Below are 72,089 nucleotides of genomic sequence, written 5' to 3'. Positions count from 1 at the left end.
AATAGCATTTAGAGATGGATTATTTTTTGTTTGTTTGATTTTGCTACAGGGCAGGGTGCTCAAAAGCAGCTGTGAGTCTGTTTAGATAACAGTGGACAGGTCGGGTGGGGTGGCTGATGCCTGTAATCCAGCACTTTGGGAGGCCGAGGCGGGCGGATCACGAGGTCAGGAGATTGGGACCATCCTGGCTAACACGGTGAAACCCCATCTCTACTAATACAAAAAATTAGCTGGGCGTGGTGGCGGGCACCTGTAGTCCCAGCTACTCAGGAGGTTAAGGCAGGAGAATGGCGTGAACCTGGGAGTGGAGCTTGCAGTGAGCCAAGATTGCGCCACTGCACTCTAGCCTGTGGGACCGAGTGAGACTCTGTCTCAAAAAAAAACAAAAAAAAAATGTCATACGCAGGAGTGGCAAGTGGCAATTCTTTTTTTTTTTTTTTTTTTTTTTGAGACGGAGTCTAGCTCTGTTGCCCAGGCTGGAGTGCAGTAGCACGATCTTGGCTCACTGCAACCTCCATCTCCCAGGTTCACGCCATTCTCCTGCCTCAGCCTCCCAAGTAGCTGGGATTACAGGTGTGCACCATTATGTCGAGCTAACTTTTGTATTTTTAGTAGAGATGGGGTTTCACCGTGTTGGCCAGGCTGGTCTCGAACTCCTGACCTCAAATGATCCACCCACCTCGGCCTCCCAAAATGCTGGGATTACAGGCATCAGCCGCTGCACCCAGCCTACTTTTACAGTGTCCAGGACAATGTCATTTTGACTGAAATATAATTAATTCCATTCTTCTTCAAGGTATTACATGTAAGAAGTTGAAAGGTCACCTTGTTTGTGTATGGATTATTGGTGGCCGAACTGCCTCTGAAATTCCTCTGTCATTGAGAAGAGCAGGGGTAGGTGTTCTGAGGGTGTAGAGAGGTGAAAGGAACAACCCGTAGTGGAGTTAATCCCAGGACCATAGGTGACCCAGGGTTGATAAAGTCATCTGTGAGAAGTAAATGATATAAACAGGGTCAGGTCAACCTGTACAGGACTATGAACTTAATACACTTTACCTTAATAGACTGCTTCCTTGCTGTGATGAGTTCATGAAGTAGAAAGGGTGTCACCAGCCCACTTGGACCCCAATAGACGAGGACCCCAATACACTTGACCTCTCATTCCCTGAGTGAGGAACCCATGAAATGAGGAGGAGTCTCACCAGCTCAGAACCTGCACAGGACTAGGACCTCAACACACTTGACCGTTCTTTCCCTGTGTGAGGAATATATGAAGTGAGGAGGAATCTCACCAGCCCAGAGCCTGCACAGGATGAGGACCTCAATACACTTGTCCACTCTTTCCCTGTGTGAGGAATATATGAAGTGACAAGGGTGTCACCAGCCCAGAGCCTACACATGACTAGGACCTCGATACACTTGACTTCTCCCTCCTCATGTGAGGAATAGATGAAGTGATGAGGGTCTCATCAGCCCACAACCTCCACAGGACCAGGACCTCAATACACTTGACTTCTCCTTCCCCATGTGAGGAATAGATGAAGTCACGAGGGTGTCACCAGCCCACAGTCTGCACAGGATGAGGACCTCAATACACTTTAACACTCTTTCCCTGTGTGAGGAATATATGAAGTCACGAGGGTGTCATCAGCCCAGAGCCTGCACATGACTAGGACTTCAATACACTTGACTTCTCCTTCCCCATCTGGGGAACAGATGAAGTCATGAGGGTGTCACCACTCCAGAGCCTGCCCAGGACCAGGACCTCAATACACTTGGCCCCTCCTTCCCTGTGTGAGGAAGATATGAAGTGAGAGGTTCTCATTAGCCCAGAGCCTGCACCAGACAAGGACCCCAATATGCTTGGCCTCTCCTTCCTCATGTGAGGAATATATGAAATGAGAAAAGTCTCACCAGCCCAGAGCCTCCACAGGATCAGGACTTCAATACACTTGACCTGTCCTTCCCTGTGTGAGGAATAGATGAAGTGAAAATGGTCTCATCAGCCCAGAGCCTGCATTTTCATTCCACTCTTCCAATTTGGCCACAACACTGTAGAGGTGGACAGTCCCAGAGCCCCCCAAAATAGTCACTGAAGCCAAAATATCAGGAAGAGAAGAACTAGCTGTCTTTTCTATGCCATATTTTATCAGTGCAGACAGCTTTGAGGCTGATGTTCAAAGAATCCAAAAAAGGTAAGCATTTAATTATTTGTCCTTAATTGTAATACTCATTAAGGATTCCACCTTTATCATTAGCATATCATAAGATATCTTTCTTATGCAGATGAAAGTTGTGGAGATTCACTCTCTAGACAGCATTTAGTGAGATTAGGGTACTCAACCTACATCCATATCAAGGTAGCAGAAACGCATCTGAGAAAATTTAACCACTTATTTTGCCATGGTTCATGGAGATGACCTTAAGTGTGTCTGTCACCAAAAGGGACTTTGTAGGGTGAGAGTGATATAGTACATTGTCAAGGGAAGTTTGCTGATATCTAAGGCTGTTTTCTGGAATCTCCCTGTTGTGAGGAATCCATAAGGTGAGGAGGGCGTCATCAGCCCAGATCCTACACAGGACTAGGGACTCAATACACTTGACCTCTCCTCCTCTGCATGAGATCTGATGTCTCCATATCTTTTCCTGGTATGGCTCACAACCGAAACTTCACCTGAGTACAACAAAAACCCAGCCATGTTTTGCTGGGGCCACATCACATCCTTCCCATGATGGATTCTTTGGCCCAGTTTCCAGGGAGTATTCTTGGGTTTATCATATGTAGATACAGTCCTTGTTACCTCGACCTTAAAGCATCCTTGGCTTGGTGCAGTGGCTCATACCTTGATCCCAGCACTTTGGGAGGCCGAGGTGGGTGGATCACTTGAGGCTAGGAGATCAAGACCAGCCTGGACAACATGGTGAAACCCTGTCTCTACTAAAAATACAAAAAAAAATGAGCTGGGCTTGGTGGTGTGCACCTGCAGTCCCAGCTACTGGGGAGGTTGAGGCAAGAGAATTGCTTGAACCCAGGAGGTGGAGGTTTCAGTGAGCTGAGATCATGCCAGTGTACTCCAGCCTGAGCAACAGAGTGAGATTCAGTTTTGGTTTTTTGTTTTTGTTTTGTTTTTTTGAGACAGAATCTCACTCTGTCCCCCAGCTGGAGTGCAGTGGCGCGATCTCGGCTCACTGCAACCTCCACCTCCTGGGTTCACGCCATTCTCCTGCCTCAGCCTCCCAAGTAGCTGGGACTACAGGTGCCCACCACCAAGCCCAGCTAACTTTTTGTATTTTTAGTAGAGACGGGGTTTTACCATGTCAGCCAGGATGGTCTTGATCTCCTGACCTTGTGATCCGCCCACCTGTGCCTCCCAAAGTGCTGGGATGACAGGCGTGAGCCACTGTGCCTGGTGAGATTCAGTCTTAAAAAAAAAAAAAAAGAAAAGAAAAGAAAAAGAAAAAAGAAAGCATCCAGGTGACCTTCCCTATGGGTCATAGATGTCTTCACCCAGGGTGAACGTAGAACCGTGCACACCCAGACAATGCTGAGAATGAAGTGTGTAGGACTCAGATACAGATGATCTCAGGTAGAGGCTGCAGCTAGAAGCATTATTAAAGGTCCACATTAACTTTCCCTCCCCTTCTCCCTGGGATGCTGCTACCCTCATTGAAACTTCAGCCACCACATGCTCTCTACAGAGACGGAAGCTTCCCGAAGTGCCCCTCAACTCCCATTCTTGACTTCTTCCAGTCATTCTCCACGTAGCAGCTAATATTCTTTGAAGTCAAATTACGTCATTCTCATGCCTCTGAGGTAGGAAGCAGGACATGACTGCAGAGGCAGGGCTAAGACACTGGACCAGGTTGAGGACTAGCTAAAGCAGGTCTAGGGCAGAATCAGCTCTCCATTAGTGAGGTGGTTTGGCTGCGTCCCTACCCAAATCTCATCTCGAATTGTAGCTCCCATAATTCCCATGTGTTGTGGAAGATAATTTCATCATGGAGGCAGTTCCCCCATACTGTTCCTGTGGAAGTGAATAAGTCTTATGAGATCTGATGGTTTTAGAAGGGTAAATCTGTTTCACGTGGTTCTCATTCTCTTCTTGCCTGCCGCCATGTAAGACGTCCCTTGCTCTTGCGTGATGATCGTGAGGTTTCCCCAGCCAAGTGGAAGTGTGAGTCCATTAAACCTCTTTCCTGTATAAATTATGCAGTCTTGGATATGTCTTCATTGGCAGCATGAGAACAGACAAATACGATAGGACACACCCACCAGTACCATGTCATGCTACAAATACAATAAGACACACCCACCTGGTCCCATTTCCATGACAACACCCAGATGTTACCGCTCCTTTCCATGGCAATGACCCAATGACCCAGAAGGGGGCATATTTTTTTCTAGAAATTACTGCAAAACCTGACCCTTAATTTGCATGTAATTGGAAGCATTGATAAATATGATTGTGGAACTGCCTCTGAGCTGCTACTCTGGACTCAGTGCCCATGGGTAAGCCTGCTCTGCAAAGACCAGCACCTCTGCTGCTGCTGTGAACTGCCACTTCATAACAGTTGGTGGGACTGTCAATTAGTTCAACCACCGTGGAAGACAGTGTGGCAATTCCTCAAGGATCTAGAACCAGAAATACCATTTGACCCAGCAATCCCATGACTGGGTACACACCCACAGGATTATAAATCATTCCACTATAAACACACATGCATGCGTATCTTTATTGCGGCACTGTTAACAATAGCAAAGACTTGGAACCAACCCAAATGTCCATCAGTGATATACTGGATAAAGAAAACGTGGCACATAGACACCATGGGATACTATGCAGCCATCAAAAAGAATGAGTTTATGTCCTTTGCAGGGACATGGATGAAGCTAGAAACCATCATTCTCAGCAAACTAACATAGGAACAGAAACCAAACACTGCGTGTTCTCACTCATAAGTGGGAGTTGAACAATGAGAACACATGGACACAGGGCAGGGAACATCACACACTGGGGCCTGTCAGGGGATGGGGGGTTAGGGGAGGGATATCATTAGAAGAAATACCTAATGTAGATCATGGGTTGGTGGGTGCAGCAAGCCGCCATGTCATGTGTATGCTTATGTAACAAAACTGCACTTTCTGCCTATGTACCCCAGAACTTAAAGTATAATAATAATTTAAAAAGTTGGTGTCTAACACCACCAGCTCACTCTTGAGTTATTTTCTAGATGAGACCAAAAACCCTTCCAGGCTAAGCCCCAATTTGCAGCTCACCTGCCCAGTGCCACCTCCAACCTTCACCTTCAATTTCTTCTGTTTCTTCCCTGGGACATGGGATAAATCCACCCTGGACTTTGAGTCCCAGATATAGGGGATGTAGCAAACTTCTCAGGCTCTCATCCACAGTGTGCCCACTCTGCAGCTCCTTTTTCCATGTCCCTAACACTCTTAGCTCTTTCCAGCCTCCAGGTGCTGGACGTGGTGGGTGCCTCTCCCTGTAGTTCCCTCTCCAGCTCATATGTGGCTCTTTCTCTCTCTTCTTCTTCTTCTCCTCCTTCTCCTTCTCCTCCTCCTACTCCTCTTCCTCCTTTTCTTCCTTCTCCTCGTCCTTCCCTCCTCCTTCTCATCCTTCTCCTCCTCCTCCTCCTCTTTCTCCTCCTCTTCCTTCTCCTCATCCTTCTCCTCCTCCTTCTCCTCGTCCTTCTCCTTCTCCTCCTCCTTCTCCTCCTTCTCCTCATCCTTCCCTCCTCCTCCTTCTCATCTTTCTCCTCCTCCTCCTCTTCTTTCTCCTCCTCTTCCTTCTCCTCCTCCTCCTCCTCCTCGTCCTTCTCCTTCTCCTCCTCCTCCTTCTCCTTCTCGTCCTTCTCCTTCTCCTCCTCCTCCTACTCCTCCTCCTCCTTCTCCCCGTCCTTCTCCTTCTCCTTCTTCTTGTTTTTTTTTTTTTGTTCTTCTTTCTCTCTCCACCCCACCCCTCATCCTTCCACAGTCTGGGGGGCTTAAACAACAATATTTATATTCTCTGTTCTGGAGATCAGAAGTCTGAGGTGAAGGTGTCTCAGGATTGCACTTCCTCTGCAGGCTTTAGGGGAGGATCCTTCCTGCCACTCCCAGGTCCTGGGGGGTCCAGGCGTCCCTGGGCTTGTGGCCGCATCACTCCAGTCTCTGCCTCCATCTCCACGTGACCTTCTCCTCTGTGTCTGTGTCTCCTCTTCTGTCTCTTAGAAGGACATTTACCATTGCATTTAGGGCCCATCCTAATCTGGGATTATCTCATCTCCAGATCCTTAATTACATCTACAAAGAACCTTTTTCCAAATGAGGTCCCATTCCCAGATTCCTGGGCTTAGGACATGGATATATCTTTTGGACGTCACCACCCAACCCATTGCAGTTGTGTTTGGTTCTTTCTTGAGGCTCTAGGGGAGGATCCTTCCTGCCTCTCTCAGCTCCTGGGGCCTCCAGGTGTCCCTGGGTTTGTGGCCACATCACTCCAGTCTCTGCCTCTGTCTCCACGTGGCCTTCTCCTCTGTGTCTGTGTCTCCTCTTCTGTCTCTTAGAAGGACACTTGTCACTGCATTTACAGCCCACCCTAATCCAGGATGATCTCAAGATCCTTAACTAATTACATCTGCAAAGATCCTACTTCCAAATAAGGTCTCATTCACAGGTCTTGGGGGTTTAAATGTGAACCTATCTTTTGGGGCCACCATTCAATCTCTTGGCATTGTACCTGACTCCCCCTGGAAGCTGCAGGGAAGGCTCTTTCCTGCCTCTCTCAGCTCCTGGGGGCTCCAGGTGTCCCTGAGCTTGTGGCCGCATCACTCCAGTCTCTGCTTCCGTCTCCACGTGGCCTCAACCTCTATGTCTGTGTCTTCTCTTCTGTCTCTTAGAAGGACACCTGTCATTGCATTTAGGATCCACCCTAATCCAGAATGATGTCATTCTAACTTAACTGCATTGGTAAAGACCGTCTTTCCAAATAAGACGACGTTGCCTAGTTGTAGGGCTTTGGAGTTCAACATATATTTTTTTTTTTTTTGGAGAGTCCCCTATTCAACCTATAACATTAAATATTATATATTATTCCCCCTTCAACCCATAACATCATATATTATATATTATAAATGGTTCTTCTTCTTTCTACATTATCAATATATCATTATCTATTTATATTTTATAAGTGCTTTAGAAAGAAAGAAAATGAATGGGGTTATATGATGAATGAGTCAGCTGTGTTCATCCCTCCTGATGGAAAATGAAGGTGGCCAAAATGCTAAATTGAGAATTCATTTGTCCCCTAAAGATATAGCCTTAGCAAGCCAGCATGAGGCCATTTTCTTGTCTTCCTTTTCCATTCATACGATGATCTATATTCTATTCTCCTTATACACTAACTCTGTGTGATCTTTGCCTAGACAAACTTTCATCAAACGACTAATGAACAGAAAGTTTAAAAAATAGATTAATCACCAAATAATTGCGTTCGGAGTGTGTCCAAGTATAGAAAAATCAGGGCATTCGCAGATAAGAACAGATTTCAATATTTATGAAGTACTTTTTCTATAATTAAGAAGAATTCTGCAAAAGATTTTTATTGTCATTATTCTTTTGAATCTTAATCCATAAATGGTTATCAAATCATTAAAAGAAAAATGTATAACCCCAACGTGAATTATCTTTCCTTTGATGAGCCTGGCAGAATATCAGTCGTTTTAGGTGTTTGGATCACTTTTGAGGATACATAAATGGCATTAGAAGTTTTCAGTCTAATTATAAGTCTGAAAACAGGGGCAGAAAAGAAGAGACACAAACAAAAGAGGAAGACAAAAAGTGGAGTGAGAGACATTGCGACATCCAGATGATGGAGGGGAATGAGGCATTTGTGCATTACTACCTTGGAAGTTCTCTAAAGACAGAATATATTCTGTGTCACAGTGTAAACAGAAAGTGAAATCTTAAGGGTTTGAACACATTGAACCTTTTTTTTGAGATAGAGACTTGCTCTGTCACCCAGGCTGGAGTGCAGTGGCACAATCTCGGCTCGCTGCAAGCTCCGCCTCCCCGGTTCAAGGGATTCTCCTGCCTCAGCCTCCCCAGTAGCTGGGACTACAGGCACATGCCACCACGCCCAGCTAATTTTTGTATTTTTGGTAGAGATGGGGTTTCACCATGTTGGTCAGGCTGGTCTTGGACTCTTGACCTCATGATCCGCCCGCCTCGGCCTCCCAAAGTGCTGAGATTACAGGTCTGAGTCACCACGCCTGGCCTGAACTGACCCTCTCTTAACCAAGGGGACTCCAGAGAAAAACTAGATTCCTGGCTGGGATGGTGAATATTGAGTGTCAACTTGATTGGATTGAAGAATGCAAAGTATTCATCGTGGCTGTGTCTGTGAGGGTCTTGCCAAAGGATATTCACATTGGAGCCAGTGGACTGAGAGAGGCAGACCCACCTTCACTCTGGGTGGGCACCATCCCATCAGCTGCCAGCTGGACTAGGATGGAAGCAGGCAGAGGATGGCGGGAGGACTAGACTGGCTGAGTCTTCTGGCCTCCATCTTTCTCCCATGCTGGATGCTTCCTGCCTTTGACCATAGACTCCATCACGCTGCATCAGTTTTTAGACTATTGGATGTGCACCACTGGTTTGCCACGGACTCTTGTCACCCAGGCTGGAGTGCAGTGGCACGATCTCGGCTCACTGCAAGCTCCACCTCCCAGGTTCACACCATTCTCCTGCCTCAGCCTCCTGAGTAGCTGGGACTACAGGCACCTGCCACCAAGCACGGCTAATTTTTTGTATTTTTAGTAGAGACGGGGTTTCACCATGTTAGCCAGGATGGTCTCGAAGTCTGCCCTGTTGGCCTCCCTGCTTTTGATGTTTTGGGATGTGGACGGGATTCACCACTGGCTTTCTGGCTTCTCAACTTGCAGACGGCCTGTTATGGGATTTTCACCTTGTGATGGGGTGAGTCAATTCTCCTAATAAAATCCCCTTTATTTTATTTTGAGACGGAGTCTCACTCTGTTGCCAGGCTTGAGTGCAGTGGTGCAATCTCGGCTCACTGCAACCTCCGCCTCCCAGGTTGATGCCATTCTCCTGCCTCAGCCTCCCGAGTAGCTGGGATTACAGGCACCCGCCACCACGCCCGGCTAATTTTTGTATTTTTAGTAGAGACAGGGTTTCACCATGTTAGCCAGGATGGTCTCGATCTCCTGACCTCATGATCTGCCTGCCTCAGCCTCCCAAAGTGCTGGGATTACAGGCATGAGCCACGACACCCGGCCACAAAATTTTTTTTAAAATGAGCAGGGCATGGTGGTGAGTGTCTGTGGTTCCAGCTATAAGGAAAGTTGAGGTGGGAGGATCTCTTGAGCCCAGGAGTTTGAGACCAGCCTAGGCAACATAGCAAGACCCCATCGCTATAAAAAAATTACCCAGGCATGGTGGCATGCACTCGTAGTCCCAGCTACTCAGGCAGTTAAGGCAGGAGGATTGCTTTAGCCCAGGAGTTCCAGACAAGCCTCGGAAACATCACAAGACCTCATGTCTATTTTAAAAATTTAAAAAATGATCCAGGCATGGTAGCACAAGCCTGTAGTTCCAGCTGCTCAGGCAGTTAAGGCAGAAAAAATGCTTGAGCCTTGGAGTGTGAGAGCAGCCTGGAAAACATAGCAAGATCCCATGTCTATAATTTTTTTTTTTTTTTTTTTTTTGAGACGGAGTACCGCTCTGTCACTCAGGCTGGAGTGCAGTGGCGCGATCTTGGCTCACTGCAAATTCCGCCTCCCGGGTTCATGCCATTCTCCTGACTCAGCCTCCTGAGTAGCTGGGACTACAGGTGCCCGCCACCACGCCTGGCTAATTTTTTTTTTTGTATAAAAATTTTTTTTAAAAACTTCCGGGCATGGTGGCATGCACCTGTAGTTCCAGCTACTTACTCAGTTGAGGCAGAAGGATGACTTAAGCCCAGGAGTTGGAGGCTGCAGTGAGCCAGCCAGGATCATTTCACTGCACTCCAGCCTGGGTGACAGAGCAAGACCCTGAGAAAGAAAGAAGGAAGGAAGGAAGGAAGGAAGGAAGGAAGGAGGGAGGGAAGGAAGGAAGGAAGGAAGGAAAGGAAGAAAGGAAGAAGGGAAGGGAAGGAAGGAAGGAAGAAGGGAAGGGAAGGAAGGAAGGAAGGAAAGAAAGGAAGGAAGAAGGGAAGGGAAGGAAGGAAGGAAGGAAGGGGAAGGGAAGGGAAGGAGAAGGGAAGGGAAGGAAGGAAGAAAGAAGGAAGGAAGGAGAAAGAAAGAGAAAGGAAGGGAGGGAGGAAGGGAGGGAGGGAGGAAGGAAGGATGGAAGGTGATAAAGACAAAGAAAAGAGAAAGAAAGAATGAAAGAAACAAAGAAAGAAAGAGAAAGAAAGAAAGAAGGAAAGAAAAGAAAAAGAGAGACAAAGAAAGGAGCGGGGGAAGGAACGAAGAAGAGAAAGGAAAAGAAAAAATAAAGAAAGACAGGAAGGAAGGAAGGAAGGAAGGGAGAGAGAGAGAGATAAAGAAAGACAAAGAAAAGAAAGAAAGAGATAGAGAAAGAAAGGAGAGAGGGAAGGAAGGAAGAAAAAAGAAAAGAAAGAAAGAAAAAAGAAAGAGAAAGAAAGAAAAAGAAAGAGAGAGACAAAGAAAGGAGAGAGGGAAGGAAGGAAGAAGAGAAAGGAAAAGAAAAAAGACAGGAAGGAAGGAGACAGATAAAGAAAGACATAGAAAAGAAAGAGAAAGAAGAGAGGGAAGGAAGAGAAAAAAGAAAGAAAGAAAGAGAGAGACAAAGAAAGGAGAGAGGGAAGGAAGGAAGAAGAGAAAGGAAAAGAAAAAAAGACAGGAAGGAAGGAGAGAGATAAAGAAAGACATAGAAAAGAAAGAGAAAGAAGAGAGGGAAGGAAGAGAAAAAAGAAAGAAAGAAAGAGAAAGAAAGAAAGAAAGAGAAAGAAAGAGAGAGACAAAGAAAGGAGAGAGGGAAGGAAGGAAGAAGAGAAAGGAAAAGAAAAAAAGACAGGAAGGAAGGAGACAGATAAAGAAAGACATAGAAAAGAAAGAGAAAGAAGAGAGGGAAGGAAGAGAAAAAAGAAAGAAAGAAAGAAAGAAAGAGACAAAGAAAGGAGAGAGGGAAGGAAGGAAGAAGAGAAAGGAAAAGAAAAAAAGACAGGAAGGAAGGAGAGAGATAAAGAAAGACATAGAAAAGAAAGAAAGAGAAAGAAGAGAGGGAAGGAACAGAAAAAAGAAAGAAAGAAAGAGAAAGAAAGAGAAAGAAAGAAAGAAAAGAGAAAGAAAGAAAAGGAAGGACGGAGAGAAAGAAGAGAAAGAAAAGAAACAAAGAAGAAAGGAGAAAAGAAAAAAGGAATTATGGAAAAGAAAGCAGGGGGAGACATTGGGAAGACAGCCAGAAAGGGCCCTGTCCTTTCCCCGGGCCCTGGGGTCCTGGCCGACCGTGTGATGGCAAATTGATATTGGGCTGCAGCCCCGTCCTTCATGGAAAGTGACTGAGAGATCTGTCAGGACCCGTGTGCGCATTTGATCTGCAGAAAGATTGAATTAGGCAGGGGATTAGAGTGGGGAACATTGCGATGCTTGCCGTTGTGAAAACAAATGTCAGGTAGGCGTTCATTAGGCGGGCTGGGAGCAAGCCAGCTCTGTAGAAAGCATATTTATAGCCCACGAGGACACAGCATTTGACCTTGTCCCTGTGGAAGAAGCGGGGAGGGGGGCGGCGGATCCCAGGAGTTGATGTGTACGGCAGTGGCAATGAGTGGGTTGGGGGCTATTTGTTGAACGTCTCTGTGGGCTGTGGGCTTCTGTCTGCAGGGTTCTTTTGTTCCTGGTGTGTGTGCCATCTCATGCGTGCATATGAACATACATGAATGCACACACACACGCACACACAGTGTGGTTACACATGCGTGCCTGGGAGGTGGCATATGCAGATTTTGTCTTTGCTAGATTGTTACTCCAGCCATGCACAAGCTTTCACATGTGTGCAGTCATGCAAACATGCACACACATGCATGCACACACATGCACACACAGTGTGGATACACATGCATGCCTGCGAGGACTCATATGCAGATTTCTTCTTTGCTAGATTCTTGCTGTGGCCATGCACAAGCTCTCACATGTGTGCACTCATGCAAACATGCACATACATGCATGCACACACAGTGTGCATACACATGCATGCCTGGGAGGAGGCATATGCAGGTTTATTCTTTGCTAGCTTCTTGCAGTGGCCATGCACCAACTCTCACGTGTGTGTGCACTCATGCACACATGCACACTCACACACATATGCACACATGTGCATGCAAAGTGTGATTACACATGCAGTCTTAGGAAGAGGCATATACAGATTTCTTGTCTGCTAGATTCTTGCTCCAGGCATGCACAAGCTCTCATATGTGTGCAGTCATACAAACATACACACACACACATGCACACACAGTGTGCATACACATGCATGCCTGAGAGGAGGCATATGCAGATTTTTCTTTGCTAGATTCTTGCTGTGGCCATGCACAAGCTCTCACGTGTGTGTGCACTCATGCACACATGCACAACACACACATCCACACACGTGCATGCACGCACAGTGTGGTTACATATGTGTGCCTGGGAGGTGGCATATGCAGATTTTGTCTTTGCTAGATTGTTACTCCAGCCATGCACAAGCTTTCACATGTGTGCAGTCATGCAAACATGCATATACATGCATGCACACACATGCACACACAGTATGGATACACATGCGTGCCTGGGAGAAGGCATATGCAGATTTATTCTTTGCTAGCTTCTTGCTGTGGCCATGCAGAAGCACTCATGTCTATGTGCACACATGTACACGCACACACATCCACACATGTGCATGCACACACAGTGTGGTTAAACTTTTATGCCTGGGAGTTGGCACAGGCTAATTTTCTCTTTGCTAGATTCTTGCTCTGGCCACGCACAAGCTCTCACGTGTCTGTGCAGTCATGCAAACACACACACACGCAGTGCACAAGCTCTCATGTGTGTGTGCAGCCATGCAAACACACACACACACACATGCAGTGTCTATATGCACGACTGGCTGGGAAGAAATCCAGGTGAAATGCCTCTTTGCTTTCTGGTTCCCCTAAGCTCCATCTTGAGCAGACACCTGACCTCAGTCAAATCCAGGAAAACTGTAAATCGGGTCAATTCTCAAGGGGGATCTTGTTTTTATCCAACTGACAACTACCAGATATGTATTTACTTGTTTGCAAGCATGTTTTAATTAATTTATTTATTTATTTTTGAGACACAGTTTCATTCTATCTCTGCAGTGCCGTGGCATGATCTCAGCTCACTGCAGCCTCTGCCTCCCGGGTTCAAGCAATTCTCCTGCCTCAGCCTCTGGAGTAGCTGAGATGACAAGCGTGCACCACCACGCCCAGCTATTTTTTGTGTTTTTGGTAGAGACTGGGCTGGTCTTGATCTCCTCACCTCAGGTGATCCACCTGCCTCGGCCTCCCAAAGTGCTGGGATTACAGGCATGAGCCACTGTGCCCGACCTATTTTGAAATTTTTATAGATTTTAGGGGTTTAAGTGCAATTTTGTTGCATGTGTAGATTGCAGAATGGTGAACTCAGAGATTTTAGTGTATCCATCACCCAAATAGTGTATATTGTGCCCATTAAATAACTTCTCATCCGTCTGCTTCAGCCTCCCGAGTAGCAGGGATTACAAGTGTGTGCCAGCATGCCCGTCTACTTTTTGTATTTTTTTTTTTTAAGAAGAAACAGGGTTTCACCATGTTGGCCAGGTTGGTCTCGGTCTCGAACGCCTGACCTCAGGTGATCTGCCCGCCTCGGCCTCCCAAAGTGCTGGGACGACAGGCATGAGCCCTCGTGCCGTGCTGCAGGTGTCTTTTTGATAGAATGACTTCTTTTCCTTTGGATAGATAACCAGGAGTGGAATTGTTCCATTGAAGGGTAGTTCTGTTTTCGGTTCTTTGAGAAATTTCCAGGTGTGTAAAACAAAAACCTCTGCCATTGCTTCCAGCCTGAGGTTTGGAATGTTTGGGGTGGGCAGGGAGAGAAAAATGGTGGAGAGGCCTCACATTGGCCCCAGCCAGCCTGAGAATATCCTACTGCACCTGCCAGGGGCCTTGTGGGACCTCCCTGCTGCTAACAAGCATGCCTCATTTACCATGCAAATGTTCCTTGGGGAATCAGGCCTATCCATCACTCACCCTTCTTCCAGGACCTACCCCTCCCTTCCCTCCCCTCCCCCCACAATGGTCTCCAGTCACAGGAGGTCTTAACACACATCAGCTGTGCTGGGCTGGCAGTGCGGATGTCAGTTTGGTGGGGCCCAAAGTGAAGTGTATCTTAAGGGTTTTCTTTAAGGAAAACAACAACAACAACAACAACAAATGTGAAGTCTCTCACAAGATCCATTTTGGTACATTGGACATTGCTGCTCTGTGGGGTCCTGAACTGGTTCATGGAGGAGGGAGGACAGAAGGAAGGAGGGAAGGAAGGAAGGGAGGGAGGGAGGGAGGGAAGAAGGGAGGGAGGAAGGAAGGAAGGGAGGGAGGGAGGGAGGAAGGAAGGGAGGAAGGAAGGGAGGAAGGAAGGATGGAAGGAAGGGAGGGAGGGAGGGAGGGAAGCAGGCAGGGAAGCAAGGAAGGAAGGAAGGAAGGATGGAAGGAAGGTAGGGAGGGAGGGAAGCAGGCAGGGAAGCAAGGAAGGAAGAAAAAAGGAAGGGAGGGAGGGAGGGAAGCAGGCAGGGAAGAAAGGAAGGAAGGGAGGAAGGAAGGAAAAAGAAAGAAAGAAAGAGAGGGAGAAAGGAAAGAAGAAGGGAAGGAAGGAAGAAATGAAGGAAGAAAGGAGAGGAGGAAAGAAGGAAGGGAGGGAGGAAGGAAGAAAGGAGAGACGGAGAAGAAAAAAGGGAGTGAGGAAGAGAGGAGGAAAGGAAGAAAGAAGGGAGGAAAAGAAGGAAGGAGGACAGGAGGAGGGAAAAGTAAGAAAGGAAAGAAAGGAGGAAAAGAAGGAAGAAGAAAGGGAGAGAAGGACAGAAAGAGGGAGAGAGACAAAGAAAGAAAAAAACACTGTCTATCTATCATATGAATGTACGATCTATTAATCATCTCCCTGTCATCTATTTGTCATACATCTACCTATCTCATTTATCTATCATCAGTCATCTACATATCTGTCTTATCTATCTATTCATCTTATCTATGTATCTATTACCATCATGCATCTATATATCTATCTACCTAAGTATGTATCTGTTACCATCATCTATCTATCTATCTATCTATCTATCTATCTATCTATCTATCTATGTATCTATCTACCTATCTATCTATCTATCTATGTATCTATTACCATCATCTATCTATCGATCTATCTATCTATCTGTCTACCTACCTATCTATCATCTTCTATCTACCTAAGTATGTATCTATTACCATCGTCTATCTATGTATCTATCTATCTATCTATCTATCTATCTATCTATCTACCTACCTATCATCTTCTATCTACCTAAGTATGTATCTATTACCATCATGCATCTATATATCTATCTACCTAAGTATGTATCTGTTACCATCATCTATCTATCTATCTATCTACCTATCTATCTACCTATCTATCTATCTATGTATCTATTACCATCATCTATCTATCGATCTATCTATCTATCTATCTGTCTACCTACCTATCTATCATCTTCTATCTACCTAAGTATGTATCTATTACCATCATCTATCTATGTATCTATCTATCTATCTATCTATCTATCTATCTATCTATCTACCTACCTATCATCTTCTATCTACCTAAGTATGTATCTATTACCATCATCTATCTATCTATCTATCTATCTATCTATCTATCTATCTATCTATCTATCTTCTATCTATCTATCTTCTATCTACCTAAGTATGTATCTATTACCATCATCTATCTATCTATCTATTTATCTATCTCCATCATCTATCTATCTGTCTATCTATCTATCTATCTACCTACCTATCATCTTATATCTACCTAAGTATGTATCTATTACCATCATCTGTCTATCTATCTATGTATCTATCTATCTATCTATGTATCATCTATCTACCTAAGTATCTATTACCATCACCTATCTTCTATCTATCTATGTATCTCTCTATCTTCTATCTATCTATCTATCATCTATCTATCTATCTAAGTATCACCATCATCTGTGTATCTCTCATCTATTTTATCTATACATCTATCTATCATCTATCATCCATCTATATGTCTATTTTGTATTATGGCACAATACACGTAACATAAGATTTACCTTTTAACAACTTTAAAATGCAAAGTTCAGGGCCACGAAGTCCATTCCCAATGTTGGGTCACCATCACCACTGTCTCATTTCAAAACATTCTCATCATATTGCACTGAATGGAGACACCAGGTGATGCCTGCTTAGTCAGAGAGCAGACGTTTGCTCAGCAAGGGGCTGGGGCTCAGGAGAATGGCGGACAGAGCATGGCCGAGAAGGCTGTCTTCAGCCTCCAGCCCCAGCCCGTCTCTGCCATCTGCATCCCTGAACTATTGGAAGAGGGGTTGACTGATGGTTGGTTGCCTGTCATCTCTCCTCTTTGATCACAGCCCTGCTTCTTGTTCAATCTCCCCCTCTCCCCCACCCCCTGCCAACCATCCAGCCACTGCTCTCTCTCTCTCTCTCTCTCTCTCTCTGATCCCCACGGCGGATGGAAGACCCCACCCCACATTTCCAAACACACAGAATATAGTCTCACTCTTCAATGCAACGACGAATCTCTATGACTATTTCTAAATCGTCAGGAGAGGGAATCTGGGTGAGGTTGACTCAGAGATCTAGGATCACAGGGCAGGGGTCAGAGGAAGCCGGCTTCTGTAGGTGAGGAGGGACGGAGAGCTGACAGAGTCCCTGGGAGCCACACAGCGTGAAGTTTCCATTGCAGGAGTGATGACCGCACCAAGAACCTTTCACAGCACGGGTCAACCCAAGGCCATCTCAGAGACGCTTTGAATATGCAGCCAGGTTGAGAGCTGTTTTAGGGCAATGTTCAGAGGCAAATCTTCTGCTTCATTCATAAAATAGAATGAACTAAGATTTTTTATTTTTTTCTTTTTGAGATGGAGTCTTGCTCTGTCGCCCAGGCTGGAGTGCAATGGCACGATCTCGACTCACTGCAACTTCCACCTCCCCGGTTCAAGAGATTCTCCTGCCTCAGCCTCCCAAATAGCTGGGATTACAGGCGCCCGCCACCACACCCAGCTAATTTTTGTAGTTTTAGTAGAGACGGGGTTTCATCGTGTTGGTCAGGCTGGTCTCGAACTCCTGACCTCGTGATCCGCCCGCCTTAGCCTCCCAGAGTGCTGGGATTATAGGCATGAGCCACTGTGCTCGTCTGGAACTGAGATTTTAACTGTGGTGTGTGCATGGGGCTGGGGATGGGGAAGTGAAATCAATGCGTGTATCCTCAAATGTCAGCCCCTATATCATCTGGCAGGATGGCATTGCTATTTCTATCTGTGCCTGAATGAGCCACCTCTATTTGTTTTTCTTTTTTTGACAGAGTTTCACTCTTGTTGCCCAGACTGGAGTGCAGCGGTGCAATCTCGACTCACTGTAACCTCTGCCTCCCGGGTTTAAGCCGTTCTCCTGCCTCAGCCTCCCAAATCACTGGGATTACAGGTGCCTGCCACCACGCCCGGCTAATTTTGTTATTTTTAGTAGAGACGGGGTTTCACCGTGTTGGTCAGGCCGGTCTCGAACTCCTGACCTCGTGATCTGCCCACCTCGGCCTCCCAAAGTGCTGGGATTACAGGCGTGAGCCACTGTGCCCAGATGGCTTTGCTATTCCTATCTGTGCCTGAATAAGCCGCCTCTTTGAGGTCTTCAATGAATGGTTGTTGAATGAAGGAGTGAGTACGTGGCTTGTTCGGCACATTTCAGCCAAGGATGTTCCACGAAGTGTCAACCATTCTTTCAACAATCCATTCATGATCGAGTGAATAAGATGAAATGACATCATGGAATCAATAAGATGAAAAAGCTCAAGAGGAAATAATGAAAGCACAATCATTGTCAGGAAAACAAGGGCATTGGCCGGGCACGGTGGCTCACGCCTGTCATCCCAGCACTTTGGGAGGCCATGGTGGGTGGATCACCTGACCTCAGGAGTTTGAGACCAGCCTGACCAACATAATGAAATCCCATCTCTACTAAAAATACAGAAATTGGCCAGGCAAGGCAAGGAAAGGAAGGAAGGAAGGAAGAAAGGCCATTGAGATTCCCTAACCTATGAAGAACATTGATCTATTATGGGTTTCTCATGCTGGTGACGGGGAGAAAGTGGCAGATGATTGGTGAACGGATGGATACCTGATTTCTCAGAGTCTTGTTATCTTCTGAGTCCCAGGCTATCCTTCTATAGAGGAAGCTAATAGAAACGGTCTGGCAATGGGCCTGGGGTCATCTGCTGGTGAGTAGCCGAGTCTGGTTCTGACGATGCACGTACCTGGCCCACAGGTGGAGGCAGTTAGGTGATGTCATAGGTAAGCAACAGGCCTTGGGCAGTGCTACCTGGCACTCCACAGCCTGCTAACCACCCCAAATTTTGCAGAAATCCTATAACATAGAAACGTTAAGAAACCTCAGAGGCAACAGGACTTTCATCCAGAAAGGGCAGGTGCATGGTGAGTCCCCCTGTCTCATCAGCTGGGTAAGAACTGGGTGACATTTCTATTTCTACACACAGGCTGACTTAGAGGCTTGAAGGTCCATAGCTAAGATCAGGGTGGGTATGGCAGGTGCATGTTCTCCACGTGATTCCATCTCCTGACTGTGCTTTTTGGTACCTGGAAAGATCGTCTGTCTCTGAAATGACGGTGTGTGTGCTGCGTTGAAGGTGAACACAGCCCACGGTCATCTCTGCTCTTTTGGAAAAGTCACCACACACATGTCTACAGATCCTTCCCGGCCAACTCTTTGGCAACTCCAGCAGCTGGGAGTCCATTTTCCTAATTTCTGCTTCTCACCGTAGTTCATAAATCAGAATGCAGATGAGAGACTCATGGTTAATTTTCCGCAGCGAGCCCAGAACGTCGGAGCCCATAAACTGCAGGAAGTCTCGGGCTGTGAATTTCTTGATGCTGACAAGTCAAACAGCTTAGAAATCATAATTATAAGTTACAAGTGGCTTAGGGGTTGTTCTCCGGACATAAAACTAATTTCATGTTTTTATTCATAATGTGTGAGAGAAAAGAGGGGAACGGGCTGGCGTTGGAGGGTGCTCCTGCAGATATCACAAGCTCTGTCTCGCAGCCTTAATGAGATCAGACGGCTTGCTTCCTTCTTTGTTACTGTCTGACTTGCCTTGAGGGGCTTTTGACGACTGTGTGGATGCTGCCCCTGCTTTTTTTCCGAGAGCGTACCTGTGAGGACGTGGCCAACCCAGGGGGACTTCACCAACAGGACACCGCATTTGCCCCCAGCACTGTGGCCTCAACCTATCTCCACGTCCAGATCCAAGCCGTCTCTGTAGGAGTCCCCTGGGCCTACCATAAAAAAAGGACCACAAACTGGGGGGCTTGAAGCAGCAGAAATAAGATTCTCTGCTTGTTCAGGAGGCCAGGAGGCTGGAAGGAAGGGGTCCGTGGGGTTGATTGCTTCTGGAAACTATGATGGCATATTCATTTCATGCCTTTCTCTTTTTTTTGGGGGGGGGGGGCAGAGTCTCTCTCTGTCGCCCTGGCTGGAGTGCAGTGGCACGACCTCGGCTCACTGCAAGCTCGGCCTCCCGGGTTCACGCCATTCTCCTGCCTCAGCCTCTCGAGTAGCTGGGACTACAGGCACCTGCTACTGTGCCCAGCTAACTTTTTGTATTTTTAGTAGAGACAGGGTTTCACCATACTAGCCAGGATGGTCTCGATCTCCTGACCTCGTGATCTGCCCGCCTCGGCCTCCCAAAGTGCTGGGATGACAGGCGTGGGCCACCGTGCCCGGCCTCATGCCTTTCTCTTATGTTCTGGTGACCCCAGCCATCTTTGGTTTGCAGACGCGTCTTTCCAATCTCTGCCGTCACCTTCATGGTCTTGATAGCTGTGTGTGTTTTTACGAACTCTCTCGTCTGCTTTATGAGAAGCCTAGTCATTAAATTGAAGGTTCACCCTAACCCACTATGACCTCCTAGTCATTTACATCTTAACCCATTTATTCCCAAGGTTGCAAGTTTTTTGAATTTTTGCAATCAGAGCTTGGTGATGACCTTCAGCAGTAGGATATCAATAACTTCCACAAGCCTAGTGTTCCAATAATGGAACACTAGGCATAAATGAGTGTTTACATCTGCAAAGATCCTATTCCCAAGTAAAGTCCCCTTCACAGATACCGCGGTTAGAAATTGAGCATATTGGCTGGGCCCGGTGGCTTGCCCCTGTAATCCCAGCACTTTGGGAGGCCGAGGCGGGCAGATCATGAGGTCAGGAGATCGAGACCATCCTGGCTAACACGGTGAAACCCCATCTCTATCAAAAATACAAAAAGTTACCTGGGTGTGGTGGTGGGTGCCTCTAGTCCCAGCTACTCGGGAGGCTGAGGCAGGAGAATGGCATGAACCCAGGAGGCGGAGCTTGCAGTGAGGCGAGATCCTGTCACTGTTCTCCAGCCTGGGCCACAGAGTGAGACTCCATCTGAAAAAAAAAAAAAAAGGAAATTCAGCATATCTTTTGGGGGGGGAATTGGTGTATTTCTTGGGGGGGGGGGATGGAGCATATCTTTGTTTTCGGTGGGGTGGAGGTCACCATTTAACCTGTTATAACCCCCTGTTGAGTGCCGAGTTTCCAAATGGAAAATGAACTTCCCATTTTCTCCTGCCATCTCCCCCTTCCTGGTTCTGTCTTGAAGAACTGCCACAGCCAGGGGTGCTTTCATCTCTGTCCACCTCCAGTGCAGCAGAGATTTTTCTTCTTCTTCTTCTTCTTCTTCTTGCAGTTACACAGCAAAACTGGATATTTGGGAAGAGAAACAAAAAGAATGTGAACCAAGGAAGATCGACCATAATTGTCATCTCTGTTCCTGAAACACACAGCCTGTCGGTATAACCCTCCTCTGTCTTGCTGACTTTTATATATTTGTGTGGCACATGTGAAAACATTTCCTCGGGGCTGGGCCCAGCGGCTCATACCTGTAATCCCAGCACTTTGGGAGACTAGAGCCGGAGGATCACCTGAGGTCAGGAGTTCGAGACCAGCCTTGGCAACATGGTGAAACCCCATCTCTACTAAAAATACAAAATTAGCCAGGCGTGGTAGTGCACGCCTGTAATCCTACCTACTTGGGAGGCTGAGGCAGGAGAATCGCTTGAACCCAGGAGGCAGAGGTTGCAGTGAGCTGAGATCGTACCACTGCACTCCAGCCTGGGCAACAAGAGTGAAACTCCATCTCAAAAAATATATATATACACACACACATATATATATATATGTATATATGTGTCTATATATGTATATATATGTATATATGTATATATGTATATGTATGTATATATGTGTCTATATATGTATATGTGTATATATGTGTATATATGTATATATGTATATGTATATATGTGTATATATGTATACATGTATATGTATATATGTGGAAATGTATATATATGTATATATGTGTATATATACATATATTAGCCAGGCATAGTGGCACATGCCTGTAGTCCCAGCTACTCAGGAGGTTGAGGTGGGAGGATAGCTTGTATATAGGAGTTCAAGGCTATAATAAGCAATGATAGTGCCACTGCATTCCAGCCTGGGCAACAGAGTGAAATCCCCATCTCTTTAAAAAAAAAAAAAGAAGAAGAAGAAAGGGCAGGTGCAGTGGGTCATGCCTGTAATCCCAGTACGTTGAGAGGCTGAGGTGGTTGGATCACCAGGTCAGGAGTTCAAGACCAGCCTGGACAACATGGTGAAACCTCATCTCTACTAAAAATACGAAAATTAGCCGGGCACGGTGGCAGGTGCCTGTAATCCTAGCTACTCTGGAGGCTGAGGCAGAAGAATCGCTTGAACCCAGAAGGCAGAGGTTGCAGTGAGCCAAGATCATGCCACTGCACTCCAGCCTGGGTGACAGAGCAAGACTTCATCTCAAAAATAAAATAAAATAAAAAGCACCTGGAGTTTTATGGCACCAGTGCTGGAGTAAAGGAGAGGATGGAGGGTCAGGATGGAAAAGTTCTAGGTACTGAGCTAGAGGAGGAGAGTATCTTCAAGGTTCTTCCTTGAAGACACTTACAGCTACTCGGGAGGCTGAGGCAGGAGAATTGCTTGAACCCGGGAGGCAGAGTTTGCAGTGAGCACTCCAGCCTGAGTGACAGAGCGAGATTCCATCTCAAAAAAAAAGAAAAAGAAAAATATTTGCTGGATATGAGAATATAACTTTAGGGTGTATAATATGAAGGGAATAAGATATGGACTAACCAATACTGCTGATGCCATCTCACCGGTGATGGTATTATGGCAGTTGTGGGAAAATGTCTGTATTAGGAATCAGGGTGTTAGGTCTTGATTTTGTCACAGATTTTTGATATGACATTGAGAAATCATTGGATACAGCCAGGCAGGGAGGCTCACACCTGTCATCCCAGCAGTTTGGGAGAATGAGGGGGGCAGATCACCTGAGGTCAGGGGTTTGAGACCAGCCTGGCTGACATGGCAAAACCCTGTCTCTAGTAAAAATATAAAAAAGCTAGCTGGATGTGGTGGTGGGTGCCTGTAATCCCAGCTACCTGGGAGGCTGAGGTGGGAGAATTGCTTGAATCCAGGAGGCAGAGGTTGTGGTGAGCTGAGATTGCACCATTGCACTCCAGCCTGGGCGACAAGAGGGAAATTCCATCTCAAAAAAAAAACAACAACAAAACAAAACGAAAAAAAGAAGAAAAAAAACAATAAAAAAGAAATCATTGGATGTTTGCTCCTTCAAGTGAGGGCATTGGTAATAAACAGGAAAAGATGGGTGAAAACTACAAAGCAATCTTCAATGTACAAAGTGTAATCGTCTTGAACATTTGGGAAAGCCACTTGATCGTATCTACTAAAGTAGATAGGTGAAAACTGCAAAGTGAAATCATCACATTTGCACCAGAATGACTAGAATGAAAATGATACGGTAGTGCACGTTGACAAGGTCAGGGAGCAACTGGAACTCTTCAGTGCTCAAAGTGTAATTGTTGTGAACATTTGGAAAAACCACGTGATCGTATCTACTAAAGTAGATAGGTGAAAACTGCAAAGTGAAATCACCACATTTGCACCAGAATGACTAGAATGAAAACGATACGGTAGTGCACGTTGACAAGGTCAGGGAGCAACTGGAACTCTTCAATGCGCAGGACAAAGTGTAATCAGCATGAACATTTGGGAAAGCCATGTGATTGTATGTACTAAAGTGAGACATAGTCATGGTCTATGCCCTAGCAATTCTGCTTCTAGGCATGAGCCTAGCAAAAAAGCATCCACAGGCACACACCCAAAACACGTCTTGCAAGAATGATCATGGTGGTGTATGCATGTTCTCACTCATAAGTGGGAGTTGAACAATGAGAACACATGGACACAGGGAGGGGAACAGCACACACTGGGGCCTGTCGGGTGTGGGGGGCAAGGAGAGGGGAAGCATTAAGACAGATACCTAATGCCTATGGGGCTTAACTCCTAGATGACAGGTTGACAGGTGCAGCAAACCACCATGGCACATGTATACCTGTGTAACAAACCTGCACATTCTGCACGTATATCCAATAACTTAAAGTAAAATTTTAAAAACAAGAACGTTCATGGCAGTATAATTTGTAACAGCCCAAACTGGGACTTTTGTACTTTGGACTCTTCAGAGGAGAATGAGGGCTGTTTTTATCATCTTCACTGCCACTCCCCAAGGACTTCAATCTGGAGTGATGTTCTGGGAAGATTTCAAAGACCTTTGCTCATCAACATCTTTGGGAAACACACAGTGATGGAGATGTGTTGAGACTTCCAACCAGCAGAGAGGCTGGGAGGTACGTAACTCCCAGGGTTGAAGATGAATAATGGTCTCACCTGTGGGAACTGGGTTCTCATGGCCAGTGGCTCCAGGGTTGAACACTGTTCCAACGGCAGGTTCCCAGTCCGTTCCCACACCTCCATCCCTGGGGTGGCTGCAATGAATGTCCCAGGACATTGAGAATATACAAAATGACCCAGGTCTAGAAAGAGACAAATAACAAGCCTGGAGCTCTAAATCTGCCCAGAGACCTCTGCAGTTTCATGAGGAACACATTGAGGACTCAGAGGCGCCCTGCGTGTGGGGTGACAGGAGCATGTGCCCCGCGTTTGGGGTGACAGGAGTGTGTGCCCTGCGTTTGGGGTGACAGGAGTGTGTGCCCCGCGTTTGGAGGGACAGCAGCATGCGCCCCACATTTGGGGGGGACAGGAGCATGTGACCCGCATTTGGGGCGACAGGAGCATGTGCCCCTCGTTTGGGGTACATTATGCCCCACTTTTGGGGTGACACGAGCATGCACCCCGCGTTTTGGGGGACAGGAGCATGCGCCCCGCTTTTCGGGGGACAGGAGCATGTGACCTGCATTTGGGGCAACAGGAGCATGTGCCCCACGTTTGGGGCACATTATGCCCCACGTTTGGGGTGACACGAGCATGCGCCCCGCGTTTGGGGCGACAGGAGCATGTGCCCCGCATTTGGGGTGACAGGAGTGTGCGCCCCGCGTTTGGGGTGACACGAGCATGCGCCCCGCGTTTGTGGGGTCAGGAGCATGTGCCCCGCGTTTGGGGGGACACGAGTGTGTGCCCCACGTTTGGAGGGACAGGACCATGCGCCCCGCGTCTGGGGAGACAGGAGCATGTGCCCCCCGTTTGGGGCGACAGGAGCATGTGCCCCGCGTTTGGGGCACATTGCACCCCACGTTTGGGGTGACACGAGCATGCGCCCCACGTTTGAGGTGACAAGAGCTTGTGCCCCACGTTTGGGGCGACAGGAGCATGTGCCCCGCATTTGGGGCACATTGCGCCCCACGTTTGGGGTGATACGAGCATGCGCCCCGCGTTTGAGGCGACAAGAGCTTGTGCCCCACTTTTGAGGGGACAGGAGCATGTGCCCCGTGTTTGGGGCGACAGGAGCATGTGCCCCGCGTTTGGGGGGACAGGAGGATGTCTCCCAATGAGTTGCCACATATTCACAACAAAAAGGGGTCTGACGGGTTGCTGGACTTTTCTTTGGAGAGACCCCTAACTTGGGTGCTCTAACCATTCTGGTTTCCCTGTTGTCTGACAGGGCTTCTGTGAACCCTGAAATCGTGAACCATTGAGGAGACGTAAGTCACAGATTTTTCTCTCAGAAGTCTTGCTCTTGTAGGTGGACACGTGGAAAATTGCTAGCTTTAAATTACTTTTGAGCGCTGGCTCTCGCCTGTCATCCCAGCACTTTGGGAAGCCGAGGTGGGTGGATCGTGAGGTCAGGACTTCAAGACCAGCCTGGCCAACATGGTGAAAGCCCGTCTCTACTAAAAATACTAAAATTAGCCCCGCATGGTGGCACGCGCCTGTAGTCCCAGCTACTCGGTGCAGGTTGAGGCAGGAGAATTGCTTGCACCTGGGAAGCAGAGGTTGCAGTGAGCCCAAATCACACCACTGCTCTCCAGCCTGGTGACAGAGCAAGACTCCGTCTCAAAAAAATAAATTAAAAATAAAAATAATAAATAAATAAGTTTTGAGATGAAGACTTATTAAAAAAATAAGCTCAATGAACAAGAACAAGAAAATCAAAACCAAATGGAAGCTTTATGAGAAACTGTCTCATTAAATGGTATCATTTTCTGGGTCTTACCCTCTGCCTTACTCATCGCTATGCCTTATTTCTCTAAAGTTCCCTTTTTATTTTTAGATTGATGCTACATGTCTCAGGTTTTCTGAGAGGTTCCCTGGCGTCTGCTGGAGTTGCTGGAGTTCACCTGGCAAAGACCATGCTTCCCAAAGAGGTTCTCAAATGTCAGGTATTAAGCTGACCCCACGGGGGCCGGGCGTGGTGGCTCACACCTGTCATCCCAGCACTTTGGGAGGCCGAGGCGGGTGGATCACGAGGTCAGGAGATTGAGACCATCCTGGCCAACATGGTGAAACCCCGTCTCTACTAAAAATACAAAAAATTAGCTGGGTGTGGTGGTGGGCACCTGTAGTCCCAGCTACTCGGGAGGCTGAGGCAGGAGAATCACTTGAACCCGGGAGGCGGAGGTTGCAGTGAGCTGAGATCTCGCCACCGCATTGCAGTCTGGGTGACAGAGCAAGACTCTGTCTCAAAAAATAAATAAATAATAAATAATAAAACAAAGGGCCAGGAGCGGTGGCTCACACCTGTCATCCCAGCACTTTGGGAGGCCAAGGCGGGCAGATCACAAGGTCAGGAGATCGAGACCATCCTGGCTAACACAGTGAAACCCTGTCTCTAATAAAAATACAAAAAATTAGCCGGGCGTGGTGGCGGGCACCTGTAGTCTCAGCTACTCGGGAGGCTGAGGCAGGAGAATCACTTGAACCCAGGAGGCGGAGGGTGCGGTGAGCCGAGATCTCGCCCCTGCACTCCAGCCTGGGTGACAGAGTGAGAGTCTGTCTCAAAAAACAAACAAACAAAATCTACGTTGTAATTTGTGTGATACACTATATCAAGCTGTTTTCCAATCTCTAGGAAAAAAACAACAGCACACATAGATATACATTTATCCCTTTTGGAAGAAGTAGCGTCTGCAGCTCTTTGAAAGACCAGAGAATTTTTACAGTGTGAAGCTATTTAGGTACCTATGACCTGCTGGTGCTCTGCCATATAAAACATCAAACAGAAAATGACAAAGCAACCAAGAAAAGGCTTAACTTTCGGCTGAGAGGACGGACGGTTTTCGTGACTGATTTGGCTTTTGTGTCTACAGCTGAACAGCCAAGGTGGTGTCACCACACTCAAGAGAGAAACCTGTCTAACCAACAAGACAAAGCAGCTAGCTTGGGGTGTTGCAAAGACTTTAAGACTGGGGAGAAAGTTCAAGCAACATTATGTAGCTTGCAAAAGCAATCCAGGAAAATGAAATGAAAAAAACAAAAAACAAAAACAAACAAAAAAAGTAACCTATTGTCTTCTTGGATCTCCAGCCCTATAGTGGGAATGTGTTTCTCCAAAAATCATCTGTTTGTCCGAAAAGGAAAAAAAAATAAAACGATAAAACAACAGCAAACCTCAATACAGAATCTCGTTCTTCTAAGACACAGACTTCACTGTGCTGATGTCTGCCTTTCCTTTAAACAGTGTTCATTGCAGTGGAACGTGGCCCTGCCAGTTTGACCTGCCTAGCAGGACTCCAATCAGAAAAGATAAGAGCATGTTTAATTGATTAGTCAGAGTCCGTACAGCGCTTTGAAGGTGAGGACTGCGATATTATTATAATGATGAAGAGGGAGCTGTGATCTTTGGAGAATTTCTTCTCTCATGTAAGCCTCTTTCTCAATTTGATCTACGCTGCTCAAGTCTACTGCTGGGGTGTACAAATTACTGATCCCGGCCAGCAGTCCTCGGCAAAGCTGCTCAGTAGGAAGCACCTTACATATTCAGGCGTGGGTTGCTGAACCTCGAGGCATGAAACCAAAGACGGGCTACTGAGAGACGGCAGCTGTCTCCAGCTATCCTTCTGGGAAGACAGTCTCAAGATGGCACCCGCCATGCTGGAGGTTGGCCAGGCATCATTCTTTTCTCTGAGACGTGTTGGCTGATTTCTCTTCACGGAAAACACGCCGCCTCCCCGGGGCAGCTCTTGAGGGAAATTCTTCCTGACACCTGTTGGAGCTTGAGCTATCTCCACGGTTTCTCTGAACCTTGACTGTTTCCATCAAACAGGTGTTAAATTATGCCATATTGTCATTGCTTTATCCTCAGATTCCACAACAGATCACAGGTCCTGTAAGGGGGATGACTATGCTGTTTAATGCATAGATTTGTTTTTTCAGAGCAGTTTTGGTTTCAGAGAAAGGGAGGGCAGAAAATAAAGAATTCCCCTATATCCCCTTCATTTTTCTCGCAGCAGTTCCTGCTATTATTAACATCTTGAATTCAGGGAGGACATTTGTTGCGATTGATAAACCCATATTGATTATTATTCACTACAGGTGATAGTTGACACTGAGGTCACTCTTGGCATTGTACGTAGTTTACACTGAGGTCAGTCTTGGCGTTGTACATCCTATGGGTTTGGACAGGTGTCCAATCTCATGGAACCACCACTCTGAGATCATACACAGAAGCTTCACGGCCCTAAAAATCATCTGAGAGCCACTTATTTACCTACGCCAACTGTATAGTTTTCTTCTCTGCATCACCAGTAGCACTGTGCCATAATCAATCATGAATGTATCAATCAGTCCTTGATCAATCAGTTTAACATGCTGCTCAGTGTCTGGGGCTCCTCCAGAGCCAGGGTCACCTTCTCAGTCCTGCTCTGTGGCTGGAGGCTGACTTACAGGGTAAGGGTGCGTGGGACTCCTGTGTCCCTGGATTTGGTCTGTAGGAAGCCCCAGGAAGATGGCAGGAACAGAGATGCCACCTTCAGTCTGACAATTGGCTCCTCAGGATCACTCCCTACAGGGATGGCAGGAGCTGGCCTCACCCGGCCCTTGAAGGCCATAGTCCTGACAGGTGGCCATCTCCACCCCTAGACTGCTCTCTCTCCAGCTACTGGAAACCCACTCCTCACAGCATAGTCACAAGTCTCCCCAACACTCTGCTCCCACGGATAAGATACTCTAGCCACTGGCAGGGCGCGGTGGCTCAGGTCTGTAATCCCCACACTTTGGGAGGCCGAGGTGGGTGGATCACGAGGTCAGGAGATGGAGACCATCCTGGCTAACATGGTGAAACCCCGTCTCTACTAAAAATACAAAAAAAAAAATTAGCCGGGCGCGGTGGCAAGCGCCTGTAATCCCAGCTACTCTGGAAGCTGAGGCAGGAGAATGGCCTGAACCTGGGAGGTGGAGCTTGCAGTGAGCCAAGATCGCACCACTGCACTCCAGCCTGGGCGAGAGAGCGAGACTCAGTCTCAAAAAAACAAAAACAAACAAACAAAAAGATACTCTAGACAAATTGACCTCCTTAGCAAGGGGACCAGGGACCGTTTCTGCTCATCCCTGAGTAGTGGTTTCAGTTCCCTGCCAACCTATGGAATTGTCCGGAAAAGCCCATCACCTTTTTCTGCAGGAACCAGGAGCCACCTCACCCACTTGTTCCTACAAAGCCTGCCTTTCATGGCGTCTGATGGTTCATTGTACTAGAATGCAACTTCCCATGCTGCTGCATGCTGTAAAGGGTCCTCTTCCCCCATCTGTGCGTAGACATGAGCAATCAATGTGGTTGTAGCTGTCATGCCTCCAGTGCTACATGCCATGGTCAGCCATCCCTAGCATCCTAGCATGAGAAACCCTTTGTTACCAAAGCAATGGATAGCAGGCTGTCCATCCATTGCTTCCCAAAACCACCCGATCCTTGTAGTAAATTGTGAGGATAAACAGGGCAGTGTTCCATTTTGGACTGCCTCTGTATATTTAAATTATCTTTGACTTGGGACCCACAAGATTATGTAAGAAGAACATGAGAAGCTTCCAGGAAACCTGGATGTATTAGTCAGGGTTCTCTAGAGAGACAGAACTGATAAGATGGATGGATGGATGGATGGATGGATGGATGGATAGATAGATGATAGATAGATAGATAGATAGATAGATAGTAGTAGATACATACTTAGGTAGATAGAGGATGATAGATGATAGATAGATAGATAGATAGATAGATAGATAGATAGATAGACAGATAGATAGACAGGCAGAGAGATGATGGTAATAGATACATAGGTATATAGAAGATAGATAGATAGATAGATAGATAGATAGATAGATAGATAGATAGATAATGGTAATAGATACATACTTAGGTAGATAGAGGATGAGAGATAGATAGATAGATAGATAGATAGATAGATAGATAGATAGATAGACAGATGATGGTAATAGATACATACTTAGGTAGATAGAAGATAGACAGATACTGGATAGATAGATGAAGTAAAATCACTAGCAGCACTTTTGGGAAAAGGTGTTGTATAAACTGGATCAAAGACTAACTCTGAGCTACACACATATGAAATCTCACCCAGAGGAGACCCCACTGCTCACAAAGACCACAGTCAGGAGCAGGCGAGCTGTATTTTTATGCTAAAATTTACACAAAGGGACGGCCCCAGGCTCTCCCTCCTTTCCAAGCTGTGGTCAGTCACGCCGTCTGGCCGAGGAATCCGGCTTTCACAGGGGGAAGCAAATAATAGGACAGGGAAACCGCAGGGTCCTTGGGCACTCAGAGCTGTCACTCATCACAAATCCATAAAACAATTAGTGTGGAAGTAATGATATTGTTTAACCACTGTATTTTTGATTAATGTATAAATAATTTAACTGAGTATTTCTCGAGTTTTCAGCGTGTCTGCCATTATTTACCGGCCCTGTCATGACGGCTGCTGGTGCTCTGCCATATAAAACATCCTCAAGTCCGTCCGAGGAGGCTGGTGGCTTGTTAATGGTCTTAGGGGGAAACGGCATTGCAGCTATTAACAAGCCGATTAGCATAATCCATTGTGATATATCATCATCCAGAAGTTCATCTGTGCAACTCGATGGGACTGGGGAATGGCTTTGAAGATTTTATGATACAATAACTATCTATTTGATAAGCAATTAAAAAGATATTTTGAGACACGAGGAGTGAAGATAATGGAATGGAGAGCAGGAGGGAGGGATGAGGGTGCCACGCTTCAGGGGAACGCGTTTGCTGATGACGGATGGAGCTTGATTCAGCCTGAGCTGTGGATGTCAGTGGCACGTTTGGCTCCGGGAGCAGCATGGGGTGGTGACCTGGAAGCTATGGTATTCACGTAGGGCTTTCCGCATGACATCAGGAGGCAGGACGAAGCACCTGTCACTATGCCACAACATCCTACTGCACTCACACCTGCAAATCAAAGTATCTCAGAACCATTCTTGTTTCCATAGTCTTTGCCTTACACTATTCTGTGATACTGGGGGCAACTGTCAGCATCCGGGTGTGGGGACTGATAAGTGTGGATCACAGACTTCTTTTTTTTTTTGAGATGGAGTCTCACTCTGTCACCCAGGCTGGAGTGCAATGGAGCGATCTGGGCTCACTGCAACCTCCGCCTCCCGGGTTCAAGCGATTCTCCTGCCTCAGCCTCCCGAGTAGCTGGGACTACAGGCACCTGCCACCACACGCGGCTAATTTTGTATTTTTAGTAGAGACGGGGTTTCACCATGTTGGTCAGGCTGAACTCGAACTCCTGACCTTGTGATCCACCCGCCTCGGCCTCCCAAAGTGCTGGGATTACAGGTGTGAGCCGCTGTGCCCGGCCCTTTTTTTTTTTTTTTTTTTTTTTTTTTAGATGGAGTCTTGCTCTGTCGCCCAGGCTGGAGTGCAGTGGTGTGATCTCAGCTCACTGCAACCTCCACCTCCTGGGTTCAAGCGATTCTCCTGCCTCAGCCTCCCGAGTAGCTGGGACTACAGGCACCCACCATCACGCCCGGCTAATTTTGTGTTTTTAGTAGAGACAGGGTTTCATGATACTGGCCAGGCTGGTCTTGAACTCCTGACCTCAAGGGATCCAGCCATCTTGACCTCCCAAAGTGCTGGGATGACAGGTACTACCCACTGCACCCGGCCACAGACTTCTTTCAAAATTGTGGCAAACTGTATAGAACCTAAACGTGGCCACTTGACCATTTCAAGGTGAACAATTAAAGTTGCATAAAATATGTTCACAGCTCACACCTGTCATCCCAGCACTTTGGGATGCCGAGGCGGGTGGATCACCTGAGGTCAGGATTTCAAGACCAGCCCGGCCAACATGGTGAAGCCCCGTCTCTACTAAAAATACAAACAGCCAGGCGTGGTGGTGGGCGCCTGTCATCCCAGCTACTCAGGAGGCTGAGGCAGGAGAATAGCTCAAACCCGGGAGGCGGAGGTTGCAGTGAGCCGAGATCACACCACTGCACTCCGACCTGGGTGACAGAGCGAGACTCCGTCTCCAAAAGAAAATAAAAAATGAAATAAAATAAAATACATTCACAGAGTTGTGCCATCATCCCCACTGTCTAAAGCCAAAGTTTTTCTTTTTCACCTAAACAGAAACTCTCTATGTATTAAACTATCATCCCTCATACTCCCCGTCCCCCAGCCCCTGGAAATCTCTAATTTTACTTCCTGTCTCTCTGGATCTGCCTATTCAAGTTTGTTTCTACAAATGGAACCCTACGTTATGTGGTTTTTTGTGTGGCTGGCTTATTTCACTGAGAGTGTTTTTCTTTTTCTTTATTTTTTTTTATTTGTTTATTTTTTTGAGAAGAAGTTTCACTCTTGTTGCCCAGGCTGGAGTGCAGTGGCGTGATCTTGGCTCACCGCAACCTCCGCCTCCCGGGTTCAAGTGATTCTCCTGCCTCAGCCTCCCGAGTAGCTGGGATTACAGGCATGCGCCACCACGCCAAGCTAATCTTGTATTTTTAGTAGAGATGGGGTTTCACCATGTTGATCAGGCTGGTCTCGAACTCCTGACCTCCAGTGATCTGCCCGCCTCAGCCTCCCAAAGTGCTGGGATTATAGGTGTGAGCCACCACGTCCAACCAAGCCTTCTTCTTTTTCATGGCTAAATAATATTTCATAGTACAAATGGAATACAATCTATTTGTTGATTCTTCTGTTGATGGATATTTGGGTTTTTTTTTTTTAAGCTATTGTGAATAATGCTGTTAGGAACTTTGTGGACAAGTACCTGTTTGAGTCATTTTCCAATTCTTTTTTTTTTTTTTTTGAGACAGAGTCTCACTCTATTGCCCAGGCTGGAGTGCAGTGGTGTGATCTCAGCTCACTGCAACCTCCTCCTCTGAGGCTCAATTGATTCTCCTGCCTCAGCCTCCCGAGTAGTTGGGATTACAGGCACCTGCCATCATGCCTGGCTAACTATTATTATTATTATTATTTTTGAGACGGAGTCTCTCTGTGTCTCCCAGGCTGGAATGCAGTGGCGTGATCTCGGCTCACTGCAACCTCCACCTCCTGGGTTCAAGCGATTCTCCTGCCTCAGCCTCCCGAGTAGCTGGGATTACAGGCACCTGCCATCATGCCTGGCTAACTATTATTATTATTATTATTATTATTATTATTATTATTATTGAGACGGCATCTCTCTGTGTCTCCCAGGCTGGAATGCAGTGGCATGATCTCAGCTCACTGCAACCTCCTCCCCTGAGGTTCATTTGATTCTCCTACCTCAGCCTCCCGAGTAGCTGGGATTACAGGCACCTGCCATCATGCCTGGCTAGCTATTATTATTATTTTTGAGATGGCATCTCTCTGGGTTGCCCAGGCTGGAATGCAGTGGTGTGATCTCGGCTCACTGCAACCTCCACCTCCCGGGTTCAAGCGATTCTCCTGCCTCAGCCTCCCGAGTAGCTGGGATTACAGGTGCACGCGACCAAACCCAGCTAATTTTTGTATTTTTAGTAGAGACGGGGTTTCACCATGTTGTCCAGGCTGGTCTTGAATTCCCGACCTCAGATGATCCACCCACCTTGGCCTCCCAAAGTGCTGGCATGACAGGTGTGAGCCACCAAACCCTGCCCTTCTCTTCCTTTCTTTGCTTCAGGACTTATTGACAAATACAGCCACAGGGATCAAACACATGGGGAAAAGCATCCTTATTTTTTTCTTCTTTCCCCAACGGATAAAGGTAATGATCCTCTCAGATCTGGATCTGAGAGCAGTTAAGCCTCCTCGTTAGTTCTCTTAAGTTGAACTTGCTCTCCTTCTAATGAGGAACAAGGAGGGGTGAAAACGGTGGACATTCCCCTTGTGGGGGAGACCTGACCCATTCAGCTTCCTCTGAGCAGGCCGGTTGTCCCAAAGACAGACCCCCAGAGGGTCTAACCCACGTTCTCTGAGAGTCAGGTCATTCCTGGGGGCACTTACAGGAGCCGTCAACAGGAACCAGGAGCACTCATCGGGGAGGACTCCCGGAGTGCAAGGAGGAAGAACGAGTTTCCCCGCTTACTCCAGCAGACACCGCCCTGCCCAGCCTAACACAAGATCACCATGTTACCTGTAGGCACCCATCTCCATGCCTGTCCTTGCCATGCGATCTTTCTCTCTCTTTCTCTTTCTTTCTTTCTCTTTCTTTCTTTCTTTCTTTCTCTCAGATGGAGTCTCGCTCTGTCGCCCAGGCTGGAGTGCAGTGGCGCGATCTCAGCTCACTGCAAGCTCCGCCTCCCGGGTTCACGCCATTCTCCTTCCTCCGTCTCCCGAGTAGCTGGGATTACGGGCACCTGCCACCACGCCCGGCTAATTTTTTTGTATTTTTAGTAGAGACGGGGTTTCACCGTGTTAGCCGGGATGGTCTCGAACTCCTGACCTCAGGTGATCCACCCGCCTCAGGCCTCCCAAAGTGCTGGGAGGACAGGCGTGAGTCACCACGCCAGGCCAACAATGGGAGTTTTCTTTACTTCACTTCTTTTTTGCATGGAGAGGCTTATAATTCGATACACTTGGGGCTTATAACTGGATACACTTGCAGCTTATAACTCCATACACTTGACTCGATACAGTTGCGGCCTATCACTCCATACACTTGCGGCTTATAACTCGATATAGTTATCTTCCAGCACATGGAGGGTAGAATACAAACCTGGATGTCTCCAGACAGGTGCATTGAGCTCATGGACTCCGCATCACACACGGATATGTCTGCAACACAGCAGCTACACATACTCATGTAGGTGAGAGGGATTCCGCAAAACCTCAACATTTGGAAAAGAAAAAATAAACAAAAAAAAGACAGCCAGGCGCAGTGGCTCATGCCTGTCATCCCAGCATTTTGGGAGGCCAAGGAAGGTGGATCACCTGAGGTCAGGAGTTTGAGACCAGCCTGGACAACATGGCGAAACCCCATCTCTACTAAAAATACAAAAATTAGCTGGGTGTGCTGGCGTGCGCGTGTAATCCCAGCTATTCGGGAGGCTGAGGCAGGGGAATTGCTTGAGCCCAGGAGGCGGAGATTGCAGTGAGCTGAGATTTTGCTACTGCCCTCCAACCTGGGCGACATGGTGAGACTCTGTCTCAAAAAAAGACAAAATGAACAAAACAAAGAAACAAACAAAAAAACACATGCAATTGTTTACAACGCCATTGGGGTCTGGAAATTGTCTGTTTCTTGCTGAAGGTGACACTGTTGAGATCACTAAGGCAGCAAGCAAAGAACAGAGCCTCAGATGCATTTCACAAGCTGTGCCATTTCCACAGTGAAAACAGGGAGGGGTCTGGAGTGCTGAAAACTTCCATGCCTTCCTTCAGCGCTAGGTGGTCCGGCTGCCCTCACATCACCCAGCTGGCAAGGTGTGGTGCCTGCTTTCAGCTCAAGTCTGCAAGCCACACCAGGCCTGTGCATTTGTGAGTGAACACAAGACATTAGCTTACTTCACCCCTGAATACGGTGCAAGCACCTGCTCGTACAAACGCAGTATAGTACTGATGGCTTCAAATGATCTGTTATCTATTAGACTTATCTACTGACGGTTATCTATCCACTGAGACTGGCGTTTCAGGAATATCCACTCAACCAGCTATAGCCGAGGGGCCCACGGTGACTGCTCACTGCTCACTGCCTGCATTGAGTGTGACCCAAGCCTGCTCTCCAACATTCCTGGGACTCACTTTCCCCAACTGTGGAGGAGAAGAGGATTTAACCTGCAGGGTGGTTGTGAGAATGTAAGATTTTTAAAAAGCATCCGGGGGCGGTGGCTCACGCCTGTCATCCCAGCACTTTGGGAGGCCGAGGCGGGTGGATCACTTGAGGTCAGGAGTTCGAGACCAGCCTGGCCAACATGGTGAAACCCCGTCTCTACTAAAAGTACAAAATTAGCTGGGCATGGTGGCGGGCACTTGTAATCCCAGCTACTTGGGAGGCTGAGGCAGGAGAATCGCTTGAACCCAGGAGGCAGAAGTTGCAGTGAGCTGAGATCGAGCCACTGCACTCCAGCCTGGGCAATAGAGTGAAACTCCATCTCAAAAAAAAAAAAAACTAACTGCCTGGTCCATCACCTGCCCATGTGTGTTTGGGGCTATTGGGAACCCCTTCTTAGTGATTGGAAAGACATTTTCATGATTTCTCCGAGCAAAATCAGGAGGATTAAGGCCAATAGCATCAGAGGCGTTCGAACAAAAGCGACTTCATCTTGAGTGAGGGCTCGGAAAATGAGGCTGAGGCTTGCTGGCTGCATTCCCAGAAAGTTAAACATTCCTAGCCTCTATATATTTATGGTTAAGAGAACAAATTAGGCCAGGCACAGTGGCTCACGCCTGTAATCCCAGCACTTTGGGAGGTTGAGGCGGGTGGATAATAAAGTCAAGAGTTCAAGAGCAGCCTGGCTAACACAGTGAAACCCTGTCTCTACTAAAAATACAAAAATTAGCCAGTCGCGATGGCTGGTGCCTGTAATTCCAGCTACTAGGGAGACTGAGGCAGGAGACTTGCTTGAACCCAGGAGGCGGAGGTTGCAGTGAGCCGAGATCGCTCCACTGCGCTCCAGCCTGGGTGATAGAGCAAGACTCTGTCTCAAAAAACAAAAGAGTAAAAAAAAAAAAAAAAGGAATAAATTAATAATGTTTACTAAACAGACCCCGAGTTGGGACTATCCAGCTATCTCAATATCTGAAGAACGAAGGTATTCCTGATTTTGCTTTAAAGATAATGATATTGATTCTTGCAAAATATAGTAATTAAGAACATTAATCCTTTATCACAAACCCTCGTAGCAGAGCGTACGTCCCCAAGATATTTTTTTATCCTATATATAAACAAGTATTGCACCTGCAGTGGAAGCTTCCCCCTCTCAGTTTCAGAAATGCCCTACTCTGTCTATGGAGGAGCTGTTCTTTTACCAATTTATTTTCCTTTTTTTTTTTTTTTTTTGAGAGAGAGTCTCGCTCCGTCACCCAGGCTGGAGTGCAGTGGTGCAATCTTGACTCACTGCAACCTCCGCCTCCCAGGTTCAAGCGATTCTCCTGCCTCAGCCTCCCGAGTAGCTGGGATTACAGGCACCCACCACCAAGCCCAGCTAATTTTCCTATTTTTAATAGAGACCAGGTTTCACCATGTTGGCCATGCTGGTCTCGAACCCCTGGCCTCAGGTGATCCACCCGCCTCGGCCTCCCAAAGAGCTGGGATTACAGGCGTGAGCCACCGCCCCCGGCCTTTTTTTTTTTTTTTTTTTTTTTGAGACAGAGTCTCACTCTGTCGCCCAGGCTGGAGTGCAATGGTGCAATCTCAGCTCACTGCAACCTCCGCCTCCCTGGTTCAAGCGATTCTCCTGCCTCAGCCTCCTGAGTAGCTATTGATTACAGATGCCCACCAACATGCCCAGCTAATTTTTCTATTTTTAATAGAGACCAAGTTTGACCATGTTGGCCAGGCTGGTCTCGAACTCCTGGCCTCAGGTGATCTGCCCGCCTCGGCCTCCCAGAGTGCTGGGATTACAGGCGTGAGCCACCGTGTCTGGCCCCAATTTACTTCCTTAATAAAGTTCCTTTAATTTGCATTACGGGCTCTCCCTGAAGTCTTTCTTACACAAGATCCAAGAAACTTCTCTTGCCGTCTGGATCGGGACGCTTTTCCTGTAACAATAGGGCCAAACATGCTAAGAGGGGAAAGATGGAGAGATGAGGCTTCCGTATGGGCACTGAGATGGGCCTTCAGCGTCGGGGAGCGGAGAACGGTTGGCGTCTGAACTACAGTGTCTGCCCACCTCCCCATGAGGAGCTCCAAAGACAAGCTGAACCCCTAAGCTAGCACCAGCCCCAAACTCTGAAGGCTGTTGGTATATTCCCTTTATCCACCGGAGGTCCAGGTGGAAGCAGAAAACAGAAAATATTGTCCTTTGTGGCCCGAAGGGAAGATGCCGAGGCCCCGTGACTCTGCTGAGCAGGGGAACCCCTCACTAGGACTCATCCCCCTAGCCCTTCACAAGCCCTCGTTCCCCCAGTCCCCGCTAGTCCCTCCTGCAACTCAACCTCACTCATCATCCCCCCAGACCCCCAGTCTCTCCTGCAACTCAACCTCACTCATCGTCCCCCCAGAACCCCCAGTCCCTCCTGCAACTCAACCTGACTCATTGTCCCCCCAGAACCCCAATCCCTCCTGCAACTCAACCTCACTCATCATCCCCCCAGACCCCCAGTCTCTCCTGCAACTCAACCTCACTCATCGTCCCCCCAGAACCCCCAGTCCCTCCTGCAACTCAACCTGACTCATTGTCCCCCCAGAACCCCAATCCCTCCTGCAACTCAGCCTCACTCATCGTCCCCCCAGAACCCCCAGTCCCTCCTGCAACTCAACCTGACTCATTGTCCCCCCAGAACCCCAATCCCTCCTGCAACTCAACCTCACTCATTGTCACCCCAGAACCCCCAAGTCCCTCCTGCAACTCAACCTCACTCATCGTCCCCCCAGAACCCCTAGTCTCTCCTGCAACTCAACCTGACCCGCACTCACTCAATGCTGCGGATCAAGCCTTCTGGGCCTTTTGTTTGCTTTTCCACACACAGGCTGAGCTGCTCAATTAAAACATAAAAACCATTAGTGAGCCGGGGAGGCCCCTGGGGAGGCTCAGGCAGTGAACTCCCTGGCCTGTTTCCCCAAGGCAAGCCGAGTGGGCCTCCATCTGTCAGCACTGAGAGGCCGCCGCCACACCTCCAAAACCTCCAAACGGCGCCCCGGGGGACTGAGGGAGGAGATAAATTGAGATTAAAAAAACAAAACAAAACATGGCACTATTTTTTTTGAGACGGTCTCGCTCTGTGGCCCAGGCTGGAGTGCAACGGCGTGATCTCGGCTCACTGCAACGCCCGCCTCTCGGGTTCAAGCGATTCTCCTGTCTCAGTTTCCAGAGTACCTGGGATTACAGGCACCCGCCACCACGCCTGGCTAATTTTTGTATTTTAATAGAGACGGGGTTTCAGCGTGTTGGCCAGGCTGGTCTCGAACGCCTGACCCCAAGTAATCCGCCCGCCTTGGCCTCCCAAAGTGCTGGGATGACAGTCACCTGCCACCAAGCCTGGCTAATTTTTGTATTTTTAGTAGAGACGGGGTTTCAGCATGTTGACCAGGCTGGTCTCGAACACCTGACCCCAAGTGATCCGCCAGCCTCGGCCTCCCAAGGTGCTGGGATGACAGTCACTTGCCACCATGCCCGGCTAATTTTTGTATTTTTAGTAGAGACGGGGTTTCAGCATGTTGACCAGGCTGGTCTCGAATGCCTGACCCCAAGTGATCTGCCAGCCTCGGCCTCCCAAAGTGCTGGGATTACAGGCACCTGCCACCAAGCCCGGCTAATTTTTATATTTTTAGTAGAGACGGGATTTCAGCACGTTGGCCAGGCTGGTCTCCAACGCCTGACCCCAAGTGATCCACCCACCTCGGCCTCCCAAAGTGCTGGGATGACAGGCATGAGCCACCACGCCTGGCCAAGATTTAAAAAAAAAAAAAAAAAAAAAAAAAGTCACTGATGAAATACTGGCACGCAGAATGCCAGAGATGAGGAGGATTCTAGGTAGGACAGCAACAACCTTCGCTCCCGGACAACAGGTAGCAACATCGTTCTCATATCCCTGGCCCTCTTATCATCATCACCTTTCCTTCCACGCCTCCCCCGGAGCGATTGTATCTATTGTCTCCCAGCCCCGATGATGGATGCTCAGGGCACTCATCTCTCTGAGTGATCAGTATTTTCCGTGCTCTTCTCAGAGTCTCTGATACCGTGGGCCGGGCCCTGGCTACCGCTGACGAGTGTGTGTGTGTGTCTGTGTGTGTGTGTGTTTGTGTGTCTGTGTGTGTGTGGGGTTCATTTACATTTCAATCTTCGCCTCATGAATGTAAAAGCTCAGCCGGCAAATTAATAACAGGGTGATGAGGACGCCTCCCCGCACTGGGAAGGGGGGCACCACCTCCCCTCCTTTTCAACCCCTAGAAGCCGACAGCCCCTTCCTGGCCATTGTGTTCGGCAGCCGTCTCATTTACCGGCCCGCGGTGAATGACATTACAGAGAAAGGCATATCCAGAGTGACACAAATGTATTTCTGTCCCAAGCAAGGCAGTCTATTTTCATAGAATCAAGGGGCTATTTGTCTGGGGACGATTTAGTTTCCATGAAAAATGAAAATGGTTTTCTGTGCTGCTATACGGTGGCGAAATTTAATTTGTCACTCATTTACTAAAGCAGGTATAAAAAGGAGAAGAATTCAACGTCGGATGGGCTGAAATTGGCAACGTCCCTCGGTTTGGTCTCCCAAGGCCTGGAGACGCAGAGGCCTGTCCCGGCCGCCCCCAACGCCCCCCCTCCCCACCCTCGGAGGACCTGGTCATCTTAAACCAACTTACAGAAAACCTTTGGGGAGGCCGTGCCAATCACCCAGAAAACCACGTTCCTATCGATCCCCTGTCTGCGTGATTTATGGCTTCATTTTACGGTAATTGAGAATTAGTGAGGAGATTAGCAGGACTGCACAGCCTCGCCTTGATGGGCACACACCCACCGCGGCCGTGTGTCAAGAGGGCATGTCGTACGCTGCCGTGGTGACACGGGGCCCACATCTCATTGAACTGTGGGATGACGTGGAAATTAATTTGACACACGCAGATGTGGAACAGGGGGGCCGTGTGTCTCCAGCATCACACGGGCGTCCCCGGTCACCAGCACCCCCTCCCCGGTCCGCCTTCGAAGGCAGGATGAGGATGATTGATCCGAATCAGTTTCAATCCGTCTCAACTGCAGCCCGGCCGATGGACGGCACACTCAGAATTGGATTGAGCCTCCTACGAACAAAGTTCATCGACAGCCACCCGCGGGTTAATGGGTGCAGCTCACCAGCGTGGCACACTTATATGTATGTAACTAACCTGCACAATGTGCACATGTACCCTAAAACTTAAAGTATAATCATAATAAAATAAAATAAAGGAAAAAAATAGGAGGTCTCGTGTCATCCGACCGCCTCAAAATGAAGTTTTAAAATGTACGTCTTGCAGCCGACGTGCCAAATCTCTAAAGCCAACCAACAGTGGCAAAATCGAATTACAGATGGACTCTGCTGGGCAGTTTACAGGATAATTGGCTGCTCTGATCGTGAATAAAGGTGCTAACTACTCCCCACCGTGCAGAGAGAAAAAGGTTCTAACTACCCCCACCCTACAGAGAGAAATGTCTGCGTCCTGTAAGGGCAGGAGGGGTGACAGAGCAGATTTGGGAAGCTCTAGGGGTGAAAAGAGGCTTACATCTGGCCTCAGCCGTCTCTCCAAAGCCTTACAGAGGCCTCCTCTGCAGATTTGCACACCTAAAGCTCGGCAGGGTTTCAAAACCGTTAAGAATCTCTTTTGCATTTGAACAGGGAGGTAGGTGTGACCGTAGAGTGTCCAGCAGAAAAAAAAAAACAAAACACCGGAGCTGTGGAAAGTTCCGGAGAAGCTCACAGTGTTAACAGTGGGAAATTCTTCACCTTCTGCTGCTGGGCAAATTGTTTGACAACATCTGGGTAGAAAATGGAGAGCAGAGTCTGTGAACGCTCTCCTCAAGAAAACCCGCTCATGTGTGTTTGGAAAATGCAATGGGGTTGGGATCATGGCTTTTTCTTATAAAAACACTGGGTGGCCCGACGTGGTGGCTCATGTCTGTCATCCCAGCACTTTGGGAGGCCGAGGTGGGTGGATCACCTGAGGTCAGGAGTTCGAGACCAGCCTGGCCAACATGGTGAAACCCCGTCTCTATTAAAAATACAAAAATCATCTGGGCGTGGTCACTCGCTCCTGTAATCACAGCTACTAGGGAGACTGAGGCAGGAGTATCGCAGGAGACTAGAGACATGGTGAAACCCTGTCTCTATTAAAAATACAAAAAATTAGCTGGGTTTGTGGCCTGTAATCCCAGCTGCTCTGGAAGCTGAGGCAGGAGAATCGCTTGAACCTGGGAGGTGGAGGTTGCAGTGAGCTGAGATCGTGCCATTGCACTCCAGCCTGGGTGACAGAGTGAGACTACGTCTCAAAAAAAAAAAAAAGCTAACAAAAAACTAAAAACAGGACTCTAACTTTCCCTGTTTTCCTCTCACCAACAGTATTAAATCATTGCTATTTCCCCACATCCTTGCCAGCATCTGTTGTTTCCTGACTTTTTATTTTTTTATTTTTATCTTTTATTTTTTTGAGACAGAGTTTTGCTCTTGTTGCCCAGGCTGGAGTGCAGTGGCACGATCTCAGCTCACCTCAACCTCTGCCTCGCGGGTTCAAGCGATTCTCCTGCCTCAGCCTCCCGAGTAGCTGGGATGACAGGCGTCCACCACCACGCCCGGCTAATTTTTTGTATTTTTAGTAGAGTTGGGGTTTCTCCATGTTGGCCAGGCTGGTCTCGAACTCCTGACCTTGTGATCCACCCACCTCAGCCTCTCAAAGTGCAGAGATGACAGGCGTGAGCCATGGCGCCCGTCCTACACACTTCTTATGATGGGAGCTGATGTGTATCAGGGCTTCCAAGGTGCTTTCCTGTGGTAAGCACTTTGTGTTTTTGAGATGGAGTCTCGCTCTGTCATCCAGGCTGGAGTGCAGTGGTGCGATCTCAGGTCACTGCAACGTCTGCCTCCCAGGTTCAAGCGATTCTCCTGCCTCAGCCTCCCGAGTAGCTGGGATTACAGGTGCCCACCACCACGCCCGGCTAGTTTTTTTGTATTTTTAGTAGAGTTGGGGTTTCACCATGTTGGCCAGGCTGGTCTCGAACTCCTGAGCCTGTGATCCACCCACCTCAGCCTCTCAAAGTGCAGAGACGACAGGCTTGAGCCATGGCGCCCGTCCTACACACTTCTTATGATGGGAGCTGATGTGTATTAGGGCTTCCAAGGTGTTTTCCTGTGTCGTCCAGGCTGGAACCCAGTGGTGCCAACCAGGCATGACTGAGGCATTAAACAGAAGGAAAACCTGTCCCTTGCACCAGTAACGTGATTTGCAAAATCCGATCAGCTACGTGCCTATCGCATACGTGGGTCTCTTATCACATTGGCGGGGACCGCAAGCCCTAATGCAACGCAGGAGGAGCGCTAACGAGACGGGGGAGTCGCTAACGCAATGATCCCGCAGTCAGGGCGAGGCGAGGGGCTGCCCGTCGTGGCCAGAGGTTCCCGGAATAAATTAGCCAAGCGGAGTTGCTGAGTGCGGCAGGAGGATGAATTAGAAGTCCGACACTGTGTGGGGAAAATAGGCTCCACCTCCCGAGCCCAAGCCTTCCCCGGGCGCTGGGACTACAGGTTTGCACCAACACACCTGGCTAATTTTTTTAAATTGTTTCTGTTTTGCAGAAACAAGGTCTCAGTATGTTGCTCAGGCTGGTCTCAAACTCCTGGCCTCAACTGATCCTCCCACCTCAGCCTCCCAAAGTGTTGCGATCACAGGTGTGAGCCACGGTGCCCAGCCCAGGAATGAGGTTTAATTTTTCACAACGCATTATTCCAGGTCAAAGGTAGTCCCACCCCCAGCTGAATCTCCATGGGTAGAAACTGAAATGTCTGCCTTTGGAAAAAGCAGCTAAGCCGGCAGAACTCTGATCATTGGCTGTGGTGGTAGCTTGACTGTGTCCCCCGAAAGAGACAGGATCACAAGGTCAGGAGTTCGAGACCAGCCTGGCCAACATGGTGAAACCCCGTCTCTACTAAAAATAGAAAAAATTAGCCGGACACGGGCTGTTTTAACCTGTGCTACCTATGAATGGGACTTTATTTGGAAATAAGGTTTCTGCAGTTGGAATTAAGTGGGGGAACTTGACATGAGATCATGCTGCATCAGGGGGACCCTAAACCCAATGAGGAATGTCCTTCTAAGAGACAGAAGAGGAGACACAGACACAGAGGAGAAGGCCACGTGGAGACGGAGGCAGAGACTGCAGTGAGGCGGCCACAAGCCCAGGGACGCCTGGAGCCCCCAGGAGCTGGGAGAGGCAGGAAGGACCCTCCCCTAGAGCCTCCAGAGGGAACAGGGCCCCGAGACACCTTCTTCTCCGACTGCTGGATGCCAGGACTGGGACAGGAAACATTCTTGTTGTAAAAGCTTCTGGGTTTGGGGTCATTTGTGTGGCAGACGTAGGATGTCAGTCTCCAGGAGATCACGGATCAAAGCCGAGAAACACTGGGATGAGGGCCCTAGGTTATCCACAGGGGCCTCGGTGAATGAATTGGATGTTTCCTCATGTGTAGCAGTGCACAGAAGGGCAGGAGGAACTGGGTACCAGGCTGACTTTACCTTTCTGCGTAAAAGCCCGTCCAAGAGTCACACTGAATGTGTTTCTGGTTGGTTTTTTTTTTTTTTTTTTTTTTTTTTTGGAGATGGAGTCTCGCTCTGTCGCCCAGGCTGGAGTCCAGTGGTGCCATCTCAGCTCACTGCAACCTCCGCCTCCCGGGTTCAAGCGATTCTCCTGCCTCAGCCTCCTGAGTAGCTGGGACTACATGCACCTGCCACCACGCCCGGCTAATTTTCGTATTTGTAGTAGAGACGGGGTTTCGCCATGTTGGCCAGGCTGATCTTGAACTGCTGACCTCAGGTGATCTGCCTGCCTCGGCCTCCCAAAGTGCTGGGATGTTGCAGGCGTGAGCCACTGCACCCAGCCTCTAGGTGATTCTTCAACTAGAACAATAGATGTAGGACTTTTGCTATGGGGTGGATTTTCCTCCTAACCTGAAATGAGCCAAAGAGTCTTAGCATGTCAGATGTGATGCCTTCTTTTATTTCACTCAGCACAATTTTAAGCAAATCGAGAATGGAGCCTGGGTACCCATTTCGGTAAAAGCTGTGGTTTTTGTTGTTGTTGTTGTTGTTGTTTGAGATGGAGTCTGGCTCTGTCACCCAGGCTGGAGTGTGGTGGCGCCATCTCAGCTCACTGCAACCTCCGCCTCCCAGGTTCAAGCGATTCTCCTGCCTCAGCCTCCTGAGTAGCTGGGACTACATGCACCCGCCACCACGCCCGGCTAATTTTCGTATTTGTAGTAGAGACGGGGTTTCGCCATGTTGGCCAGGCTGATCTCGAACTCCTGACCTCAGGTGATCTGCCTGCCTCAGCCTCCCAAAGTGCTGGGATTACAGGCATGAGCCAACGTCCCTGGTGTGTTTCTGTTAAGACACGTGAAGCCGTGGTTCTTCCCTGGGCTGTGTCCTCTTGCTTTTGCTTTCTGAGCTCTCCGGTAATACGAGTACCCTTTACTTTTTGTGTCCCATTTTTTATCTATTTTTTTCTCTCTTTTGGGTGTCTGCAACAACCTGGCTGGCTCGGCTCTCGGCTCTGCAAGACAAATGTTCAGCTTCCTCGCCAGAAAACAAAAAAGAAAAAAAAAAATTCTGGACGGCGTTTCTTGCCTTAAATAAAAAACCGCTTATTCACCTCAATGTGGGAGAAAGCTATGATTATCACACCTATATTTCGGGCCCAGGGTAAGCCGAGAATGTCTCTCTAGAATCCCATAAATCCAACCCCGAAAGGATGAATTTCTCAAACATGAAATTGGGTCCTCACCTGCTTTTCATTATACGTTTTCAAGAAGTAAATGGTGTTTCCGTTTGTTATTTATATGCTCGTGGCGTGTAATGGTTGTAATGATTAATACTGAATTTCTGAAATTATTCTAAAAAGACACTTCATAAATATTGAACAGAGCTATTATCCGCATGTATCTCCATTTATTTTATTAAAATGGAAATTCAGCAATCATCAATAAAAGCATACTGTGTATTTTGAGAGGGCCCTGGGGAATGGAGTAGAATACAGAATTTTTTTTTTTTAAACTTCACTACCCTCTCTTCTCTTTCACAGCTGCATTTGAACCCAGTACAATAACTCTGATGATTTCAGGGGAATGTCCCCTTTGGTGGTTTTAGGGGACTGTCCCCAAGGGTTATGTCGACGAATCCGGGAAAAATTTGATCAATAACTGGATGTGAACAGGGATATTCAGAACGAGCCCTGTTTGGACTTGAATTTTCCAACAGGGCAGAAGCATTTGCAAATATTGATAACATACGTTTCCAATCAGACCTGAATTTTGGATATTTTACTTGGAAGACTTCTCTGGAAGTTTGGAGGTCTTCAAACACAAAATCTTGCTAACCCTCTCACTGGGGCTGAGATGGAGGACAGGATTTCTTTCAGCTTTTTTTTTTTTCTTTTTTTGAGATGGAGTCTTGCTCTGTCGCCCAGGCTGGAGTGCAGTGGTGTGATCTCGGCTCACTGCAACCTCCACCTTCCGGGATCAAGTGATTCTCCTGCCTCAGCCTCCAGAATAGCTGGGATTACAGGCACTGGCCACCACGCCCGGCTAGTTTTTGTAGTTTTAATACAGACAGGGTTTTGCCATGTTACCCAGGCTGATCTCAAAATCCTAGTCTCAAGTGATCCGCTCACCCTGGCCGCCCAGAATGCTGGGATGATAGGTGTGAGCCACTGCTCCCAGGTCCTTTTACCTATTTTTTTTTTTTTTTTTTTTTTGAGACAGAGTCTCGCTCTGTCACCCAGGCTGGCGTGCAGTGGTGCGATCTCGGCTCACTGCAAGCTCCACCTTCCGGGATCAAGGGATTCTCCTGCCTCAGCCTCCAAAATAGCTGGCAATACAGCCACCGGCCACCACGCCTGGCTAATTTTTTTAAATATTTTTTATTATTATTATTATACTTTTAAGTTCTAGGGTACATGTGCACAACGTGCAGGTTTGTTACATATGTATTACTAGAGACGGGGTTTCTCCACGTTGTCCAGGCTGGTCTCAAACTCCTGACCTCGGGAGGTCCCCCTCCCTTGGCCTCCCAAAGTGCTGGGATGACAAGCATGAGCCACCGCGCCCGGCCAGAATGCCCCAAATTTTAAACCAATAAACCATGATGGGAGTCCCTGGGAATCCAGAGTTCTGATCTAGAATAACTCAGGGACCCCACTCCCCAGTTTGTAAAGTAGGGAGTTACAGGGCGGTCTTGGGGTGAATGAGGGTCAAATGCCTTGTGTAAATTAAAAGGTTAGAGTCGGAGATAACGTTGGCCTCTGGAAACCCTAGCGGGGACAGAGGTGCACCTGGGCTGGACCAACAGACACAGAAATTGTTGCAAAGATGGAAACCATTGCCAGTGGTGGTTTGATGGGATTAGGGAAAGCCTCATATATCTGACATCTTTCCTTCTTCAGTTTTCACACAGAAAATCAGAGAAAGGGAAATGCCTGCACACACAAAAAGGGAAATTACTGCACCAAAAAAAAAAAAAATTCTGTACACACACACACACACGCACACACACTTCCCTGGAGAATTTCAGGAGTAAAGCGAATCACCATTTATGGGGACAATGGAGAGACACCAGAAAGAAAACTATATACCTTTAAAAGTAATTTTTTTTCCAGGTACAACAGGACTTAAAACAAGTAATGACAATTTTTTTATTTTTATTTTTATTTTTTTGAGAGGGAGTTTCACTCTTGTCACCCAGGCTGGAGTGCAGTGGCACAATCTTGGCTCACGGCAACCTCTGCCTCCTGGGTTCAAGCGATTCTCCTGCCTCAGCCACCTGAGGAGCTGGGATTACAGGCATGCACCACCATGCCCGGCTAATTTTGTATTTTTAGTAGAGACGGGGTTTCACCATGTTGGTCAGGCTGGTCTCCAACTCTTGACCTCAGGTGATCCTCCCGCCTCGGTCTCCCAAAGTGCTGGGATTACAGGCGTGGGCCACCATGTGTGGCCACAACTACAAACACTTTTAAGGTTAAACAGTAAAAGCTATTCTCTCTCTCTCTCCATATATATATATATATATATATATATATACACACACACACACACACACACACATATACATACATATATACAAATATACATATATACACATATACACATATATACAAATATACATATATACACATATATACATATATACATATACACATATAGACACATATATACATATATACACATATATACACATATATACATATATACGTATATACACTTATATACATATATACGTATATATACACATATACACACATATATACATATATACACATAGATACATATATACACACATATATACATATATACGTATAGATACATATATACACACATATATACATATATACGTATACATACATATATACACACATATATACATATATATGTATACATACATATATACACACATATATACATATACACATATACATACATATGTATACATACATACGTATACTGGGGGAAGGGGAGAATTAGGCATAGCCCCAGACTAGAGGGTTTTATTGAGTCTGAAAATCAATAAATACAGTGTGTAGGCTGCAGACAGGATGAGTTATTAGAATATCATGGAGATCACCTGTAAAGATTCTCCGGCAAGCTGGAAATGAGATTACAGGAACTGGGACAGACCCTGGATGCAAAGGTCTCATTAGCAATCCGTGCGTACATTAGTTAAGGTAAGCAGTGCCTTTGCTTCCTGGAAACCTGCCTTCCTTGATATTTTCCTCGAAGACGCTACAAGTTTTGGAGGGTACTAACCTCTCCTCTTATATGTCGATTGCTTTTTTTTTTTTCTTTTTTTTTTTGAGACCACGTCTTTCTCTGTCACCCAGGCTGGAGTGCACTGGCGCAAGCTCAGGTCATGACAACATCCTCCTCCAGGGTTCAAGTGATTCTCCTGCTTCAGCCTCCCAAGTAGCTGGGATGACAGGCACCGGCCAACACGCTTGGCTGACTTTTGTACTTTTAGTAGAGACGGGGTTTCACCATGTTGGTCAGGCTGGTCTTGAACTCCTGACTTGAAGTGATCTACCTGCCTCCGTCTTTCAAAGTGTTGGGATTACAGACATGAGCCACCACACCCAGTCCCAACTGCTTTTTAAAAATTGAACAAATTGAATGTTTATTGACATGCCTATTTTTTTCAATCTGTTTTAAAAATAATATATCCTAAATGGACAGGTGCAGCGGCTCACGCCTGTAATCCCAGCACTTTGGGAGGCTGAGGTGGGTGGATTACTTGAGGTCAGGAGTTCGAGACCATCCTGGCCAACATGGTGAAACCCCATCTCTACTAAAAATACAAAATTAGCCGGGCGTGGTGGCGGGCGCCTGTAATCCCAGCTACTTGGGAGGCTGAGGCAGGGGAGTCAGGAGGCGGAGGTTGCAGTGAGCCGAGATCACACCACTGCATTCTAGTCAGAACGTTCTCATCACCCCAAATGGAGACCCTGTACCAGCAAAGCAGTGACTCCCTGTGCCCCATCCCCCAGCCCCTGGCAACCACGAATCCACTTTCTGTCTTTGTCGGTTTACCTTTTGTACACATTTCATGTAAATGGACTCATATAATGGGTGAGGAAAATGTTTGTTGTTGTTTTTGTTGTTTTTGAGACAGAATCTCACTCTGTTTCCCAGGCTGGAGTGCAGTGGTGCGATCTCGGCTCACTGCAAGCTCCGCCTCCTGGGTTCAAGCGATTCTCCTGCCTCAGCCTCCCGAGTAGCTGGAATGACATGCACCTGCCAATATGTCCGGCTAAGTTTTTGTATTTTTAGTAGAGATGGGGTTTCACTGTGTTGGCCAGGCTGGTCTCGAACCCCTGACATCATGTGATCCGTCCACCTCAGCCTCCCAAAGTGCTGGGATTATAGGCGTGAGCCACCATGCCAGGCCAGTAAAATATTTTTTGTTGTTGTTTGTTTCTGTTTTTGTTTGAGAGAGAGTCTTGCTGTGTTGCACAGGCTGGAGTGCAGGGGTGCGATCTCGGCTCACTGTAACCTCCACCCACCAGGTTCAAGCCATTCTCCTGCCTCAGCCTCCCGAGTAGCTGGGATTACAGGTGCACACCACCACGCCTGGCTAATTTTTGTAGTTTTAGTAGAGACGGGGTTTCACCATGTTGGTCAGGCTGGTCTCGAACTCCTGACATCAGGTGATCCATCCACCCTGACCTCCCAAAGTGCTGGGATGACAGGCATGAACCACTGCACCCGGTGAGATAAAATATTTTGTATCTGGCTTTTTTTCACTGACCATGATCTCTTCAAGGTTCATCCATGCTGCAGCCTGTGTCAGAGCCTCATTCCTTTTCATGGCTGTATAATATTCCACAGTGTGGTTGGAGCACATTCTGTTTCTCTGTTTGTCGGCTGATGACCATGACTGTTTCCACCTTTTGGCTATTGTGAGTAACTGCTGTGAACATGTATGTACATGTTTTGGTTAAATATCTCTGTTTTCATTCCTTTTGGGTAGCTGTTGAGAAGTAGGATGGCTGGGCTGTGTGGGAATTCGACGTTTGACTTTTTTCATTCTTCAACGAACAAATAGCTAGAGTTTTGCTTGCTGCACTGACAAGACAAGCAAGATATACAACTCATATTGGTCTATACTTCATCCACGCATTCCCAGGCCATTTCCCTGAAAGTGGTGTCCAGAACTGGGGGCAGGAAGAGCTGACCAAGTGACCAAATGACCGGAAAGGGCTGGAGGGCAAGGATGGTGACCAGGGCCGCTGTCGCAGCAGGTGCAGTGAGTTTACCAAGCATCTAGTCCAGCTTCTCATTTCATAGACGGGGAAGCTGAGGGACTCTGAAAAAGGATAGAGCCTCACTAGGAATGGCTGGCCGAGGACTTCCCTGGATATAGACTTCAGAATGGCTGGCCTGGGAAGTCCTGGGATATGCACCTTTGTCATGCAGCCGGAAAAGATGTGCAGGGGATGGAATGTTAGTGTAAACACTGAGGGATGATGGGAGTATGGGCATGAAGGTCGAAACTCAGATACATTGATAATATATAGGTCAATGATAGTTACATGATAGATGAAAGATATATAGATGATGGATATATAATCAATAGATAGGTCAGGTGCGGTGGCTCACGCCTGTAATCCCAGCACTTTGGGAGGCCAAGGCGGGCGGATCGCCTGGGGTCAGGCATTTGAGACCAGCCTGGCCAATATGGTGAAACCTCGTCTCTACTAAAAATACAAAAATTAGCCAGGCGGGGTGGTGGGCGCCTGTAATCCCAGCTACTCAGGGAGTTGAGGCAGGAGAATTGCTTGAACCTGGGTGGCAGAGGTTGCAGTGAACTGAGATCATGCCACTGCACTCCAGCTTGGGTGACAGAGTAAGACTCTGTCTCAAAAAAAAAAAAAAAAAATCAGGCCGGGTGCAGTGGCTCATGCCTGTCATCCCACCACTTTGGGAGGTGAGGTGGGTGGATCACATGAGGTCAGGAGTTCGAGTCCAGCCTGGCCAACATGGTGAAACTCTGTCTCTACTAAAAATACAAAAATTAGCCAGGTGCCGTGGTGTGCACTTGTAATCCCAGCTACTGAGGAAGCTGAGGCAGGAGAATTGCTTGAACCTGGGTGGCGGACGTTGCAGTGAGCCGAGATCGCACCACTGTACTCCAGCCTTGGCGACAGAGTAAGACTCCGTCTCAAAAAAAAAAAAATTCAATAGATGGATAACAGATAACATTAATAGCTAGATAGATAATACATGATTGAGAGATGATAGATAATTGATAGGTAAATAGACGATAGATGAAAGATATTATGTAGATGATAGCTAGCTAGATGATTGATGAATTTGTACGTAGATAGATGATTGACTGATACGGTTTGACTCTGTGTCCCCACTCATCTCTCACATTGAATCATAATAATCCCCACGGGTCAAGGGAGGGACCAGGTGGAGGTAATTGAATTACGGGTGCAGTTTCCCCACACTGGCCTCGTGATAATGAGTGAGTCTCATGAGAGCTGAAGGTTTCATAAGCATCTGGCATTTCCCCAGCTGGCACTCCTTCTCTCTCCTGCCGCCCTGTGAAGAGGTGCCTTCCGCCACGATTGTGAGTTTCCTGAGGTCTCCCCAGCCATGTGGAACTGTGAATCCTTTGAATCTCTTTGCTTTATAAATTAGCCAGTCTTGGATATGTCTTTATTAGCAGCATGGGAAGAGTCTAATGCTAGAAAATTAGCCAGGTGTGGTGGCTTGAGCCTGTAATCCCAGCTACTTGGGAGGCTGAAGTCGGAGAATCACTTGAACCTGGAAGGTGGAGGTTGAAATGAGCTGAGATTGAGCCACTGCACCCAGACCTGGGTGAAAGAGCAAGACTTTGTCTTAAAAGAAAAAGAAAAAAAACCCAAAAACAAACAAACAAAAAAAACCCCAAAATATTCCATCCCACACCAAGGTTATCCAAACTTGACTTCTGGCAAATTGAGTGTTTTCTGTTACTTACCTAGTATCAACATTTCTTTCTTTCCTTCTTTCTTTCTTTCTTTCCTCTCTTTCTTTCTTCATTTCTCTCTCTTCTTTCTCTTTCTTCATTTCTCTCTCTTCTTTCTCTCTTTCTTTCTTTCTTTCTTCCTTTTTTCTTTTTTTTTGAGATGGACTTTTGCTCTTGTTGCCCAGGCTGGAGTGCAGTGGTGCCATCTTAGCTCACTGCAACCTCCATCTCCCAGGTCAAGCGATTCTCCTGCCTCCCAGGTAGCTGGGATTACAGGCGCCCACCACCATGCCTGGCTGTTTTTTTGTATTTTTAGTAGGGACTGGGTTTCACCAAGTTGGCCAGGCTGGTCTCAGTCTCAAACTCCTGATGTCAGGTGATCCACCCACCTCAGCCTCCCAAAGTGCTGGGATTACAGGCGTGAGTCAAAATATTTTTTGGTGTTGTGTGTTTTTGTTTGTCTTTTTGAGACAGAGTCTCGTTCTGTCACCTAGGCTGGAGCGATCTCAGCTCACTGCAACCTCCACCTCCTGGGTTCAAACCATTCTCCTGCCTCAGCCTCCAGAATAGCTGGGATTACAGGCACCCACCACCACGCCTGGCTAATTTTTGTATTTTTAGTAGAGACAGGGTTTCACGATGTTGGCCAGGCTAGCCTCGAACTCCTGACCTCAGGTGATCCACCCACCTCAGCCTCCCAAAGTTCTGGGATTGTAGACATGAGCCACCACGGCTGGCCACACCATTACTTAAATGACATTGAAAAGCACTTCCCTGGAAGCCAGATCCAGGCTGTTTCACAGTTACGGCACTGGAGGACTTCCCAGAGCTGCTGGGCAGTTGTCCAAAAACCAATCTCTAAGTGGTGCTTTTTGGCAGCTCTAAAGGTGCAAACTTCATGGGCCTGCACAAAATTGCACATGGGCTTAGCGTGCGTGGGGTCCCTCGGAACGTAGGCATCTTTGCACTTCTAGGTGGCCTTCCTTTTGAGCAGGGGGTATCTGGCTGCCTGTGGCTTTTCTCCAGCAGGAAGTGGGGTATGTGCATTGGCAGACATCAATGAGCATGAGAGATATGAATAGGGCTGAGAACGGCAGACTCTGCCCTGGATGGTGGGAGATACTTGCCAGAGGTGGCATTTCTTCTTCTGAGTCGGTCAGCACGACATGCACCCGTGGCAGCCTCTGGGACAGTTTTCTGATCCATAACAAACTTAATGGACTTGGGTGGTCTCTAGGTTCTCTGGCTTCTGATGTTATATGAACTGATGTATTAGTCAGTTCTTCCATTGCTACAGACAAATACCTGAGACTGAGTAATTTATAAAGAAGAGAGGTTGGCCAGGCACGGTAGCTCAAGCCTGTAATCCCAGCACTTTGGGAGGCTGAGGTGGGTGGATCACCTGAGGTCAAGAGTTCAACACCAGCCTGACCAACACGGTGAAACCCCATCTCTAGTAAACATACAAATAATTAGTTGGGCGTGATGGCGTGTGCCTGAAATCCCAGCTACTCAGGAGGGTGAGGCAGGAGAGTCACTTGAACCCAGGAGGTGGAAGTTACAGTCAGCTGTCATAGCACCACTGCACTCCAGCATGGACAACAGAGTGAGACTCCATCTAGGAAGAAAGCAAGAAGGCAAGAAAGCAAGCAAGCAAGCAGGAAAGAAAGAAAGGAAGAAAAAAAGAAAGCAAGTAAGAAAGCAAGCAAGCAACAAAGAAAAAGAAATTAAGAAAGCAAGCAAGTAAGAAAGCAAGGAAGCAAGCAAGCAAGCAAGAAAGAAAGTAAGAAAGCAAGCAAGTAATAAAGCAAGAAAGAAAGTAAGAAAGCAAGCGAGAAAGAAAGAAAGAAAAAGAAAGAAAGAAGGAGAGAAAGAAAGAAAGAAAAGAAAGAAAAGAAAACAAAGACAGACTTTCTATCTGGTGCTACGCTCACTATTTAAGGGATGTGTTCCATGGAAGCTCAAGCCTCCGCATCACACAATATATCCATATAACAATCCTGAACTCGTGCTCCCGAATCTAAAATAAAAATGAAAAAAGAAACCACTTTCCACCAGCTAATTTTTTTTTTTTTTTTTTTGGATTTTTTTAGTAGAGACGGGGTTTCGCCCTGTTGGCCAGGCTGGTCTCAAACTCCTGACTTCCGATGATCCACCCACCTCAGCCTCCCAAACTGCTGGGATTACAGGTGTGAGCCACCGGGCCCGGCCTTTTGTGTGTTTTGTGTTTTTTGAGATGGAGTCTCTTCTCTCACCCAGGCTGGAGGGCAGTGGCACGATCTTGGCTCACGGCAACCTCTGTCTCCTGGGTTCACGCGATTCTCCTGCCTCAGCCTCCCGAGTAGCTGTAAACTTTCACAACTGCGAATTTTTTCTCCTTCTCACTGTCCCCAGGGACAGTGTCCCAGGGAAGGGACAGCCCTTCCCAATTCGATCTCCCTTGTCAAGCCTGTTAGTGCCTCAACTTCCACTTTGAAAAGTCTCAGTGTCCCAGGGAAGGGACAGCCCTTCCCAATTCGATCTCCCTTGTCAAGCCTGTTAGTGCCTCAACTTCCACTTTGAAAAGTCACGTCAACGCTGCCTGAATGTGCGGTTGTCCTTAAAAGACTGTTTCAATGAATTGTATTGTGTTTAGTGCAAGGACAAGGAGGATTGGGGTGGAAATGTGGAAGGGAAACCTCATCCCTCTGTGTGTGTGTGTGTGTGTGTGTGTGTGTGTGACATTAACGTGCTGCCACTCAAATGCACCTGTTTCCTATCAAGGAAAGTCACTTTCAAGAAAGATGCGGTGGAAAGTCGTTTCTTTGTGATCACCGGTGTGTTGGAACACCGGGCTGGCGAAAGCAAATAATGCTGTTACCTCGTCGTCATACTGTCACTGGATAAGTTTTCCTGGGGTGCAGGGAAGCTCCTTCTGATATAATAGAGTGTGAAGACATTCCCCCAAGAAGCCGTTGTTTCAGAGTCGAAACAAAGAAAAGGTTTTGCAAAACCCCCCTGTCTCTAATTTCGTTTTAGAAAATTAGATACTCAGAATTTTGCCTAAGATAACTGTATTACCGGGATGCAATTTGCTGTAGGTTGCTAGCTTTCCTGCATGGGGTCCCTTAATAAAAAGTGTCAGTTAAAATGAAAATACAGCTTGGGTAATTAAATTTAATTGGATCTTGTCACTTTACATCCGCTTCGTTTTGGAGGGTTTCTACGGAATTGCAGCTACCCGGTTTGCTAATTTCTTCACGGCAAGCTGCTGGGGAGAAGCTGACCCTCCTGTAATAAACTGACACCCTGTTTTTGCCAGGACTCTGAACCCTGCTAGTGACGATAAACAAAGAAAAGGGAAGGACGGGCTCAGGGTCAGAAAAGAGGGGGATGGAGTTATCTGTGGGTGATTAACTTGTTCTCCCAGCGAGTGACCTGCTATTGTTACCATTTGCAGGGGAGGAAACTGAGCTCTGAGAAAAGGCAGTGATTTTTCCTACCAGGACGGATTTCCATCCCTGCGATGTAATATCCGCAGATGTTTCTTCTAAACACTGTAAGCACCTACGGGGCAGCCACCCTTTACTCAGAGAGAGCCAATGCTCTTACTGCATGATGGTTCCGGAGGCCACGTCTCCCAAATCAGCCTCTCTGCGCTACCATGAACGGGTGTGCAGGACTGAGTTCCTTCTGCAGGTTCCAGGAGACAATCTGTACTTTGCTGTTTTCTGGGTCCTACAGGAAACCCACAAACCTTGGCTCCTGGCTACGCGTCTCGTCTCCTTCTTCCTCTTCTGTCTCCTAATCTCCGCCTGTCTTCATCACACAAGGACCCTTGGGATTCCGTCGGCCCACCTGGATAATCCCAGGTCACCTGTCCATCTGCCCGTAACTGAATCACATCTGGAAGCACCTGTTGCTATGAGCACTGACATGCTCATAGCTTCTAAAGATTGGGACCTGGGTATCGTTTGAGGTCCTCATTGAGCTGATCATGGGGAATAGAGAGTGTCAGGCCTCTGAGCCCGAGCTAAGCCATCCTATCCCCTGTGACCTGCACATATACATCCGGATGGCCTGAAGCAATTGAAGATCCACAAAAGAAGTGAAAATGGCCAGTTCCTGCCTTAACTGTTGACATTCCACCATTGTGATTTGTTTCTGCCCCACCCTAACTGATCAATGCTCTTTATAATCTCCCCTACCCTTAAGAGGGTTCTTTGTAATCTCCCTAACCCTTAAGAAGGTTCTTTGCAATTCTCCCCACCTTTCAGAATTTACTTTGTGAGATCCACCCCCTGTCCCCAAAACATTGCTCCTAACTCCACCGCCTATCCCCAAACCTATAAGAACTAATGATAATCCCACCACCCTTTGCTGACTCTCCTTTTGGACTCAGCCCGCCTGCACCCAGGTGATTAAAAAGCTTTATTGCTCACACAAAGACTGTTCGGCGGTCTCTTCACACGGACGCGTGAGACAGAGAGATTCCAGCAAATATCGGTCAGTGAGGGCTTGAGAAGGGGGGAGGCCACGGGACCCCAGCTACTGTCTCACACCGGCTGACCCCACCTGCCGGCTCACAGGGCATTTCCTTCTGGGGCCAGAGTTCCATCTCCCACCACAGCTCTGCAGACACAGCATCCAAAAATCAAGAATGCTGGATGCATGGAGAGAGTGGACTTATACTGAAGTCTGAGGAAAGAAGGAAGGAAGGAAAAAAGGAAGGAAAGAAAGGAGGGAGGAAAGAAAGAAGGAGGGAAGGAAGGAAAGGAGGGAGGAAAGAAAGAAGGAGGGAAGGAAGGGAGGGAGGAAGGAAGGAAGATTGGCTCAACTTATCCTCCCATCTCATCCTCCCCGTAGCTGCACTGGGATTGTAAGTCTCGGATTGTAAGTCTGGATTGTAAAAGTTAAAGGAAAGGGGGCCAAGAGCGGTGGCTCATGCCTGTAATCCCAGCACTTTGGGAGGCCGAGGCGGGTGGATCACTTGAAGTCAGGAGTTCGAGACCAGCCTGGCCAACATGCTGAAGCCCCGTCTCTACTAAAAATACAAAAATTAGCCACGCCTGGTGTTGGGCGCCTGTAATCCCAGATACTCGGGAGGCTGAGGCAGGAGAATTGCTTGAACCTGGGAGGTGGATGTTGCAGTGAGCTGAGATCATACTCCTGCACTCCAGCCTGGGCGACAGAGCGAAACTCCATCTGAAACGAAACAAAGCATTTAAGGAAAGGATTGCCAATGCCCTCGGATAATTCTCCTTCGAGACAGTTGCCCACATTTCAAGTTTTTTTCTATTTGAACGAATAGATGGATATACATAGTGGGTGTAGACTGTCAAGTACATAAACCTCAAAATCTACAAAGTCTTCACAGAGGTGTGGCCTGCACTCTGAAAACAAAAAAAAACCACTTTGGGAGGTGGAGGCAGGAGGATCACTTGAGCCCAGGAGTTCAATACCAGCCGGGACAACACAGTGAGACCCTGTCTCTACCAAAAACAATAAACAAATATTAACCAGAATAGTGGCTCACACCTGTAGTCCAGCTACCTGGGACGATGCGGTGGGAGGATAACTTGAGCCAATCTTCCTTCCTTCCTTCCATCCTTCTTTCTTTCCTCCCTCCCTTCCCTCCTTCCTTCCTTCCTTCCTTCTCTCCTTCTTTCTTTCCCCCTCCTTTCCTTCCTTCCTTTATTTCTTCCTTCCTTCCTTCCTCCCTCCCTCCCTTCCTTCCCTCCCTCCCTTCTTCCCTCCTTCCTTCCTTCCTTGCTTCCTTCCTTCCTCCCTCCCTCCCTCCCTCCCTCCCTTCCTTCTTTCCTCCCTGCCTCCCTCCCTCCCTCCCTCCCTTCCTTCCTTCCTTTCCTTCCTCCCTCCCTCCCTCCCTCCCTTCCTTCTTTCCTCCCTGCCTCCCTCCCTCCCTCCCTCCCTTCCTTCCTTTCCTTCCTTCCTTCCTCCCTCCCTCCCTTCCTTCCTCCCTCCCTTCCTTCCCTCCTTCCTTCCCTCCTTCCTTCCTTCCTTGCTTCCTTCCTTCCTTCCTCCCTCCCTCCCTCCCTCCCTTCCTTCTTTCCTCCCTGCCTCCCTCCCTCCCTCCCTTCCTTCCTTTCCTTCCTTCCTTCCTTCCTCCCTCCCTCCCTTCCTTCCTTCCCTCCCTCCCTTCCTTCCCTCCCTCCCTTCTTCCTTCCTTCCTTCCCTCCTTCCTTCCTTCCTTCCTCCCCCCCTCCCTCACTTCCTTCCTTCCTTCCTCCCTCCCTCCCTTCCTTCCTCCCTTCCTTCCTCCCTCCCTCCCTTCCTTCCTCCCTTCCTTCCTTCCCTCCCTCCGTTCTTCCCTCCTTCCTTCCTTCCTTGCTTCCTTCCTTCCCCTCTTTCTCTTTCCTTCCATACTTCCATCTTTCCTTTCTTCTCTTCCCTTTTCTTTCTTCCTTCCTCTCTCCCCCCTTTCCTTTCCTTCTTCCTTTCTTAAAAATAAATAATGAGTATAATAAAAAATAAATAATAAATAAATAATGAAATTAAAAATAAAATAAATCAATTACTAAAATAAAAACAGAAAAGGTTTTTACTTTATAATAATACTATTAATATTAAGAGTATTATTATTATTTGAGATGGAGTCTCACTCTGTCGCCCAGGCTGGAATGCAGTGGCAGGATCTCAGCTCACTGCAGCCTCCACCTCCCGGGTTCAAGTGATTCTCCTGCCTCAGCCTCCCGAGTAGCTGGGATTACAGGCATGTGCCACCATGCCTGGCTAATTTTTGTATTTTTAGTAGAGACAGGGTTTCACCACTTTGGCCCCTTGCTGGGTGAGAGGGTCTCCTGCCACACATCCCAGCCTCTCTGGGAGCCTCCATCTGCAGAAGGATGCACTGACTGTCTGTCTCTAGTTGTGCTGACCCACCCTCCCTGCACCTCTTTGTCTGTAGATTCAAAGCTGTGTAGGAATTAGCTTTTGACAGCCCAGCATACCATGTCTTATGTAAACCCTTCTAATTTATAGAGGGCCTCAGGTTTAATCTTGCACATTCTCCTGCCGTATCCTAAATTATCAATCATTTTAATGACATGTAAAAAAAAATAACAAGCAAATCTTAGATGACATCCTTATTGCCTATTTTAATACAATTTCCTAAATCAAACATCGTAGGGAAGCTCATATAAAAAACTTACGCCTAGCAAGAAATTAAAGAAATGTGTACTTAGGGCAATCAATATTACACGGATAGACTTACCAGATCTTTAATTTTATACACACGAGCTTCTCTTCGTATTAAAAAACGCACCTGGCTTTTTGAATGACAGACTCACCGGGTCCACACATGCAGAGACGTCTTTGGAATCATAAATACTAGCTAGCAACAATCCTACATGAAACTTCAGGTCTTAATCAGGTCTTACACCACGTGCATTCTTTGTTGTTGTTGTTTTGTTTTTTTGAGATGGAGTCTCCCTCCTGTCACCCAGGCTGGAGTGCAGTGGTGTGATCTCTGCTCACTGCAACCTCTGCCTCCCAGGCTCAAGCGATCCTCAGCCTCCTGAGTAGCTGGGATTAATAGGTGCCTGCCACCACGCCTGGCTAATTTTTTGTGTTTTTAGTAGAGATGGGTTTTCACCATGTTGGCCAGGCTGGTCTCGAACTCCTGACCTCCTGATCTGCCCGCCTCGGCCTCCCAAAGTGCTGGGATAACAGGGGTAAGCCACCACGCCTGGCCATATTCCTGCTGTTTTAAACCCATCTGTGCATTGGACTTTGCTACCGCAGCCCTACGATGCTGATGAGGATGGTGATCTTTGTTTGCTAAATCATAGGTTTCTGCCTGTTTAGAAGGCAATTTAAGCGTGAATGAAATGAATTTGATTATCTGTGCAGGGCCCTCGCCAGCCATCTAACCAGCCATCTTCGACGTGTGGCCACTACCCCTTATTAGCAGCAGCTCCTGGCACCCACAGCCTCCCACACCCAGAAAGCAAACTTACAGTTTGACCACCAAAATTTAAAAATATGTGGCTGTACGGATGACCCGGCTTGTCTGAACTCGCAAGGAACAGAGGAGCTCTTGTTTTACAAGTTTATTGCACGATGATATACTTTAATTTTATACAAACAAGCTTCTCTTCGTATTAAAAGATGGTATACAGTGGAGAGAGTATGTTTGGATGTTGGAAAAAAATCTCGGAAAGAGAGAGTCTTTTGTAACTGGGTATACACAGGTGCCAGCCTCTTGCTATCCATTTGGGAGAGTGCTTTTTAAAAAATTTTTGAAACAGGGTCTGGCTATGCTGCCCAGGCAACAGTGCAATGGTGCAATTATAACTCACTGCAGCCTCAACCTCCTGGGCTCAAGCAGTCCTCCTGCCTCAGCCTCCTGAGTAGCTGGGACTACAGGCATGTGCCACCAAAGTCAGCTAATTTTTTATTTTTTACTTTTTATAGAGGTGGGGTCTTGCTACATTGTCCAGTCTGGTCTCAAACTCACAGGCTCAAGCAGTCCTCCTGCCTCAGCCTCCTGGATAGCTGGGACTACAGGCTTGTGCCACCACAGTCAGCTAATTTTTTATTTTTTACTTTTTGTAGAGGTGGGGTCTTGCTACATTGCCCAGTCTGGTCTCACACTCAGAGGATCAAGTAATCCTCCTGCTTTGGCCTCCCAAAGTGCTGGGATGAGAGGCATGCACCATAACATCCTGCCAGTTTGAGCCAGTTCTATTCCCATGTCCCAAAGCTTCATTGGACCAATGACCGGGCATTTCATTCCCTCTTCCCCAAGAACTGAAGTGGATGAGCTTTCTCTTGGATGTTGTATGTTAGTGCTGGGATCTGTCAGTAGAGAAGGGTGCATGCCTGCCTTTTTGGGGCACACACATATAGACACACAGACACTGTCTCTCTCAGTGGCTCTTGACCTCTAACCATCAAGGCTGGGTGCATGCATGGCCCCAGGATCCCAAGCATCCCTCAGGGGCTGACACTGATTGTTCGGTCTTCTGGTCAACCACTCAGGAAGTTCTTCCTCAGGCTCCTTGCTCACCTTGGCCACCATCCCCACTCTAAACGTTCCGGGGGCTCTCCTGTCCTGGCTGCAATGATGCCCCAGGATTCTTGGGGACAGGGGATTCTATTGGGACTCACCGAAGAATGAGAAGGGTAGCAAGATAGTTAGATCATAGCTAAATAGATAATAGGTAGATGATAAATAGATAGATGAAAGAGAGTAGATAGATGGTAGATATAGGTGATAGATAGATAATAGGTAGATGATAGGAAGGTAGTAGATAGATGTAGATTAGATAGACAGATAGGCAGATGATGGAATGTGAGTAGATGAATAGATAGATGATAGATAGATACATACATACATATATACATACATAAATACATGATAGGATGTAATGGATAAAAGATAGATAGAGACACAGATGATAGAATGTGCGTGGATGAATAGATAAAAGATAGATAAAAGGATGTGAATGTATGAATAGACAGATAACAGATGGATGGATGGATAGATAATAGGATATGAGTGGATGAATAGATAGATAAACAGATGATAGGATGTTAGTGGATGAATAGATAGATGGATAGATAGATGTGATGGTGGGTGGATAGGTGGATGAACAGATAGATAGATATATGGATAGGTGAATAGATAGATACTAGACAGATGTGATGGTTGGATGGATGGATGGATGAATAGATTGATAGATTGATCAATAGATAGAGAGATGATATATGGATTTCTTTTAATAGATATGACAGATAGTAGACAGATGATAGATGAATAGATGGATAGTTATTAATAGATAGAAAGATGATAGAATGTGAGTGGATGAATTGATAGATGATAGATAGATAGATAGATAGATAATATATAGATAAGATAGATACATAAATAGATACATAGATAATAGGATGTAATGGATAAAAGATAGATATACAGATGATAGAATGTGAGTGGATGAATAGATAAATGATAGATGATAGAATGTTAGTGAATGAATAGACAAATGATAGATAGATAGATAATAGGATGTGAAGGTATGAATACGTAGTTAATAGATAGGTGGATGGCTAGATAGGTAGATAGATAGACACATAGATTGATAGATAGATAGATAGATAGATAGATAATAGATAATAGGATATGAGTGGATGAATAGACAGATAGATGATAGATAGATAATAGGATATGAGTGGATGAATAGATAGATACATAGATGTGATGGTGGATGAACAGATAGATACATGGATAGATGAATAGATAGATACTAGATAGACATGATGGATGCATGGATGGATGGATGGATGGATGGATGGATGGATAGATCAATCAATAGATAGATAGATAGATAGATAATATATAGATAAGATAGATACATAAATAGATACATAGATTATAGGATGTAATGGATAAAAGATAGATATACAGATGATAGAATGTGAGTGGATGAATAGATAAATGATAGATGATAGAATGTTAGTGAATGAATAGACAAATGATAGATAGATAGATAATAGGATGTGAATGTATGAATACGTAGATAATAGATGGGTGGATGGCTAGATAGGTAGATAGATAGACACATAGATTGACAAATAGATAGGTAGATAGATAGATAGATAGATAGATAGATAGATAGATAGATAGATGATAGATAATAGGATATGAGTGGATGAATAGACAGATAGATGATAAATAGATAATAGGATATGAGTGGATGAATAGATAGATACATAGATGTGATGGTGGATGAACAGATAGATACATGGATAGATGAATAGATAGGTACTAGATAGACATGATGGATGGATGGATGGATGGATAGATCGATCAATAGATGATAGATAGATAGATAGATAGATAGATAGATAGATAGATAGACAGATAGATAGACCTTCATGAAAAAATTCCCTACATTTAGTAGAACGCACTAGGACCTTACCCCTGGGGACGCTGAAACTTAAGTTGAGATTTGGGTCAACAACACAATGATTGTTTTCCAGGACGTGGCATCTGCTGATTCTGGGGACCAGCCTGAGGGAAGGCACGAATTTTGTCCTCCTTCTTCCAGAAGGAGGCCTCTTTGCAAATGGTTCTTGGGGAGAAAGTTTGCCTCTGGCTCTTTGGTATATTTCTGCATCTCAAGGGACATTTCTATCTCAACCTAATACTGAATTCCTCTTGGATGAGTCTCAAAATCATGGTGTTTCTCTTCAGTTTCATGACTGGAGGGGGTGAGAGTCAGTGGGGTGGACACACCCATCCTCAGGACAGAGTCAGCAAGGAAATAAATATACTCCTGGTTCTCTAGTGGAGAGTTTAGCAATTTAACCTGAGAGGTTGGAGACTACCTACTCTATTTTCATGAGCAGTCTTGGATTTGCGGCCTCACTAAAGAAACTCATAAAACGCAAAGCACAGATGTAGAAAATGACCAAGAAAGAAAACACCTCGAAAATCAGTTTTAGGATGAGCCCAGGTTAAAAACGCAGCATACAAGCTGGGCGACGTGGGTCATGCCTGTCATCCCAGCACTTTGGAGGCCGAGGTGGGAGGATCACCTGAGGTCAGGAGTTTGAGACCAGCCTCACTAACATGGTGAAACCCCGTCTCTACTAAAAATACAAAAATTAGCAGGGCATGGTGGCAGGTGCCTGTAATCCCAGCTACTCGGGAGGCTGAGGCAGGAGAATCGCTTGAACCTGGGAGGCGGAGGTTGCTGTGAGCTGAGATCATGCCACTGCACTCCAGCCTGGGCCACAGAGTGAGAGTTTGTCTCAACAAGCGAAACAAACAAACAAACAAAAAAAACCCAACAACATAATTCATTCGAACCCATTCTTAGTCATCTTTGTGAGATTAAAAAACCACAAATTCTGATTCACTGGGATAGGGTGGAGACAGAAATCCATGCGAGTTTGAAAAGCATGTAAATTAGCTCAGACATTTTCAAGCACACACGGGGATTAAAACTCAGCCAACAGCTCTTCACTGTTGGGCCGCTCTATTACCAGGACTTTGATAAAAAGATGAAAGTGCACTGAAATTGTGGTCTTCAGTAGGTGAACTCTTCTGCTCAGAGGTTTTCCTATAGCTGAGATATTCTCCTGTGTCTTGTCCCTGCCTTTACTTTCACATATTAGTAGAGAATGAAAAGTTGAAGAATTTGACTTCAATTTGGGTGTTCATTGGTGCAATGGATATGGTTGTCTGTTGAAGGGAGTGAACCTCTGAAAACGAAGCCATGGGCTGGCTCTCAGAGCTAAGATAAAATACAAGATGTCATGAAGACCAAAGAGAGGAGAAGCAGTGAAACTGGAATAGAGAGTCCCAGACAATACCCTGGCTGGGTGGAGAAGATGCATGGATTTCATTGATAAAAGACTGCAGGATTGTAAGACAGATGTACAAAATGGCTCAGAGAGAAAACTCTTGGGGTCTTTCTCTAGCCTGCTCCCAACATCTGATTTCTTTTTTCTTTCTTTCTTTCTTTTTTTTTTTTTTTTTTTGAGATGGAGTCCTGCTCTTTCGCCCAAGCTGGAGTGCAATGGTGTGATCTCAGCTCACTGCAACCTCTGCCTCCAGGTTCATGCAATTTTCCTGCTTCAGCCTTTCGAGTAGTGGGGATTACAGGCGCCTGCCACCAAGCCTGGCTAATTTTTGTATTTTTAGTAGAGATGGGGTTTTGCCATGTTGACCAGGCTGGTCTCGAACTCCTGACCTCAGGTGATTCACCTGCCTCGACCTCCTGAAGTGCTTTTTAAAAAATTTTCTTATTATTTTTTTTTTCAAGGAGCCTTCAACAGCAGGATCCACATCTGAATTCTAAACCTCTCTTTTCCAGCTGATTACAACATTGCCTTCTCTGAGTGTTTGACCCATCAAAGCCAGACTCTTTCTTCCACCATCTCCTGAAGGCACCATCTTGGTTGGCCACTGAAGTAGGCTGAATGATGATGACCTGGAGAAATAGATCCTTGTCCTAATCCCTAAGAAGCAGAGAATGTTCACTTACGTGGTAAAAAAGGGTCTTTGCAGACATGATGAATGAAGAATCTTGAGATGAAGAATTATCCTGGATTATCTGGGTGGACTCTACATCCAATGGCAGGTGTCCTTCTGGGAGACAGAAGAAGAGACACAGACACAGAGGAGAAGGCCACGTGGAGACGGAGGCAGAGACTGCAGTGAGGCAGCCACAAGCCCAGGGATGCCTGGAGTCTCCAGGAGCTGGGAGAGGCAGGAAGGACCCTCCCCTGGGGCCTCCAGAAGGAACTGGATACAGTTGTAATGGATTGAACAGTGGCTGTCGGATAGACACGTTCATGTCCTAACTCCCAGAACCTGGAATGAGATCGCATTTGGAAATAGGGTCTTTGCACACTTAATTAGTTAAGGATCTTGAGAGGAAATCATCGTGGATTAGGGTGGGCTCTAATTCCAATAACAAGTGTCCCTGTGAGAGACAGAGGAGGAGACACAGAGGAGAAGTCCACATGGAGATGGCGGCAGAGTCCATCTAATTCAGGACACTCTCAACTTGAAATCCTGAATTTAACGCGTCTGTAAACACCTTATTTTTAATTAAGGTTACAAATAGTGTCCTGGCAACCATGCGTTTTAGAGGACACTTTAAGCTAATACAGAGAGTGACAGCTGATTCTTGTAATTATCACAGAAAGGGAATTTTCATTTGCTGGAAGAGAGAAGAAAGCAGAAATTAAACAGGCAGTTTCTTCCACGTTGCTTTGGGCTCTGTTTGATTGCATTTACTCCAACCTCTGATGCCCTGAAGTGAAGGGTTTTGACTACAAACCTCAAATGGGCTTCCAGCCCCAGGAATTTATGAACTTGCATTTTTTTTTTTTTTTTTTGGTCTTTTGACAGGCCCTGAAACGGCTACAATAGAAGAAAAACAAATCTTCTACGAACAGAGAATTACTCTGGAAGGTCAAAAGCTAAGCTTAAAAGGATCTGTTAAAACTCAACATCAAGGCTGGGCGCTGTGGCTCACTCCTATAATCCCAGCACTTTTGGAGGCTGAGGCGGGAGGATCACCTGAGGTCAGGAGTTCGAGACCAGCCTGGCCAGCATGGTGAAATCCTGACTCTACTAAAAATACAATAATTAGCCAGGCATGGTGGCGGGTGCCTGTAATCCCAGCTACTCGGGAGGCTGAGGCAGGAAAATCACTTGAACCTGGGAGGTAGAGGATTCAGTGAGCGGAGATCGCACCACTGCACTCCAGCCTGGGTGACGGAGCGAGACTCCATCTCAAAGAAAACAAACAAAGAAACAAAAACAAACAAACAAAACCCCTCAACATCAAAAGGACAAACAACCCAATTAAAAAGTAGGCAAAGAACTAGAATAGACATTTCTCCAAAAGAAGATAAAGAAATGGCCAAGAAGGGCATGCAGAGATGCCCAGCATCACTTACCATTACTGACGTCAAAACCGCGTTGAGAGACGGCCTCACACCCACGAGGATGGCAAGAAGGATAGTTGAGACAATATTAGCAAGCGTTGATGAGAATGTGGAGAAACTGGAAGTCCTGTCTACTGCTGGAGGGTAAAATGGCACAGCCGCTGTGGGAAATGGCATGCACCTCACCAAAAAATGACACATAGACTTATCCTATGATTGCATGATCTCACTCCTGGCTGTGTGCATCCAAAATAACTAAAAACAGACTCAAAGAAATACCAGAGCACAAAGAGCAGTGGTGCACGTGCCTGTCATCCCAGCTCCTCGGGAGGCTGAGGCGGGAGAATTGCTTGAACCCAGGAGGTGGAGGTTGCAGTGAGGTGAGATGGTGCCATTGCACTCCAGCTTGGGTGACAGAGCGAGACTCTCTCTCAAATAAATAAATAAATAAACATCACACCTGTAATCCCAGCACTTTTGGGAGGCTGAGGCGGGCAGATCCCGAGGTCAGGAGTTCGAGACCAGTCTGGCCAACGTAGTGTAACCCCGTCTCTACTAAAAAAAATACAAAAAATTAGCCGGGTGTGGCGGTGCACGCCTGTACTCCCAGCGACTTGGGAGGCTGAGGCGGAAAAATGGCGTGAACCCGGGAGGCGGGGAGGTTGCAGTGAGCCGAGGTTGTGCCATTGCACTGCAACCTGGGAGACAGTGAGAGACTCCATCTCAAAATTAAAAAATAACATAAAATAAAAAATAAATAAATAAATAAATAGAATCTCCAGTCCTTGGGCTCAGGGCTATTTGTACACACAACTACAGGGAGACTTTGGGTTTCCCGGTTCAGTTTTCCTTTAACCCGAAAGCTCTTCTGGAAAGAAAGTGATATTTCACCTGTTAAAGCTGCTGAATTATTCTCAAGCGGGTTCTGCGTATCTTGCACCTGTATTGGCCGATGGGCGTCAGAGATGCTCCCATCTCGTTACTGGGAGAGGTGGGACTAGGGGGCTTCATCGCCAGGGATGAGGGGCTCGAGGCACTTACCTTTGTGGTGGGGACATTAACTACAGCATATCCTGAATCTTGTGATGTTGAACCGTGCACGGCGGCACTGCCTCGGTCTCCCCAAGAGGCTGTTGATGCCTGTTTTACTTTTATATTTTTATATTTATTTATTTATTTGAGATGGAGTCTCGTTCTGTCACCCAGGCTGGAGTTCAATGGCACGATCGTGACTCACTGCAATCTCTGCCTCCCAGGTTCAAACGATTCTCCTGCCTCAGCCTCTGGAGTAGCTGGGATTACAGGCATCCGGCACCACGCCCAGCTAATTTTTGTGTTTTTAGTAGAGACAGGGTTTCACCATGTAGGCCAGGCTGGTTTTGAACTCCCAACCTTGTGATCTGCCTGCCTTGGCCTCCCAAACTGCTGAGATTACAGGCATGAGCCACCACGTCCAGCCTTTATTTTTATTTTTGTTTTTTTATTTGAGATGAGTCTCGCTCTGTCTCCCAGACTGCAGTGTGATGGTGCGATCTCGGCTCACTGCAACCTCCACCTCCCGGGTTCAAGTGATTCTCCTGCCTCAGCCTCCCAAGTAGCTGGGATTACAGGCACCTGCCACCACCCCTGGTTAATTTTTGTATTTTTAGTAGAGATGGGGTTTCGCCATGTTAGCCAGGCTGGTCTTGAAACCCTGATTTTGTGATCTGCCTGCCTTGGCCTCCCAAAGTGCTGGGATTACAGGCATGAGCCACCATGACCAGCATTTATTTTTATTTTTATTTTTGTTTATTTATTTGAGATGAGTCTCGCTCTGTCTCCCAGACTGCAGTGCAATGGTGTGATCTCAGATCACTGCAACCTCCGCCTTCCGGGTTCAAGCGATTCTCCTGCCTCAGCCTCCCAAGTAGCTGGGATGACAGGTGTGCAACACCACGCCCAGTCAATTTTTGTATTTTTAGTAGAGATGGGGTTTCGCCATGTTGGCCAGACTGGTCTTGAACCCCTGATTTTGTGATCCGCCCACCTTGGCCCCCCAAAGTGCTGGGATTACAGGCATGAGCCACCATGCCTGGCATTAATTTTTATTTTAATTTTTGTGTATTTATTTGAGACGAGTCTCGCTCTGTTTCCAAGGCTGCAGTGCAATGGCACGATTTCGGTTCACTGCAACGTCCGCCTCCTGGGTTCAAGTGATTCTTCTGCCTCAGCCTCCCGAGTAGCTGGAATTACAGGCACCCGCCACCACGCCCGGCTAATTTTTCTATTTTTAGTAGAGATGGGGTTTCACCATGTTGGCCAGGCTGGTCTCGAACTCCCGACCTCAAGTGATCCACCCGCCTCGGCCTCCCAAAGTGCTGGGATGACAGGCATGAGCCACCACGCCCGGTGGATGATGCCTATTTTATAAATCAACGCCTAGAAGGTTTAGCATGTCCAGAATCTTTTGGAACAGGTGCTACCAGCCACCCACCTGGGCTGGTTCTTTTATTTCATTTCATTTATTTATTTCATATTTTAGTTTATTAACATTTTATTTAATGTATTATTTTATTTATTTAATTTATCTTTGATTGTATTGGTATTTTATTTCATTATTTAATTTTATTTTTATTTCATTTTATTTTGTTTGAGACAGGGTCTTACTCTGCCCCCGGGCTGGAGTGCAGTGGCTCGATCACGGCTCATTGCAGCCTCAAATTCCTGGGGTGAAGCAATCCTCCCATCTCAGCCTCCTGAGTAGCTGGGATGACAGGCACGCACCACTCCTGGCTAATTGAAACTGGGAGACACAGTTTGCAGTAACCCGAGATTTTATAATAATTTTATAATTATTATAATTATAATTTCTCATAATGTTATAATCATAATTATAATTATAATAATAATGTCATAATTATAATTATAATAATTTATAATAATTATAATATATAATTATATTATATATTATATATAAATTATATATATAATATATATAAAAATATAACTATATTATATATTTTATAATTATAATTATAATTATAATTGTTTTATAATAATTATAATTATAATTATAATTATTTTATAATAATTATAATTATAATTGTTTTATAATTATTATAATTATAATTTATAATAATTTTATAATTATATTTATAAATTATATATTTATATAATAAAATTATATTATAATTATAAATTATAATTTATACCACTCCTGGCTAATTTTATAATAATTTTAACATTGAGGTTTCAGTATGGTACCCAGGCTGGTCTTGAACTCCCAGGCTCAAGCAATCCTCCTGCCTCAGGCCTCCCAAAGTGCTGGGATTACAGGTGTGATATTTATTTATTTATTTATTTGAGACGGAGTCTCGCTCTGTCGCCCAGGCTGGAGTGCAGTGGCACAACCTTGGCTCACTGCAGCCTCCACCTCCTGGGTTCAAGCAATTCTCCTGCCTCGGCCTCCTGAGTAGCTGGGACTACAGGCATGCACCACTCCTGGCTAATTGAAACAGGGAGACAGAGGTTGCATTGAGCCAAGATTTTATAATAATTTTATAATCATTATAATTATAATTAATAATAATGTTATAATTATAATGTTATAATTATAATTTATAATAATTTTATAATTATAATCATAATAATTTTATAATAATTATAATTATAATTATAATAATTTTGTAAAATAATTATAATTATAATTATTTTATAATTATATTTATAAATTATCTTATATATTTTATATAATAAAATTATATTAAAATTATAATAATAAATTATAATTATAATTTATTATTATAAATTATAATTTATACCACTCCTGGCTAATTTTATAATAATTTTAACATTGAGGTTTCACTATGGTACCCAGGCTGGTCTTGAACTCCTGGGCTCAAGCAATCCTCCTGCCTCAGGCCTCCCAAAGTGCTGGGATTACAGGTGTGAGCCACTGTGCCTGGCTAGTTTTTTTTTCTTTCAGGTAGAGACGGGGTCTCACTGTGTTGCCCAGGCTTCGGTTTGTCCTTTTAAATAGCCGATCGGGATATTTAGTGTTACGGTTATGCCTGGTTCCATAGCAGGGGTATTGATTGGTATGGAATCAAAATCGGGATATGACATTGTTACTGTAAGATGCTGTGAAACCTGCTCTCCACACTCCCTTGTAAACGGAGACAGGGGGGTTTGCCCCTTGTCCATCTGTGTCTACACATCATCCTGGTAGGGACCGTACCTTTTGCCCGTCTTTCACGGCAAAAGAATCCTCCTGGTCCCCGGGTGGATATATAGGCTCCTGTTTCCAACGCTGGAGGCTGCAGCTCACCCCGCTGCATCCCCCTTACCCACCGCTTCTGATCTGAACTCCGGGCTCATGTGGATTCAGCCAAACTGCCTGCTATACCCCATTCCCATTCAATCCATTACGCGGCTCCCTCCACCGACTCCTCATCTCCCTGACTTCTAATTTGACAATGACAAAGAGCTCCGCGGTGATTTTAAATTTCATAATTTTAATCTGTCAAGCCTGACATTTAATTACTGCCCTCCTCACCTTGCAGCCACGTAGGAGGGCTGCTGTGCGTCTTCCTTTAGAATGTATTATTTTTCCCCTTCCACCCCCGTGGAGGAGTAGACTAATAAATAAATATATGCATAACTGCCAGGTACAAGACAATGTGCCAGGGATGGTCTATTAGCCCCAGATCTAGACAGATGAGGTTAATCATATTTCCAAGTGCCACTTTATCGTATTAGGAGTGATTAAAGCACGGCCTTAGCCCCTGGATGAGACGTCCGTTGGAAACATGAAACAGGAGACCTGGTCTGTGCAGTTTCATGTGAGCCGTTAGCAAGGCACACAGGGAGGTTGTGGGAGCCTTATGGGAACCCCGATTTGCTGCGCTGCTGGTTGTGGGGTTTGCAAACAAAGCAAGGCAAGCAGGGATTGCTAAGAGATGGCTCTGGGCAGCTGGGGTACGAAGGTTGTTTGGGACAGCTGGGGCCGTTCCTTGGGTGTCTGTGGGAGGAAAGCCTCTCTCCACACGCTGGTGAAATAGCAGGTGTAACAGACTCATCATAACTGGGTTACCTGTGTTGAGACCGTCCACCTTGACTTAGGTCCAAGCTGACTTCTTTTGCTTTTGAGATGGACTCTCATTCTGTCGCCCAGGCTGGAGTGCAGTGGCACGATCTCGGCTCCCTGCAACCTCCACCTCCCTGGTTCAAGC

Source organism: Pan troglodytes, chromosome Y, assembly GCF_028858775.2.
Source record: "Pan troglodytes isolate AG18354 chromosome Y, NHGRI_mPanTro3-v2.0_pri, whole genome shotgun sequence".
NCBI classification, from domain to species: domain Eukaryota; kingdom Metazoa; phylum Chordata; class Mammalia; order Primates; family Hominidae; genus Pan; species Pan troglodytes.
The sequence above is the reverse complement of the archived record's forward strand: the minus strand, read 5'-3'. Positions refer to the sequence as shown.